The sequence below is a fragment of the Staurois parvus genome, unplaced genomic scaffold, assembly GCF_062004578.1.
Source record: "Staurois parvus isolate SC_StPar_1 unplaced genomic scaffold, SC_StPar_1.0 ptg000434l, whole genome shotgun sequence".
In the NCBI taxonomy this organism is placed as follows: Eukaryota; Metazoa; Chordata; class Amphibia; order Anura; family Ranidae; genus Staurois; species Staurois parvus.
The window spans coordinates 321,178-393,266 of record NW_028318230.1 but is presented as its reverse complement, the minus strand read 5'-3'; the positions used below and the strand labels follow the sequence as shown (position 1 = coordinate 393,266).

General features: G+C 42.3%; 1 protein-coding gene across 1 annotated transcript; it reads right to left on the bottom strand.

The window, feature by feature from the left end:
• Nucleotides 1-35,184: 35,184 nt before the first annotated feature.
• On the bottom strand, nucleotides 35,185-61,311 carry NABP1 (nucleic acid binding protein 1). Its single transcript, XM_089687682.1, has 6 exons — nucleotides 60,929-61,311; nucleotides 60,664-60,802; nucleotides 46,359-46,430; nucleotides 37,770-37,863; nucleotides 37,208-37,247; nucleotides 35,185-37,095 (listed from the first exon to the last, which is right to left on the bottom strand). Exons 1-6 carry the CDS (start codon nucleotides 61,017-61,019, stop codon nucleotides 36,917-36,919), a joined length of 615 nt encoding a protein of 204 aa, XP_089543808.1. The 5' UTR covers nucleotides 61,020-61,311; the 3' UTR covers nucleotides 35,185-36,916.
• Nucleotides 61,312-72,089: the final 10,778 nt, after the last annotated feature.

Here is a 72,089-nt window from a genome sequence, read left to right as displayed (position 1 = left end):
CTTGGCCGGATCTCCTTTCCACTAAATTTTTAAAGATGTCAAACATATACCTACTCCAACCAATATACTACACCTTCTCATTCCCTCACTAGAATTATCTCAATGGGCAAAACAAGGGATAACCAATATAGCAGACCTCTATATCAATCAATCTATATGCCCCTTCCAAATTCTCCAAACCAAATATAATCTCCCTACTACTGAAAACGTTACATACCTAAGAATTGCTCACTGTCTACAAACATCTATCTTACCCCACACCACTATGATACCAATTACAGCCTTCATCTTCTTCACCAAACCTTAATACCCAGGCAAAGGTACCATATTTTCCGGCGTATAAGATGACTTTTTAACCCATGAAAATCTTCTCAAAAGTCGGGGGTCATCTTATACGCCGGGTGTCGTCTTATAAGCTGGTATATGGCATGCTGACACTTACTTCCGAGCCGGTGTAGCGGCAAGATCAGTTCCCCTGCAGCAGCAAGATCAATTCCTAGTGGCAAGATCAGTTCCCCCATGAAGATGTGTCTCCCTGACGCATCTGTGCATGTCACGGAAAACTCCGCCCCTCAATCATCCGCCACGCCCTGCCTCTCTGCTACAAACCCTCTCAGTTTATCCTCCACAGGGCGACGTGTTGTTTCTCAGCCACTCCCTGCATCCATCTCTAACACTCAGGAAAACTCTGCTCCTCAATCATCTGCCATGCTTTGCCTCTGCTACAACTCCCCCAGTTTATCCTCCACAGGATAAACCCCGCCTATTGTTTCTCAGCCACTCCCCGCCTCTCTACACTCCACCCTGGTTTTCCCACCATGCCCTTGCCTGCAGTAGTGCGCCCCTAAACCTTGCCTGGCGTCACGGAAGAATCCCCACCTCCATGTTCCAGGGCCACGCCCTGCCCCTGAGAAGTTAATCTGTGATTCATGGGCTGTATTAGTTGTATAGGACATATTCTAAGATCGCTAGGAATGAATGGTATTCACATTAGTCATCAGGATATATCAAGGAATGTGTGACTGGAGCAGATGTACAGAGGAACCTCTCTCTCCCCCTCCTCTCCCCCTCCCCCCTCCTTTTTCTCTCTCCCCCTCCTCTTTCTCTCTCCCCCTCTCCCCTCTCTCTCCCCCTCTCCCCTCTCTCTCCACCCCCCCCTCTCTCTCTCCCCCCTCCTCTCTCTCTATTCCCCCTTCCTCTCTCTCTATCCGCCCTCCTCCCTCTCTCCCCCTCCTCTCTCTCTCTCTCCGCTCCTTATCCCCCCCCCCTCTTTACATTGTACACAGATCTGACCCAACAAGGTGTCCTGCATTTACCGTATATTTCGCTCCATAAGACACACTTGGGGGGAAATGTCTGTGCGTTTTATGGAGAGGCCGGCCCAGTATTCCCACCGCCGTTGTATGTCCGCAGTCTCTGTTCATCTCATGTACTATGTCCGCAGTCTCTGGTCATCTCATGTACTATGTCCACACCTGTTCTACAGTTAACCCCTTTTCTGCTGTACCACTGATTACATTTACACACACAGCTGATCCCGCGTATCACTAGCCACCAGGGGCGGACTGACCATTTGGAGACTTGGGCACTGCCCGAGGGCCCGGGGTCAGTAGGGGGCTCCATGAGATGCCCCTGGTACCTTTTTCATAGGCTTTTTTGAGTTAGAGTAAGGACACAGGGGCCCCATGATCCCCTATTGCCCGGGGGCCCCATCAGTTGTCAGTCCACCCCTGCTAGCCACCAATGCTCCAGCAAAATGGATCAAAGATGCGTATTGGGGAGCATCGTGGATCGGAGGGAGGACAGTTACATGGGGGGGGGGTTGTGACATGGGGAGTACAGTCACATGTGGGGAGGACAGTGACATGGGGGGGCATGACATGCAGAGGACAGTGACATGTGGGGGGCCAGTGACATGGGGGGGACTGACATGGGAGGAAAGTGACATGTGGGGGGAGGACAGTGGGGGGGCTGACATGGGGAGGACAGTGACATGTGATGGGGTCAGTGACACGGGTTGGCTATGACATGGGAGGGCAGTGACTTGGGGAGGACAGTGACATGTGCTGGGGTCAGTGACATGGGGAGGACAGTGACATTTGGGGGGGTCATTGACATGGGGAGGACAGTGACATGAGGGGGGGCAGTGATATGGGGGGGCCTGACATGGGGAGGACAGTGACATTGGGGGGGCAGTGACATGGGGAGGACAGTGACATGTGGAAGACAGTGACGTGGGGGGCATTGACCTGGGGGGGCTGACATGGGGAGGACAGTGACATGGGGAGGACAGTCCAAAAAACTGATGTGGAGCTAATACCATGTGAAACCCACAAGCGTGAATACAAAATAGCAACAATATATGAAAAATAAAAAATATGAATACACAAATCATGCAAGGTGATAATAATGACAAGTGCCACTCACACGGACGTGTGTACAAATACAAAAAATGACAGTTATAAGTGACAGTTTTCCTGCTAAATATCTGCATGTCGTAAGCATTTGAATTAAAATTACCATATTGAAATAAAATCTGATGTTTTTTTAATTTTTATTTGGTGTGCGTTGGAAGAGGGGTAATCTTATACGGCGAGTATAGCCCAAACCCTATATTTTAACAGGAAAAGTAGGGGGTCGTCTTATACGCCCAGTCGTCTTATACGCCGGAAAATACGGTATATCCATCTTTTATACATATCTCACAAACTTACAATTTACTCTACAAACAACCTCCCTAACCAACTGGGAAAAAATCCTATCACACCAAATAACTTTAAACTGCTGGAAAAATACCTTCAACATCACCTATAAAGCTACCCGATGCAGCTCCCATTGGGAGTCATACCTAAAAATACTCCACCAATGGTACCTGAACCCGGTCAAACTCTCCATCTACTACCCCGAAACAGTCTCCTACATGCTGAAGACAATGTGGTGAGCCAGGCTCAACACTACATATTCTTTGGTCATGTAAGTCACTCAGATCCTTCTGGAATACTACTTTTCAATTAATCTCCGAAATAAACAAAATCTTGTTAACACCGAACCCCTCATTAGCACTCCTACACATCGGGATCGAGAAACTCCCTCCTCATTCCCGAACAATTATTACCCACATACTCTTTGCGGCCAAAATTAACATTACCAGATTATGGAACACAAATAAAACCCCCTCAATCACTTCATTAATTACAGACCTTAACACCCAATGTGAAATGGAAAAATTATCCGCAATTAATACTTCTTCCTATTACAAATTTAATAACCAATGGACCCGATGGCTAAACCACCCAAAATGTTCTGTACAATCCTGATGACATTTTACTAGTCGAATTACCGTCCAAACCAAGACTGGTATCTCCTCAATTACCCAGTTATATCCCTCCTCCCCCAATCCTCTCCTTCCCCACCCCCCCACCAAAACCTCCCTAACAACCCAACTCCCCACCAAGGTTCATCGTACATACAGTGGAGCAAAAAAGTATTTAGTCAGCCACCAATTGTGCAAGTTCTCCCACTTAAAAAGATGAGAGAGGCCTGTAATTGGCATCATAGGTAGACCTCAACTATGACAGACAAAATGAGAAAAAAAATCCAGACAATCACATTGGCTGATTTGGAAAGAATTTATTTGCAAATTATGGTGGAAAATAAGTATTTGGTCAATATCAAAAGTTCATCTCAATACTTTGTTATATATCCTTTGTTGGCAATGACAGAGGTCAAACGTTTCCTGTAAGTCTTCACAAGGTTGGCACACACTGTTGCTGGTATGTTGGCCCATTCCTCCATGCAGATCTCCTCTAGAGCAGTGATGTTTTGGGGCTGTCACTGGGCAACACGGACTTTCAACTCCCTCCAAAGGTTTTCTATGGGGTTGAGATCTGGAGACTGGCTAGGCCACTCCAGGACCTTGAAATGCTTCTTACGAAGCCACTCCTTCGTTGCCCGGGCGGTATGTTTGGCTTCATTGTCATGTTGGAAGACCCAGCCACATTTCATCTTCAATGCCCTTGCTGATGGAAGGAGGTTTGCACTCAAAATCTCACGATACATGACCCCATTCATTCTGTCCTGTACATGGATCAGTCATCCTGGTCCCTTTGCGGAGAAACAGCCCCAAAGCATGATGTTGCCACCCCATGCTTCACAGTAGGTATGGTGTTCTTTGGATGAAACTCAGCATTCTCTCTCCTCCAAACATGACGAGTTGTGTTTCTACCAAACAGTTCTATTTTGGTTTCATCTGACCATATGACATTCTCCCAATCCTCTTCTGGATCATCCAAATGCTCTCTAGCAAACTTCAGACGGGCCCAGACATGTACTGGCTTAAGCAGGGGGACACATCTGGCACTGCAGGATCTGAGTCCCTGGCGGCGTAGTGTGTTACTGATGGTAGCCTTTGTTATGTTGGTCCCATTCTCTGCAGGTCATTCACTAGGTCCCCCCCGTGTGGTCCTGGGATTTTTGCTCACCGTTCTTGTGATCATTTTGACCCCATGGGGTGAGATCTTGCACGGAGCCCCAGATCGAGGGAGATTATCAGTGGTCTTGTATGTCTTCCATTTCTGGTGTCCTTCGACAGCTCTTTAGTCTTCACCATAGTGGACTTTGGAGTGTGACTGTTTGAGGTTGTGGACAGGTGTCTTTTATACTGATAACAAGTTCAAACAGGTGCCATTGATACAGGTAATGAGTGCAGGACAGAGGAGCCTCTTAAAGAAGAAGGTACAGGTCTGTGAGAGCCAGAAATCTTGCTTGTTTGTAGGTGACCAAATACTTATTTTCCACCATAATTTGCAAATAAATTCTTTCCAAATCAGCCAATGTGATTGTCTGGATTTTTTTCTCATTTTGTCTCTCATAGTTGAGGTCTACCTATGATGCCAATTACAGGCCTCTTTCATCTTTTTAAGTGGGAGAACTTGCACAATTGGTGGCTGACTAAATACTTTTTTGCCCCACTGTATATGAATACCTCTGATGACATTGCTAAACAAGATCTACACCTCCACCTACCATTGGGTGGAACAACAACAAAAATACTTATCTATGTATCGTCTAATGTAATATTGTATGAATGAACCATATTTCACTCCCTTATTTTTCAAAACAAACAAAATATTGAAACATAAAAAACTTCCACCATATGTTTAAATGATACTGTCACAAACAAGTTGGGCTGTAAATAAGTGAATAATAAAATAGATAATACTCACATAAACATTATATATAGCCTAATGTGACATATAAATTAAAGTCTGAATCATTAAAGTTCTCCCGTGAAAGAAGTGTCCATCAACTTCAATAGTCAATCGATTGTGAGAAGTGCATCCACCACCAATATAACCAGTTTCTTACCAAATCCCTAGACCCCAAATTATAGGAGGTCTATGCACACATCCTGATGGTGTAATTAGATGTTGATGAAATATTCCAATGCCACGATAGTTTATCCTTTATCTTGCCGCCAAGAGGGCTCACACATAAAAGAAATCCACCATAGTGTGATATCGCCAATAATGTATTGATAAAAACCACAAATATTCTATTTACAAAGTCATCAAATCAAACCGCATGTAAATGAATGCTGCTGCTGCTGCTGCTGCTGCTGCTGCTGCTGCTGGTGCCGGCTACAGTCAGTGATGATGATGTCAGCACAGACTCCTCCTACCCCAATGTACGTTTCATTCAAAGCAACATTGTCAAGGGGATCAGTCTGCACATGCTGACATAATTGCACATTATACAGAGCTATCTTGATCGTGGCACAAGAATCTTTTTCTCCAGAGTGAAGTTTGTTTTACTGTGTTTCCTTTAAAACAATTATCCACAAGTGTGTTTTTCCAATACCAGCAGGAATACTTATTCCAACAGTTTCAATCCAGTAAAAATGTTCAGACTAAGGAAGCCCAAAAATTCATTCAACTGGGTGACTCCAATCAGCTGCATAAGGTCTAAAATGTTAAGAGATCAAATAACATTTTAGACACGAGTGTGGTGGTAACCAAGGCTTCGAAGCCCTTCCTGTTCAGGAGTAAATACAGCTGGATAAAAGAAAAATTGTGTTGGTCTGTCTTCATTTCAGGCTACTTCTCTTCAGGTGCAGGCACTAGAAGTAGCTGTCCATAGGATAGCTATCCTATTCCTTCCTGTTCATGAACAGGAAGGGCTTGGAGGACTTGGTTACCACCATTCTCTTGTCTAAAATGCTATTTGACCTCTTAAAATTTTGAGACCTTGCGCAGCTTATTGGAGTCACGCAGTTGGATGAATTTTAGGGCTTCCTGAGTCTGAGTATTTTTACTGGCTTCACCCTTTCCACGGTGGGCATACCTCTTCTTTAAAGACTCGGCCGTGAACCTGTAAACCACACTGCAGGTAACTACACACTGTGTACCAAGAGAGGGTAGTGCCAACAGCAAGATTCAGTGTATAACATCATGACAGGCCAGCCCTGCATCTTATCAGACAGGGTCCAGATACAGTCCCTCAAAGCTGTGCTGAGGAATCCACCAATCAAGAAGCTGCACAAAAAGCTGCAGTGGCTATGGTGCAGCTGTGCGAGGAAGAAATCATCCAGATGAGTGAGATAGTGAGAAGGTAAAGAGTGAAGAGGTCCATAACCTAAGGACACAAGCAAAAAGCTGAGGATAGCTGAGAGTTGAAGGTGTTAGATAGGGAGATAAACAAATAGCAATGAAAACTCTACAACACAGGCAAAACCAAAAATAAGGAAACACAGATGAATGTGATTATGGCTGCTGCAGTCTTCAAAATGTGTGTAACTTCCATATTGGGAACCCTATACATCTGTATATAGACCGTTCTGCCAAAAATGTGAATCCAGGTTACTAAACAGTTTACCACATATAAAAATGCAATAAATAAACAAATACTGGAATCCACAACTAATGTCCCAAGTATCAATAAGTCCCATTCAAATAATATTTACTTAAAAACAAAAGATAAGTGAACTAATGCTGGTACTATTACAGGACCAGAACTAAATACATACAGCACTTATGGTTAAGATGTCCACAGCTGCTCCAAGACCAGAAGCTGGCTTGAGCTCCAGCGATGGGATGGGATGTGACGTATCAGCTGAGGAACACTGCCTCAACTAGTTTCATCTGTAATTGGATGTCTTCAAAAAGGTCTATATACACATTTAAATGGAGAGGTGCCCCTGTAGCCTCTTTTTTGCCATTGTCCAGTCACCTGCAGTCAGCTAAAAGGTTTTTCTTCTCATTAGAGAGAATATATCCTTTAACATGAAATAGTAAGAAAAGTGTCATGCTGGGAGTGGGAGGGGTTATACATACTTTATTCAGGGGCGTATTTGCCGCGAAGCAAACAAGGCATTTGCCTAGGGCAGCACTTTTTAGGGGGGTGGAATGGCGGCAGCGTCACCCCCCCTTTCCCATGGAAAGGACACTTCCATGGGAAAGGGACAGGGGCTGCTGTGTCTTACCTGTGTCCGCGACTCTGTGTCCCACGTTGATCCGGTCCACAAGGCGCTGCTGGAGGAGGAGTGCAGAGGGTGTCCGCCCGGTGTCTTCATCTTCCTGGATCTTGATCGCGATGTGGGCAGGATGACAAGCCGCCCCTCGAATCTGGCCACACCCCTGGGATCACTGGGCAGCCTATGATAGCCTGTCCCTCCCTCTGCAAGCTCCGCCTCCTTGCCGGTGATTGGCCGCCAGATCTGTAGCTCAGAAAAGGCACACAGGCGGCCAATCACAGGCGAGGAGGCGGAGCTTGGAGAGGAGGAGCTGAGCGGCACTGACAACAATGAGGGGGCACTTTTCCTCCCACTGACACCAATGATGGGGCACTATTCCTCCCACTGACACCAATGATGGGACACTATTCCTCCCACTGACACCAATGATGGGGCACTATGCTTCCCACTGACACCAATGATGGGACACTATTCCTCCCACTGACACTAATGATGGGGCACTATTCCTCCCACTGACACCAATGATGGGGCACTATTCCTCCCACTGACACCAATGATGGGGCACTTCCTCCCACTGACACCAATGATGGGGCACTATTCCTCCCACTGACACCAATGATGGGGCACTATTCCTCACACACTGACACTAATGATGGGGCACCATGATGTCCCATCATTAGTGTCAGTGTGAGGAATAGTGCCCCATCATTAGTGTCAGTGGGAAGAATCATGTCCCATCATTGGTGTCAGTGGGAGGAATAGCGCCCCATCATTTTCAGTGGGTAGGGCTTTAATAGGAAGAGGTAGAGCCTAAAGAGGAAGGGGTGGAGTTTGCAGATGAAAAGGTGGGACAAATTTAGATGTGGGGGGGTGTCCGATTTTAGTCTTGCCTAGGGCAGCACAAAACCAAAATACACCACTGGTTTTATTAGTGTTCAGTCTCCTGAAGGCAGCAGTATAAGGCGACATTTGCATAGGTGTCTTACCAAGGTGAAAATGCCAGTGGCAGAAATCTACCAATTCCTGCTGCTGTGTTTGACACTTGTGAAGGGCCAGCTGCAGTCGCCAAGCCTGTACTCTTTAAATGACAAGTTGTCAGCAGCCACAGCTATTTGTGACTGTTCACATAGCCAGTGATTACCTGCAGTGATTGCTGCTGGACATACACACAAGATTGCTGAAAACAGCCATGCATAGCTGCGACCTCCGAAAATGTGTAATTGAAGTGTACAGGCTTGGTGGCCACAACTAGCCACTCACAGGTGTCAAACACAGAAGCAGGAATCAGTAGATTCCTGCCACTAACCTTCGCACAATGGCAAAACGCTAATACAAATGTAGCTTTACCCAATTTACCTGAATTACTTCACCCTGTCCTGCAATGTGCAATTGAAAATAATGTTCTATTCTCACTCACTGTATTACTCTTACTCAATTTATTGCTGTATTTGTCTGCCAGTGTTAGAACCTTAGCATTCCACTTATTTTACTGCACACTTTTTATTTAAGTGAAGGTACAATGTAATTCATAGGCTAGTTGCAGAACAGCATATCTTAAAAACTGAAAATATAAATTAAAAAAATAACCAATGAACCTTTCCTTTTCAGATATTTGCAAAGACATATCACAAAACACTGCTTTTTGCCTTTTGCTGTACTTATTCGCCAATGCAGCCGTGTGATATTATGCATCATTCCTAAAAATTCACATAAAGTAATTGCTGCATGTTTCCTTCGCTACTGAAGTTTAAAGCATTATAACTAAAGTTAGACAAAAATTTAATTATTTGCAGTTACTTGTAGAAATATGCAAGGGATGAATAAAATTTGTCTTATTGCTGTATTTTGTTTTGTTCACAGTGTGATTTCATTACTTGTGGTTTTTGCACATCATCATCACTAATACTTACCTATTGCAAGGCCTCCCATCCTAAAAGAAAACTTTAATGGCTTTACCGGAGTGTATTGTATATTATAAATGGATACAGCCACTCATGTCAAACAATTTAGCCCTATTTTTAAACTTCAGGTCTGCTTTGCAAATCCTACCCATTGTTCTGCCTCAATAAGAGTGTTCTATAAGGGGTATTACATACAGTCATGGTCAAAAATATTGGCACCTCTGCATTTCTGTCAGATAATGCACCTCTTTTCCCAGAAAATTGCTTCAATTTCAAATGTCTAGGCAATCTTATGTTGATTTCTTTTATTTGTTTTGGTATGACATAAAAATGTGAAGAAACAGTCAAATCTGACAAATTCCACGCAAAACCCCAAAAATGGACTGGAAAAAAATATTGGCACCTTCTCAAAATTGTAAGAAATGCTTGCATTCCAAGTTTGTGATGGTCGTGTAATTTTTAAACTCACCTGTGTCAATTAACAGATCTTAATGTTCCTGTGCCCATGGTGAGCAAAATTGTCAACCAGTTTACAGCCCATGGCACTGTAGCTAATCTCCCTGGACATAGACGAAAGACTTGATAAAATATTGCAACAAAGGATTGTTCAAATGGTGGATAAAGAACCTTGATTAACTGCCAGACAAATAAAGGCTTGCACTATATGTTGCAATCTGAATATATATAATATGGTATGAGATCCAGGAGGACCCCACAGCTGACATAAAAAAACATAAAAAAGTCAGATTGGAGTTTGCCAAAACTTACCTGAGGAAGCCAAAATCCTTTTGGGAGAATGTGCTGTGGACACACGAAACAAAATTACAGCTTTTTGGTAAAGCTCCCCATCCTACTGTTTTCAGAAAAAGAAATGAGATTAAAAAAAGAATACAGTCCCTACATTCAAACATGGTGGAGGTTGCTTTGCTGCTTTAGGCATTGGATGTCTTGACTGTGTGCACGGCATTATGAAATCTGAAGCCTACCAAGGAATTCTGGGGTGCAATGTAGGGGACCCAGTGTCAGAAAGTTGGGTCTCTGAGGTTATGGGTCTTACAGCAGAACAATGACCCAAAGCACATGTCAAAAAACACCCAGAAATAGTTTAACTACTTGCCAACCGCAGATAGCCAAATGACGGCTACACTGCGGCCGGCCAGTTCTGGGAGGGTATCATATGACGTCCTCCCAGAATGCACTCTCCTGCCACCCGGCGATCTCCGTGATCACTGTGTCCTAGGGACACAGCTGATCACGTGATGTGGCAAAAGGCCAATCACAGCAGCCTTTTACCACATGATCAGCCGTGTCCAATGACACGCTGATCACCAGGAAATGCAATTGCCGGTTCTCGGCTGCACTTTCCTCACGCTGTCAGAGCATGAGGAAAGTACTGCCGAGAACCGGCAGTTGTCAGAGCAGGAATCGGCACCGATCATCAGGGCACTGATGATCAGTGCCCTGATGATCGGTGCCCAGCAGTGCCACCCACCAGTTCCGCCCACCTGTGCCCAGCAGTGTGTTACCTGTGCCCAGCAGTGTGCCCACCTGTGCCCAGCAGTGCACCCTCCTGTGCCCAGCAGTGCCACCCACCTGTGCCACCCAGCAGTGCCACACACCTGTGCCCAGAAGTGCCACCTACCTGTGCCCAGCAGTGCCACCCATCTGTGCCCACCCACCTGTGCCCACCAGTGCCACCCACCTGTGCCCACCAGTGCCACCCACCAGTGCCCATCAGTGCAGCCCAGCAGTGCTGCCAGTCAGTGCCACCAGTCAGTGCCCAGCGGTTGTGCCAGTCAATGCCTAGCTGGGCTGCCAGTCAGTGCTCAGCAGTAATGCCAGTCAGTGCCACCTATCAGTGCTCTCTATTAGTGCCACCTATCAGTGCCGCCTATCCGTGCCACCTCATTAGTGCTGCCTATCAGTGCTGCCTATCAGTGCCCATCAGTGCCGCCTATTAGTGCCCATCAGTGCTGCCTCATCAACGCACATCAGTAAAGGAGAAAAATTACCTGTTTGAAAAATTTTATAATAGAAACAAAGAAACTTTTTTTTTTTTTCTAATTTTTTGCACTTTTTTTGTTTATAGCGCAAAAAGTAAAGTGCCCAGCGGTGATTAAATACCACCAAAAAAAAGGCTCTATTTGTGAGAAAAAAATGATACAAATTTCATATGGGTACAATCTTGCATGAACGCGCAATTGTCAATCAAAGTGCGACAGTGCCGAAAGCTGAAAATTGGCCTGGTAAAGAAGGGGGTATAACTGCCCAGTAGGCAAGTGGTTAAGACAACGCGCTGGAGAGTACTGAATTGGCCAGCAATGAGTCCAGATTTCAATCCCATAGAGCACCTGTGGAGAGAGCTCAAAACAGCAGTTGGGAAATGGAACCCTTCCAATCGGCAAGACCTGAAGCAGTTTGCGAAAGAATAATGGTCCAGAATTCCAGTAGAGAGGTGGAAGAAACTCCTGTAGCGGATGGTTACAGGAAGCAATTGATTTCAGTTATTTTTTTCTAGGGGCGTGCTACCAAATATTAAATTGAGGAATTCAATCATTTTGTTCAGTCCATTTTGGGGGTTTTGCGTGGAATGTGTCAGATTTGGCTTTTTGTTTCTCCACTTTTTTTGTGTCATACCAATACAAACAAAAGAAATAAACATGAGAATGCCTAAGCATTTGTAATTGCAACAATTTTCTGGGTGAAGTGGTGCATTATCTGACAGAAATGCAAGGGAGCCAATATTTTTGGCCATGACTGTAAGTCATTAAAACAGTATTGCATCTCTTGAAAATTGTCTCACTTTTCTTTTAATGTATAAGTTTTATAGCATCCTTCAGCAAAGCATACTGATTAGGTAATCATAGAAAATAGATACAAAAAACAGGAGAAAACACAGTTACGCTATGTACCGGTTAACTGAATTTCAAGGAATCTTCCAGGACAGCTTAACATGAGAGACAGGCTTCTCCCACCAGGAAACATGATCCAGGCACCAGCTTTTTCTGCCCAAAAAAACAGTCACAGGACTGTAGCTGAATAAGCTTACAATCGAATTGGGGGAGTTAAGATGGCATCTTTATACATTTATACATGTGCTCCTACTACGGAGGCTTTGAAATTTTTAGTTAGGTTAGGCCTGAAGTCTACAGAGGACCCTTGAAGTGGGACTGTGACTTACACATGTATTTGCAAATGTGTGAAAACAAAACCCTCTGTTTTTAATGCAAACTGTTAGACAGGGCCAAAGTGGTTGTTTTGCAAGCTGGCTGGTAAGTGTTGCTGGCAAATCCTTTTTTGTCTGTGATGTGCATTGCCCTTCCATGTGCACCTTACTGCTAAGGCTGGTTGTAGGTTGGGACGGTTGCCATTTTTGTGTAGATTGCAGGGCACTGCCACTTTTCCCTGGTCCACCTAGGAAAGCCCCCCTCACAGAGTGGATCCAGGGACTAGCTGTGGTGTGGGGAAAAATGGTGATAACCACTTCCTTCCTGCCACTGGAAGTGACATCAGCCACCTCGCACTGCTCTGGCCGCCGAGATGGGATCTGTTATGCACCGAGCAAACTGTCTTCCAATAGCTGGACACAAAGGGCCACTACCTCCATCCAGGTAAGCCAGCCCTCACCCCTCAGGGAAGACCCACTGGTTCCAAAGCCATGTGCACAGTTCAGCCCCCCTGAGTGAATCTGCGGGACAGCTTAACAGGAGGGAAGGAGGGTACCCCCTCCCCTAAACAAAACTTTCAAATGAAAGCATAAAAAATTAGGCCCTGAATGAAGCCAGTCTGAAAAGCACCTGCCTTGCTCCAAAGGGTAGCCGCATTTAGGCAGCCTCTGTACCCTGCCAAAAGGCCTGGTATACAGTAAAATAACAAGCAGGGGATGTTTCTATACTGGCCGGAAGAAACACAAAATCTGAAGGTGTAAAGAGGCCTTTATTAGAAAAAAGCAGATGATGTGTTTCCTGGTGGGAGGAACCTATCATGTTACGCTGCCCTGGAAGATGACTTGGAAAAATTCAGTTCCAGAGCAAAACACATAACTTGACCATGAAGGCCAGAAGGTATGACATATTTAGTCATTTCCTGGCCATTGGATGTCATATGACGTCCTGGACATTGAGTGGTGAAACCAGGATGATGTCTGCAGCTACAGTCATCATCCCAATAACTTTATTAAGCTAACGATGCTTTGTTAAGTGAAATAATTCTTAGCGGCTAAATAGCCTCTGGATTGATTTTATATGTGGTGGGAAGGGGTCTCTATCCCCCTTTCCCAATGCCTTCCGTTAAAATTTTAAATTTAAAGCGCCCTCATGCTCAAACGCAGAGACAAACGCATACATAAGTCCTGCACACATACAGTATATAAGCGGTGTTCGCCCACATGTGAAGTAGTGCCACGAAAAAAAAAATTTAAAGCGCCCCCCCACATACTCACAACCGAAAGGAATGCACGTGTAAGTCCCACAAGCATATGTAAACCACATTCGCACCACACATGTGAAGTACCATCACAAACATCAGAGCGAGATCAATAATTCTAGCACCAGACCTCCCGTGTAACTCTAAACTGGTAACATGTGAAGGCTTTTAACCGCTTTCAAGAAATACTGCTACAGGGTGGACTCCCTGTGCAAAATCACGTATATATACGATCAGCAGATTCAGGCCAGTGATGTTCGGCCTGGATCTGACAATTGATCCCTGCCCTATCAGAGATCTTCCTGTACCTGTGTTTACATTTACACATGTACAGGAAATTATGAAATCTCTCTCTGGGCACATTCTGTCCCAGAGAGAGAAGAAAGCAGATCCATGTGACTAAAAGCACTACCCCTTACAGTAAAAAACACATTTAGGACACATTTAACCCCCTGATCGCCCCCCACACACATGTGGCACCGTATGGCCTAATCGCCAGGACTTCCCCCAATGGCTTGTAAATACCCATTTTAGAAAGGGGGAAAAAGCCTGCTTGAGAAATGATGAATTGCTCGCAAAGAAATGGAAGGACAAACAGGATGTTTTCATCCTGTCTTCCATTCACGCAGACACGACCATCCAAATTTCCACAATAGATGGAGTGGTTGAGAAGCTTCTCGACTATAACCTTAACATGGGAGGGGTGGACTTCAATGACCAGATGATGAAGCCATACCTAGTTTCTGAAAAAGCAAGACGCTGGTACAAAAAGTGTCTATTTATTTAAATTGGCTCTATATAATGCTTTTGTGCTTTACAAAGCAACTGGATGTAGTGAATCCTTTCTAAAATTCCAGGAAGAAATCATCACAGCCCTTTTGTATCCAGAAAGTGCTATGTCCCGAACCCCCAACCCAGATGTAGTTTGCCGGCTGCATGACAGGCATTTTACCGATGCCATTCCTGGCACCCCAACCCAAAGGACACCCCAAAAAAGATGTTTTGTCTGTAGGAGACATGAAATTAGGGGTGCCACCCACTTTCTTTGTCCCTCCTGTCCTCACCAAACTGGTCTCTGCCTCAAGGACTGCTTCCGTTGCTACCATACACTAGTGGTCTATTAATATAGGGGACAGCACGTCACAGTTGAGGGCACATATTTGCACAGGGTCTCAAAAGATGTTAGGTAGTTAGGAAACTGGGTTTCGCAATGTGGGAGACCTTGATATCTGCTTGTTACAGTAAAAAAAAAAAACATAAAAAGTAAAAAAAAGTTTTACATTTTAACTATTTCTACTAACTGTAGAAATACGGTGGCAGGGTGGCACGGCTGGGTAAAAGCACGTTTTAAAACAGGTAGGGGGTGTGCACAAGGCACACTGCCGCCCTACCTGCACCGCCAATCCCGGCCGCGGGTATCAGTCGCCAGATCACGAACGGTCATTACCGGCTGTGTCCCACCGATTAGCGGCAATCACTGACAGAGAGCAGGGCTGCAGTAGCTCTGCTTTCTGTCAGTTCCCTGACAGCTTCTGACACGCTGATCGGGAGAGAAGAGTTTATCTCTCCCGATCAACGTGTCCCCCTGCAGTACACCCCCCCGCCCCCTAGTAAAACACTCCCCTCACACAGTTAACCCTTTCAGTAAATAAAAACGTTAACCCCTTCCTCCCCAGTGCCATTAGTACAGTGTCAGTGGTTTTTTTTGCACTGATCACTGTATTGGTGTCACTGGGGATGTCAGTGACCCCAAGTCAGTTCCCCCCCAGTGTCAGAATGTCCGCCGCAGTCCCGCAGTCCTGCCATAAGTCGCTGATCGCCGCCATAAGTCACTGATCGCCGCCATAAGTCGCTGATCGCCACCATTATTAGTATAAAAAAAATTAAAAATCCGAGTATCTTTCCTGCCATTTGTAAACGCTATAACTTTCACATAAACCAATTAATTTACACGTATTGGGGTTTTTTTTTTAGCAAAGACATGTCGCAGAATGCATTTTGGCCGAAATTTATGACAAAGTTTGATTTTTAAATTTTTTTTACTGGACATGTTTTATAGCAAAAAGTCCAAAATATTGTTTTTTTTCTCAAAATTGTCAGCATTTTTTTTTATAGCGCAAAAAATAAAAAACGCACAGGCAATCAAATACCAACGTAAGAAAGCTCTATTTGTGTGAAAAAATGTATGTACCATATTGCATGACCATGCAATTGTCGGTTAAACTAGCGCAGCGCTGTATAGCAAAAAAATGGCGTAAATTGCAGTATCTATACCATAGTTTGTAGAAACTATAACTTTCACACAAAGTAATCAATATTCACTTATAGGGATTTTTTTTACCAAAAACATGTAGCAGAATACATTTTGGCCTAAATTTATAACCAACTTTGAATTTACTATATATTTTTTATAGCTGAAAGTAAAAAATATCGTTTTTCTTCAAAATTTTTGGTCTTTTTTTGTTTATAGCGTGAAAAATAAAAGCGCACAGGTGATCAAATACCACCAAAAGAAAGCTCTATTTGTGTGAAAAAAAGGACGTAAATTTCATTTGGGTGCAGCATTGCATGACCGCAAAATTATCAGTGAATTAGTGCAGCGCCGAGTAGCAAAAAGAGGCCTGGTCATTAAGGGGGGTAAATCCTCAGGAAGGCAAGTGGTTAAAAACCAAAAATAGTTTGTTTTTTGGCAAGTTACTGTTATACCGTTACGGTTTTATTGCTACTGTTTCATTGTTAACCATTGCGTTTTCTTTGCAGGAATGCCATTCAGCTGCAGCACCGATCTGTTTATTCTGACAGCAAAACGGTCTTGCTCTCAGAATATACGTAATGCCATTCAGCTGCAGCACCGACTTGTTTATTTCGGCAGCAAAAGGGGCCTTGCTCTCAGAATATACGTTAGTGTATGCAGCGCTGTTGGATGAGATTTTTCATCAGCAGTTTAAAAACAGCATATATGTCCAAGCATGGGGGCCTGGGGTGGCAAGTGGGTGGATATGCTTCAGCATATATTTTTGAAAAAAAGAAGTGAGTGGATGCAGGGTAGTATATTCTAATGGGGGCATACTACACAGTTTTTCTGGCAGAGATTTTTTCTCCTTTCATTCAGCCCACAGGCTGGTCCAAAATGGTGGCCACCTAATCGATCCTGGGACCTACCGGCTCTCCCGTTCTGCTTCTGCTCCTAGAGATCTGGGAGTGCCTTCTCCCAGGTCCTTGCATAGCTCTGTATCTACATGGGAAAAGTTGGGCACTGGAAGCCGCCCACGCCGCCTCCTTCAGACCCGCCGCCCTCGGTGCTGGATCATTTTTTTACTAGGCCCGGATCCCCAGCTTCAAGTAGTGGCCGCCCCGGGGAGCTCTCCAGACAATCTGAGATTGATGGGATGGATGCGGACCCCCTGCAACTTCACAGCCCTTGCCAGCAACCCCAGCTCTGATGTTGGACACCTTAGAAGACAAACTGCAAGTATTTCTGCATAATATTACTGCCACTATCTCTGCTGAAGTTGGGAAACTGGCCCAGGAGCTTAGGGGGGAGATCACTCAGATAGGAGACCGCACAGACAACCTTGAGACTAAATTTGACAAACTGGTACAATATGTTCATGTTCTGGAGGAGGATAACGCCAACCCAAAACACTCTGTGTCCCAATTACAGCTCCAACAAGAGGATTTGGAAAATAGGGAGCGCCGCCAGAATGTTCATATTCACGGCATAGCTGAAACGGTCTTTGATTCTCAACTCCAACGCCACCTGTTGTCCCTATTCACCACTCTTGCTCCTAGAGTCCCAGAGGTTTATTGGCGGTTGGACCGGGCCCATAGGTCACTTGGTTTGAAACCCTCCGAGAGCACCAGGCCTAGGAATGTTATCGTACGTTTTCACTACTTTGACTGTAAAGAAGCCCTGCTCTCTTCTACTCGCAATAAGCCCTCTTTGGAATTCAAGGCAGACAGGCTCCAACTCTTCAGTGATATATCTCCCATTACCCTGGTCAAAAGATGGGTCCTGAAGCCGGTCACTCTTTATCTCCAACAACATCATGTTCCCTACCAGGGGGGTTCCCCTTCAAGCATGGTCTCCAAGGAAGAGTCACACTCCATGACCGGCATGAAGTGGACTCTTTTTTCAAACAGCTGGGGCTTATTCCCCTGCCGGACGAGGCGTGTCTACTACTTCCAACCCCATCTGGATCCTCCACCACCCAGCGTAAGTTCTGCACACCAGTTAAACCTGGAAGGAAGCGGTTTCCTCGCACTCCTCAAAGACTTCCTGGTTTGATGAGCTCCGCCACCTGATGGTCTTGTTAAACGGGTCTCCTGTTCTATTATTTGGGCTCCCCTTTTCCCATGTGTGCATCATCTATGTTTGTATGGCTATGTCTTGACCACAACCGTTTTTCTTTTTTCTGAGGTAGGCAGCTACCACGATGGACCCGTTGCCATGTTGCCCCCTGGAACGTCAGGCCTTTTGGCCTCGATGACATGGGATATGTCCACTTTTCCTGGGTGTATATCCTTGTTGATTGTTGTTATTGGTCCTGACGAAGCTGAGTGAGATACGCCCATCGGCGAAACGCGTTGACGTCATACGTCAGACACGTCACTTCCGGTCATGCGCATTGGCGATATGCACACCAACCTACAAGGAGGCAGCCATCTTCACATGCCATGAGTCATGCAAAAGCTGTACAGGCGCCATGGAGAGGTCGGAACCCGCGAAATGTCGGTTGATGTAAGCAGTAGTTCCCTGGATCAACACGGCAGTACCTATGAAGGATACTTCTATTTTTTACTACCCATTGCACAGATGGTGAGTGGACTTTAAACAGGAATAACGAAGAAGGTTTCTTGTTACTTATACTACATCGGGTGTCGGCAACCCGCGGCTCCAGAGCCGCATGCGGCTCTTTTTCATCTTTGCTGCGGCTCCGGAGCACACTGCCCACCAGGTGACAGGCAATAGGGTTTCAGTGGTCGGCAAGCCGCGGATCGCAAGCCACATGCGGCTCTTCTGTGTGCCGGGCACCCACTCCCCTCCCTCCTCTCGGGCGGCCGCCTCAAAAGTCAGGACTCTTTTAATCCGGCCCGCGGAGCGTGGAACATTAGCTGTCAGGATGTAGGCGGGGCAGCGTGACGAACTCCTCTCACAGTCCGCCCTGAAGACCGGAACACAGCGCGGGAACACAGCGAGAGGAACGCGCGGAGCAAAGGTAAGTGAATTGAGACAATATGGGGAATTAATTACTATAGGGGGGATGAATTACTATGGGGGATGAATTATTATATGGAGGATTAATTACTATGGGGGATGAATTACTATGGAGGATGAATTACTATATGGGGGATGAATTACTATGGAGGATGAATTACTATATGGGGGATGAATTACTATATGGGGGATGAATTACTATGGAGGATGAATTACTATATGGAGGATGAATTACTATATGGGAGATGAATTACTATGGGGGATGAATTACTATAGAAGGGATGAATTACTATATGGGGGATGAATTACTATGGGGGATGAAGCTAACTGCACGATCCTGTATATAGCATTAAGGTAAGAAACAATATATGCAGTGTCGGATTTGTTTTAAATGTTGCAATGGTTTTGCGGCTCCCAGTCTTTTTTTTCCCTTCGGAAACGGGTCCAAGTGGCTCTTTATGTCTTAAAAGTTGCAGACCCCTGTACTACATATACATCAGAGTGAGAGTACCCAGAGTGACTATCCTCATATTATTTGTCTTATTTCAGGATGGAGACATTATGATGCATTACCTAGATGCAAGGCACACAACATATATTGCAACAGGCGGAAGACCCATTGGGCCTCACTCCATCTCAAATATTAAAGTGGTTTGCAGTCCACATGTTGTGGTGAAGAAACCATATGCAGCAGGCCTCTGCTATCTTCATTTAACTCTCCATCAAGACATCAACAGGGACTCTTGCATCTACAAGAATCTTTGCAACTATTTGCATCTACCACGGGCCCCAACCACATATGCCTATATAGGGTTGTACTGCTTGAATCCATAATTACATTTTTGGGGTACTTTTTTCTCCCCCCTTTTCTCATTCCAATTTTTTACCCATATTGCCTTGCATAGGCTTAGGGTTATGTCTCTCTCCATGTGGTAACTGTATTTGCCTATTTGCATAGCATGTGATATTATATACCTATGGTACAATTTTTGTAAACACCTCCTACAGGGAGTGTAACCAATGTGCGGTGCTGCAAAGGTTTTAGACTATGGTTGTCACAACCTTTGCAGCACACTTATATCCAGACCTGTCTTGGTGTCATTTTAAATGGTTTTAGGTCTGTGTGTATTGTCTCATACTGAGGTGATGGAAAACCAGGGCGATTGCCCAATTGTCTAATATTAATGTGTAATAAAGCATAATTTTTGGAAATTCTTTCTGAGTATCGCATTCTGTCCATAACGTAGCCGCTTTTTCTGTGAATCTCTTTTCACAAATCTCTTTGTTGGTCTGCATATTTTTTGGCTACTGGATGGAAGCCATATATTGGGTGATACAGTAATTTATATTTGAACCTCTAAATCTATTTTTTACTAACTGGGTTCCCCTTCAAGCATGGTCTCCAAGGACAAGTCACACTCCGTGACCTGCATGAAGTGGACTCTTTTTTCAAACAGCTGGGGCTTATTCCCCTGCCGGACGAGGCGTGTCTACTACTTCCAACTCCATCTGGATCCTCCACCACCCAGCGTAAGTTCTGCACACCAGCTAAACCTGGAAGGAAGCGGTTTCCTCGCACTCCTCAAAGACTTCCTGGTTTGATGAGCGCCGCCACCTGATGGTCTTGTTAAACGGGTCTCCTGTTCTATTATTTGGGCTCCCCTTTTCCCATGTGTGCATCATCTATGTTTGTATGGCTATGTCTTGACCACAACCATTTTTCTTTTTTCTGAGGTAGGCAGCTACCACGATGGACCAGTTGCCATGTTGCCCCCTGGAACGTCAGGCCTTTCGGCCTCGATGACATGGGATATGTCCACTTTTCCTGGGTGTATATCCTTGTTGATTGTTGTTATTGGTCCTGACGAAGCTGAGTGAGATACGCCCAGCGGTGAAACGCGTTGACGTCATACGTCAGACACGTCACTTCCGGTCATGCGCATTGGCGATATGCACACCAACCTACAAGGAGGCATCCTTGTTGATATCTTTGTTTCTAGCCGTGATCTTTACGGCTTTTGTTTTTAATTATGTATTTTTGTACACTAGGCTTCTTGCCTTGTTAATTGCCTGGTTCTCTATCCCTGTTGTTTTCTATTTTGCCTCATCGATGATAATTTTTTTGCATATTCCAGTTACACAGCTGATATACTGTACCTAATGTTGTTTTATGATGACTTTAAGGCTGTTATCATTTAATGTCAAAGGTCTTAACTCCATTCAAAAATGGTGGATGGGCTTGAAGGAGTTCAGATCCTCGGGAGCAGATATTATATTTGTCAGGAAACCCACTTCAAACAAGGTGGCTCTTTCCGTTTTGCCTCTAGGAATTTCCCACAGTCCTTTTCAGCTTTTGACCCCTCCGGGAAAGCTGGAGTGACTATATTGATTCGGAAAAACTGCTCCCTGCGGATCTCCTCCTCCAGGGTTGACCCACGGGGTCGCTATATTTTATTGGAATGTACAGTATCTCACAGAACTGAGTACACCCCTCACATTTTTGTAAATATTTCAATGTATCTTTTCATGTGACAACACTGAAGAAATGACACTTTGCTACAATGTAAAATAGTGAGTGTACAGCTTGTATAACAGTGTGAATTTGCTGTCCCCTGAAAAATAACTCAACACTCAGCCATTAATGTCTAAACTACTGGCAACAAAAGTGAGTACACCCCTAAGTGAAAATGTCCAAATTGGGCCCAATTAGCCATTTTCCCTCCCTGATGTCATGTGACTCATTAGTGTTACAAGGTCTCAGGTGTGCATGGGGAGCAGGTGTGTTAAATTTGTTGTTATCGCTCTCACGCTCTCATACTGGTCACTGGAAGTTCAACATGGCACCTCATGGCAAAGAACTCTCTGAGAATCTGAAAAAAAGAATTGTTGCTCTATATAAAGATGGCATAGGCTATAAGAAGATTGCCAAGACCCTCAAACTGAACTGCAGCACGGTGGCCAAGACCATACAGCGATTTAACAGGAAAGGTTCCACTAAGAATAGCCTCGCCATGGTCAACCAAAGAAGCTGAGTGCACGTGCTCATCGTCATATCCAGAGGTTGTCTTTGGGAAATAGACCTGAGTGTTGCCAGTATTGCTGCAGAGGTTGAAGGGGTACAAAGGTTCCTGACTTGTCCTTTTGAATCTGTATGCACCTAATTCTGGTCAGTTGACATTTCTCTCTCAAATGCTAGACAAACTATGTTCGCTATCCACCACACACATGATTGTTGGAGGAGATTTTAATTTGATTATGTGTCCTTACAAGGATAGGAAGGTTTTTTTTCCATCTACTCCCTCGAAAAGACAATGCTCCTCCTCAAAAACTTTCCAGAAATTGATACGGGAACATCGACTTTTTGATGCCTGGTGGGGCACCCTCTTCATAGACAGTTCACATTATACTCTACTCCGCGATTGGATCATATTTTTGTGACCGCTCCCCTGCTCCCTTTTATGGTTTCTTCCGAGATCAACCCTATAACTTAGTCAGATTATGCCTCTCTAATGCTTAACCTTCTTTTCCCTTCCTCCCCCCCTTAAAGTCTGTCACTGGTGCCTCAATGAGAATTTTCTGCATTCAGACCACCTTCGAGTGGAACTCTCTCAGGGGTTGGAGGCATATTTCCAATGTAATGTTGGTTCCGTTGCCTCCTCTTCAACCCTATGGGAAGCTCACAAGGCTGTTTTTAGAGGCCTTTGTATCTCTATGGGCGCTCAATTAAAAAAACAAAGAAGGCCTCGGTAAGCACCAATCTCTTCTACGACAAATCTCCCTAGCTAAAGGATGACTTTGCTCAGCTCCGGAAGGTAACACACCTACGCGACCAAATCAAAGCCCTTGACCTTCGCAAAACTGCCCAGTCTCTTGCCTGGGCTAAACAGAGATTCTATGAATTCTCTAAGAAACCTCATTGCATGCTTGTCAAATCTCAGATGTCCCCCTCGCTACCAGGTCACCTACTCCATTCGGATGGCAGACCCACATATGACCCGCACGTAATGACTACTCTGTTTGGGGAATATTATGAGAAGCTCTATAATTGCCTAGGCCCTGATGTCCATCTCCCCCCAGAAGGCAGCTTTTGACGCTTTCTTTGACCCCTTGAGACTTCCAGGTTTGTCACCTTCTGATGTCTTGGCTTTAAATGCGGACATCTCCTCTGAGGAATTGCTAGATGTTATCAAACACCTCCCTACACACAAATCTCCGGGACCTGATGGTCTTCCTTACTTGTACTATAAGACTTTTATAGGCACCCTGGCCCCCCATCTTTTATCCTTGTTCCAAGATCTCTTGATGATTTCACGCGCAAATACATCTCTGTGATTCCTAAACCAGACAAGGACCACTCCCTCCCGGTTAATTACCGCCCTATAGCTGAAACTAAACTCTGACTACAATATATTTAATGAACATTTTGTCTAATAGGTCAGCCAGATGTATATCCAAGCTTATACACTGAGACCAGGTGGGTTTTGTACCGGCTAGACATGCTGCGGATAACAAGAGGAGGACTATCGATTTGATCAATCTTGTTAATAAATCCTCGACCCCTGCTCTCTTGTTGAGCTTGGACGCCCAAAAAGCATTTGGCCGACTTAGCGGGCCTTGTTTCTGGAGAGATTTGGGTTTAGTGGCCTATGTGTGCCAGCCCTGAATGCCCTATATTCCACCCCCACCTCCCAGGTCAAATTAGCGTCATTCCTGTCCCCCTCCTTGCAGATGTCAAACGGTACGTGCCAGGGATGCCCGCTTTCCCCCCTGCTGTTTAACCTTTGTTTGGAACCCCTGGCCATCGCCATTAGATCCAACCCAGATATACAGGGAATGCGCACTCATGACTGTCTTTAAATTGTCTTTGCTGATGACATTTTGCTGGCACTGACGGAACCCCATACTTCCTTACCTATTTTGCATCGTACTTTACAGCTCTTTGGTGCCTTGTCGGGATATAAAGTTAATGCGTCCAAAACTGAAGCACTACCACTCCATATCCTCCCTTCAGTTAAACTATCCCTACAAGTCGTGTCCTCATTCCCTGAAATACCTAGGTACTAACCTTACTTCCTCATATCACTCCATTTATGCGGCTAATTTACCTCCTCTGTTCCATGCAATTTCCCAATCCTTAAAATCATGGGACTTTCTTCCCATTTCTTTCCTAGGACGGATCACCATACTGAAAATGACTATATTACACAAGCTTCTGCATCTGTTTGAGACACTCCCTATCCCCGTGCCCAAATTGCGTTCTCTACAGAAGTGCTTTCTCCATTTCATCTGGCACAACAAATCACATCGGATTGCTCGTACTGTCCTTCCTTACCCTCGTTCCAGAGGGACTTGGGGGCTCCAGACATTGTATCATGCTATTTAGCTACTCACCTCCAGACCTTTGTCTCATAGTCTACCCATCGCCCCCCTAATTAAATGGACCGATTGAATCTCTACAACTCAGTCCAACGCACCCTTGTTCTCTTCTCTGATCTACGGACAACATTGACTTCTCCTTTCATAAACGTTTCCTATTAGGACCCATGCAGTTTAAGTTGTCTATATGGAGGAGGTGTAGGATTAGATTTGCCTTAGGCTCCAAGTGTTCCCCCTTGACCAACATCGTTTTTAATCCAAGTATCCCAGATAGTCTGGCCATGGTTCAAGTGCATCCTTGGGCCGAGGCTAATCTATTCCAATTGCGACATTTGGTCAAGCTTAAATCCTTCCCTGACATTCAAAAAGCTGCTCGTATGCCACCCCATCAGTATTTTGTTTATCTACAGATACGCCATTTTTTTTGCCTCCAAAGCGTCTTCACTGACTCTTGAGAAACCTACCCCTTTTGAGCATATCTGCATCCAAGGCCCACCAGTGGGGCATAATATCTGCTACATATAAATTGCTTTTAGATGTCTGCCCTTTTGCTATTGATACCTTTATATGCGTAAATGGTCCCATTTCCTTTAATGTGATATTGGTTTGGATCAATGGAATAGGATTTGGGAGGCCACTTCTAAATCTTTGCGTGTAGTGTATAAAGAAAATACCTATAAGATCCTGATGTTTTGGTGTAAGACTCCTGAGGTTCTCCATGCTCGTAACCTGAATGTTTCTTCTGTTTGCTTGTGTTGTAGGACAGAAACTGGCACTCTTTTCCACAATTTTGAGATTACTGGTCTATTGGGCCCTTTTGGACGAAGGTCCTTACCCTGTTGCGGTTACTTTTACGGGCTCCTGTTCCTTTTGAGCCCATTTACTTTCTGCTGGGTCTACCTTTTTCGGGTTTCTCTAAATGTGCACGGAAACTTTCCACCCACATTTTAACGGCAGCCAGGAGAACCATTCCCATGCATTGGCTCTCTTCTATATCCCCCATGTTACTGGAACTGATGAATGTCACAGTAGAGATTAGGAAGATGAAGTACCTAACTGCTTTACACGCTACTACTATCCCTGCATTTGAGGCAGTTTGGGACCCATGGGACACCTAGAACACTGATTTGTCTGCTCAGATTGTTTGTGATTGCCATTTCACAAGCTTGTTTTTCGGCTTTCTCTCCCTCTCTTCTTATATTTTACATTTACCATTGCGACTGCTTTTTGTAATATGTTTGAAAATCAATAAAAAGTTAAAAACAAAAAACATAGTATATATACCCAACAAAGACCAGCGACGTACTGGTACATCAATGGACTTTGAGTGGTTATACCAGGATGATGCTTGCAGCTGCAGGCATCACCCTGGTATAATTTTTTTTCAGCCGGAGATCGGCTTTCATGTAACAGTAATCCTAGTGGCCAATTAGCTGCAGGATTGTTATTACAAGCAGCGGGAGATGTTTCTCGCCATTGCACAGGGAGTGCACTCAGCATACCATCATCTTTAATATTTTACCAAATAATTGGCCAATATATTGTGTTTTTGTGCATTAAACGTAAAAAGTATTTTTTTTTTTTCAAAAACTTGCATTTTAACCATTAGCCGCCCGGCCTATAGCCATTTGGTGGCCGCAAAAATGCTTTAGCTTTCCGGGTGCACGTCATTTGGCATCCTCCCGCACATGCGCAGTTGCAGAGCCGCGCGATCTGTCACCGGCCGTGAACCTCAGACACGGCCGATGACAGATCTGAGTATCAGCCCCCGTTGCTGGTACCATGTGACCTGCTGTGACCAATCACAGCAGGTCACATGACAGTTGTATACAATGGATGGCTTCATTCATGCCATCCATTGTATACTAGTGCCTAGCTGTGAATGGTCACAGCAGGTCACATGCACATGTCATGTGATGTGATTAGCTGTGGCCAAATCACAGCTAAGCACAAAAAAAAAAAAAAAAAAAAAAAAAAAAAACCCTGAATGAATCGATTTCATTCAGGTAAATGCTTGCTTGTAGCACAGTAATTCTTTGCTATAAGCAAATTGTGTAAAAAATATGGTACTATGGTAACATTGTACTTCTTTGGTCATAGTAAAATATGAAAAAAAATCTTAAAAAAAATAAAAAAAAAGTAATAAAAAATTTAAAATAAAAAAAATTAAAAATATATATATAATTTTTTTTCATACTGTCACCAGTCAGTGTCCCTGTTCACCACCATGTCAGTTATATGATGACTCTGTACTGCACTGGTGACAGTATGTAAAAAAAAAAATAGTGAAAATAATTTTTTTAATTTTTTAATTTTCGGAAAAATTATGACAAAAAAAATACAACTTCAAAAAACTCGCCATTCCTCTTATGAAGTACGTCGGACTGTCTACTCTGTAAAAAGGGGTCATTTGGGGGATATCTGTACTGTTCTGACATTCTTGGACCTCAAGAAATTAGATTGGCTGTCAGTACTTCAGGATTGATCAATTTTCAGATCTATACCATAGTTTGTGAACTCTATAACTTTCCTACAAAGTAAATAATACATCCTAATTTGGGATATTTTCACCAAAGACATGTAGCAGAATACATCTTGGCCTAAATTTATGAAGAACAATTATTTATTTGTAAACTTTTATAACAGAAACAAAGAAAAATGTGTTTTGTTTTTTTTTTTCCAAAATTTTTAGTCTTTTTTTGTTAATTTAGCAAAAAATAAAAACCCCAGCGGTGATCAAATACCACCAAAAGAAAGCTCTAGTTGTGTGAAGAAAATGATAAAATTTTAGTTTGGGTACAATGTTGTATGACCACGCAATTGTCATTCAAAGTGTGAGCGCTGAAACGTGAAAAATGGCCTGGGCAGGAAGGTGTAAAATTGCCCGGTATTGAAATGGTTAAAAATTGCTGCACAAGTACTATGTGACATAAAAAATTGCAGCACCCACCATTTTATTCAATAGGGTGTCTGCTTTAAAAAATATATAATGTTTGGGGGTTCAAAGTAATTTCCAAGGAAAAAATATTGATTTTTTTTTTCCATATGAACAAGAAGTATCAAAAAAGGCTTGGTATTCAGGTGGTTAGAAGAGTGAGTGATGTGTAACATAAACCCCAAATGACCCCTTTTTTGGAAAGCAGACACCCCAAACTATTTGCAGAGAGGCATGTTGAGTCAATAGAAGAATTTATTTTTTTACCTCAAGTTTTTGGGAAAATGACCCAAAAAAAAAACTATTTCTAACTACCATTCAGTTTCGGGGACTCTGAAATGCCAGAATAGTGAAACCCTCCACCCCCCCCAAAAAAGAGACCCCTTTTTAGAAAGCAGACACCGAAAGGAATTTGACAAGAGGCATGTTGAGTATTTTGCAGATCTGCAAAATACCCACCATGCCTCTTAAACTCCTTAGGGTGTCTACTTTTCAAAAAGGGGTCATTTGGGGGGTTTTGGTGGCATTTCAGGGACCGCAAAACTGTGATGGGTAGTGAGGAAGTGAAATGTGGAAGTTACGCACCTTCAGGATTTCAAAGTGGTCATTGAATTTTGGGCTCCTGTATGTGGCTAGGCTCCCAAAAAGTCTCACACAAGTGGTATCCCTCATACTCGGCAGAATGTATTATGGGGTGTATTTCCACATATACCCATGGAGTGTTTGAGCAAATATAATTTAAGTTACAACTTTTTGTTAAAAAAAAAAAAGTCATTTTCTAAAAACCTGTGGAAAAAAAATAAAATTCCATGGACTCAACATGCCTCTCGGCAGATAGATTAGGGTGTCTCCTTTCCGAAAAGGGGTCATTTGGGGGTGTTTATACTGCCCTGGTATTTTATCACCTCAAGAAATGTGAAAGGCAGACAAAGTAAAAGCTGTGTAAATTCCATACTTTCTAAACAAAGGGCCAGTTTACTGTTCTTCAGACTTTATGGCGGCCGGACTGTGCCCACTGGGAGTAAACAATGACCCATCTTTGGCATTAGGGGGATAAATAGTTGAATTCAATGGCAGGAATAATGCCCCATTGTTGTCAGTGGAAGGAATGGTGTCCCATTGTTGGTGAGAGTGGCAAAAATAATGCCTCAAGGGCCAGATAAAGGCAAGCAAAGGACCACATCTGGCCCCACGAGCAGCAATTTGGAGACCAATAATCTATACCATAGTTTGTAGATGCTATAAATTTCACACAAACCAATTAATATGCAGTTATTGGGATTTATTTTACCAAAGACATATATCAAAATAAATTTTGGCCTACATTTATGGCAAAATTTTAGTTTATAGGATATATTTTCTAACAAAAATGAGAAAATATTGTTTCAAAATGTTCAGTCTTTTTTTGTTTATAGCACAAAAAAAAACTCAGAGATGATCAAATACCACCAAAAGAAAGCTTTATTTGTGTGGAAAAAAAAAGACAAATTACATTTATGTACAGTATTGCATGACCGCACAATTGTCAGTTAAACTAGTGCAACACTGTATAGCAAAAAATGGTGTCAATTGCAGTAGATACCATAATTGGTAGACGCTATAACTTTCACACCAAGCACTCTATATACACTTATTGGGGGGAGCAGAATACATTTTGGACTAAATTTATGACCAACTTTGAGTTTAGTATATATTTGTTTTATAGTCTAAAATAAAAAAATATTGGGGGGTTTTTTTTTCAAAATTTTCGGTCTTTTTTTTGTTTATAGCACAAAAAATAAAAAGCGCATAGGTGATAAAATACCACTGAAAGCTCTATTTGTGTGGGGGAAAAAAGGACATACATTTAATTTGGTTATAGCATTGCATGACCGCACAATTACCATTTGAAATAGCGCAGTGCCAAAAATCAAAAAATGGATCTCATGTATCTGCACCTCGAGAGCGGATTAATGTGCAGTAAGAATGTCACAGCACGAAGTTCCTAAGAAATATCCTTTAGCTTGTAGATCAGCCTGCTTATGCCTCCCTAAAAGGGACATGACCAAAAGATGTGTAAGAAGGGTGTCAGTACAGGTGAAACTCGAAAAATTAGAATATCGTCCAAAAGTTCATTTATTTCAGTAATGCATGAGCTGTAAGCCATAATCATCACAATTATGACAAATCACGGCTTGAACTATCTTGCTTTGCATGTAATGAGTCTATCTCATATATTAGTTTCACCTTTTAAGTTGCATTACTGAAATAAATGAACTTTTGCACGATATTCTTATTTTTCGAGTTTCACCTGTATCTTGGCAACAAAACCAGCACAGAGAAGAAACAAAAGGGGAATATTTTATGAAAAAGAAGGAGTTTTATACCAGTGTGTATCAGTTATCTGTTAAAGAGGAAAGACCTATGAGCAAAAAAGAAAAAACTGTCTTTCTGCTTATTTGTCAAGGTCTTATTCAGGTCCTTTTTCCATTTATGTAGGTAAGGGAGGGATATTGTCAGCAGGATTGTTCAGCAGAGAATAAAAGATCCAGTATGACAAAGCAGTGAGGTGGTCACAGACTGAGGCTCGAACAGGGAGATCAGTCCCTGAGACCTTTAACATAATTTGATCACAGTCAGAAAATGGTGTATGGGCAAGGCTAGCCAGCAGTCTGGCAGGGGAAAGAGCAGATCTTGGATCTGTGGGACTGTCCACCAACGAGCCTTGCGCATGAAGTGTTTAACCTTGAACTGGCTAGATAAAAGGAAAGTATTAATTCTTGAGTCCATCAAACTTGGAACAAAATCCTAGGATCTAATTATTGCAGTCATAAGACAGGGAGTCTGGGAAGAAACCCCCAGATGACCTGTCTCAAGACCACCAAGGTAGTTCCCTCGGAAGGGGTAAGATTTCACTTCATGTGATAAAGATGAGGTTTGCCATGGGATGGTCTGCAGCAGGAGAGACAACATTTCCTGCTCCAGCCCCTCTCGCTTTGGGTAAAGCCAAGAACCAGTAAGTAATTTGCTTTGCGTAAAATAAACCTGTGCACCACAATAATAAAGTTATTCAAGCTGCCACCCCCAAAAAAGTACACATACACTTGATGCATATAAAATGATAAAGGAGAGACGCTACTACTTGCAATACGTGTATAATCACAAACCAAAAAATGTTATACATTACCACATGTAAGGCAAATACAAATTATAAAGTGCTGTCTCCAACAACAAATTAACATTATGGAGTTAATTTACTAAATCTAGTGCACTCAGAATCTGCAGCTATGCATGGTAACCAGCTTCTAACTTCAGCTTGTTCCATTAAGCTTTGACCTGGAAGCTGATTGGTTTCAGAGCTGCACCAGATTTTGCACTCTCTAGTTTTAGTAAATAAACCCCTATCTGTGTCAAACAGCAATGACAAGTGGCACCTTATCCCAATCAGCTTATTTACGGCATATTACTGTGTGAACTAGAAGCATACATCCATAAAAGAAGCCAGTAAAAAAATCTTCTCCTTAACACGTCAGATCACTTGTGCATTCACCCGATGACCAGTGGAACCACAGAACACTCACCAGACAGCAAAACCCTTTTAAATAAAGTTGGTCAGCAAGTGCTCAATTTAGACTCCACTTAGTGTGTCATATACTATATGTATTTCAGCCTGGCTCTTAGTTGTCTATACCAAGGATATCTACACCTCAATATTGCCACATCCTCATATACCAGAGGGATTATACAGTAACAGTTTCAACAAGGTGCCTAGAAAACGGAGCAGTTTGAGGTGAAAAAAAGCTACAGTGAAGGAAATAACTATTTGATCCCCTGCTGAATTTGAATGTTTGCCCACTCACAAAGAAATGATCAGTCTAAAAATCAAAAAGGTAGGTGTATTGTAACACAGACAGAATAGCAACAAAAAATTCAAAAGAAATGCATGTCTAACAAATTATGCACTGATTTGCATGTTCATGAGGGAAATAAGTATTTGATCCCCTATCATTCAGCAGGATTTCTGGCTACCAGGTGTCTTTCATACAGGTAACAAGCTGCGATTAGAAGCAGTCTCTTAAAGGGAGTGCTGCTAATCTCATTTTGTTACCTGTATAAAAGACACCTGTCCACAGGAGCAATCAATCAGATTCCAAACTCTCCACCCTGGCAAAGACCAAAGAGCTGTCCAAGGATGTCAGGAACAAGATTGTAGACCTACACAAGGCTGGACTGGGCTACCAAACTATCGCCAAGCAACTTGGTGAGAAGGTGACAGCAGTTGGTGCAATCATTCGCAAATGGAAGAAACACAAAACTACTTTCAATCTCCCTAGGTCTGGTGCACCATGCAAGATCTCACCTCGTGGAGTGTCAATGATCATAAGAACAGTGAGGAATCATCCCAGAACTACATGAGGATCTTGTCAATGATCTCCAGGCAGCTGGGACCATAGTCACCAAGAAAACAATTGGTAACACACTACGCCGAAAAGGATTGAAATCCTGCAGTGCCCGCAAGGTCCCTTTGCTCAAGAAAGCACATGTCCAGGCCCGTCTGAAGTTTGCCACTGAACATCTGAATGATGCAGAGGACTGGTTGAAAGTCTTGTGGTCAGATGAGACCAAAATCAAGCTCTTTGGCATCAACTCATCTCGCCGTGTTTGGAAGAGGACTGCTGCCTATAACCCCAAGAACATCATCCCAACTGTCAAACCTGGTGGTGGAAACCTTCTGCTTTGGGGGTGTTTTTCAGCTAAGGGGACAGGACAACTGCACAGCATCAAAGGGACAATGTACCATCAATTCTTGGGTGAGAACCTTCTTCCCTCAGGCAGGGCATTGAAAATGGGTCGTGGATGGGTGGTTCCAGCATGACCATGACCCAAAACACACAGCCAAGGCAACAAAGGAGTGGGTCAAGAAGAAGCACATTAAGGTCCTGGAGTGGCCTAGCCAGTCTCCAGCCCTTAATCTGATTGAAAATCTGTGGAGGGAGCTGAAAGTTTGAGTTGCCAAACATCAGCCACCAAACCTTAATGACTTGGAGAAGATCTGCCAAGAAGAGTGGGCCAAAATCCCTCCTGAGAGGTGTGCAAACCTGGTGGTCAAATACTTTTTTCCCCTCACGAACATGCAAATCAGTGCATAATTTGTTAGTCATGCATTTCTTTTGAATTTTTTGTTGCTATTCTCTGTGTTACAATACACCTACCATTCAATTTTTAGACTGATCATTTCTTTGTGAGTGGGCAAACATTCAAAATCAGCAGGGGATCAAATACATATTTCCTGCAATGAGACAAGGTTTTCAGCAATGAAATAAATAACTTTTCAAAAAACGTATTTCTGTGAATTGACCAACTTGAGTCGACAGATAAAACAGCAAACCTAAAATCCACTATTACAGTTTACTGTAGTTACCAAAGTTTTATTAAAAAGTATTTTCTTTATTGTGGCATACTGAGATGAAGTCACATTCTTTTTATTTCTACATCATAAACACAAAAGGAAACACCACTGCTTTATCAATGGAGTAGAAGTATACATAAATATAGTTTCTGCCTATAGGTGTATGGAATAATAGATGTACCAAATACTTATAAAACATCATATTTGCCAAGAATAGAGAAACATAAAAGTAGGGCCATAGGAGCAACAAAATAAGGTACACATAACTTGCATACATATGGGCAAAACTTTGCCAATTACGGTCAGAGATAAGGAAAAGAGGCAATACAGATGTGTCCAGCCTATACATAAAAATATATATATAAAAAAAGGCTGGTTATCCTTTAAAGGGAATGTGTACCAAGGAGAAACAGGAGGCTGCCTTTGCCAACCTCTATCTGAAAATGTATCATGCTTATTGTCCAGTTTCAGATCTTTGACCAGTGGAATGAAGTCAGAACTCTAGCTTTCATAGCATCCATTGAAAGGAAATCCATAATGAAAAAAGTAGCTAGGGGGCATGTCCAATCACCTGAATGTACCAGCATATAATCCAGGTTATGACTATCCAGACTATGCCCTGTACGATTAAAGATAGTTAGCTCCACGCTACATTAATACAATAAAGGCTGTGGCACAACAATGAAGGACTTCTGTATTCACTCTAAATATCTGACTGAAGAAATTAAAGTCAGCCAAGCAACTATCATTCTCAGAAGGCACAATGGCAGCTGAAACACCCTGGTTCACAGAGGTTTTCTTCAATAATGTACTAGCATGACAGCCTGAAGTCTCTCAAGAAGAGGTGAAAGGCCTGAGGAAGTTACACAGACATTCCCAAAGTACTGCTACAGTTTTGTGGCACTCATGTCCTAATACCATTACCCTAAGCCGCTCTCTGACTGGGAATGGGCCATTATATGGCCTCCACAAGACTAACAATGATTGCGTCCAGCTTGTGGCACACGGTGGAAGCCACATATCTATGCCCACTACCGTCGTTTCATCAGGACCTGAGCTTTTTTTATTTCTGATTTAGACCTGTTCCTTTGTTAATGGTCAGTTTAAAACAAACTAGGGACAGATGTTTGCATAGGTTTTCACATCCCTTGGGATACTCCAAATTTTGCATTTACAATCTACCAAAAATTCAAGTCACAAATGTATGTTTGTAAATGCATATTTTTTTTTTTTTTTTTTTTTTTTAACCATTTGCCCTCATTAGGATTTACCCCCTTCCTGACCAGGCCATTTTTTGCATTACGGCACTGCGTTACTTAACTGACAAACGCGCGGTCATGCAATGCTGCACCCAAATGAAATGTATGTCCTTTTTTCCTCCATGAAGAAAGCTTTCTTTCTTTAATCGCCTGTGCATTTTTTTATTTTTTGCGATAAAAAAAATTAAAATAAAATATTTTTGACTTTTTACTATTAAAAATGTCCAATAAAAAATTAAAAAAAGCAAGTTATCAAATTTAGGCAAAAATGTATTCTGCTACATGTCTTTGCAAAAAAAATCCTAATACATGTAAATTAATTGGTTTACATGAAAGTTATAGCGTTTACAAATGGCAGTATTTATACTGGCATTGTGTTTTATTTTTACTAGTAATGGCGGCGGTCAGCGACTTACAGCAGGCATTCTGGCACTGGGGGAGAACTGACTTGGTGTCCCGGACATTCCCAGTGCCACCAATACAGTGATCAGTACTAATAAAAAGCACCAACACTGTACTAATGGCACTGGGCAGGAAGGGGTTAATATGTGGGGCGATCAAAGGATTAACTGTGCTGTTTTACACTGTGGCTGTGCTTCACTAAGCACACTACTTTGCATGGGTGTGCTAAGCACAGCCATGCAAAGCAGTGTGCAGCAGCTGACGGGAGAGAACTGTTTTGTTTATAAATCAGTTCTCCCAATGGAGATGCTCAGCAATCACCAGGCACCAGCGGGTAAGCACCGGCCGATCCCCAACGACTGACAGCCGCAGCCGGCAACGCAGGTAGGGCTCACGCATGCCCCCTACCTGGAAGTGCAAAATCACACTAATATATATATATATATATACACACATACATATATACACACATATACATATATACACACATACACATATATACACACATACATATATACACATTATATATATATATACATATATATACATACACACGTGATTTTGCGCACCTGTGCCACCCTGTAGCAGTACTTCTGCTATAGGGCGGACAGGAAGCAGTTATTTGTGGCTACCATGGGTGACCTCCCTCTGAAATGATAAGTACACGTGTCTTCAGACCACTAAACAGTCAGAATAGCCAGCGGAGTCACAGTAAAGTACTGACCTGCATACTTTTTATGTCCATGCTCCAAAAAATTCAAGCCACGACAGGCAAGCAATCAGTATTTTCAAAATGACAGCCTACATATTTCAGTATAGTTCCTTTATTGGAAAAAGACAAGTTGGTTGCACAATTCACCCCCCTCCCCTAGCTTGTATAGCAATATCCCACAATTTCCTCTTCCTTTTAACCTAGTTCTTTTAGGTTGAAATGAAACCATTGGTAAACAGCAATTTTAGAGGTATTTGACTTTTCATCTTGTGCGCACAAGGCCTAAATCTTGACTGGTTTTCCAGCCAAGGCCAATTAAAAGCGGTTCTAAGATTACACTACTCAGCGAGGTCTCAGGGTGAAGAGAAGTGTTTGCTTCTCAACATAAATCACTTTGACCCGAAGCAAAATTTAAATAAAACTTTCTATTTCTGGCATCTTCAACATTATAGTAAACTCTAAAATGGATTTGATTTTCTGCAAAAGGTTTTTCGCTCTTCAATGAAGTGCATCTTTGTTAAGCATACAGATTAAAGCTGCCAGAAGACTGACTCCCCCAATCTCAGATGTGGAATGTTGCAGCTTCTTTAGTGCAAGTTCACACTGCTGCAAATTCTATGTGGTTTAGATGTGTTCAAAAAAGCATAGATGAACATGCAATGCCAAAAAGCATAATTTCCAAAGAGGCCAGTTCACATATGCGGTACAAATTTGATGCGATTGAAAAAAGGGACCTGAGTTTAGTGCGGGTGTGGTGCAAATTTCATCTCCTGCCCAGTCCCCTCAAACCACATTCAATTTGCACCAGTCACAGCAGAAATCGCACTGATACCACACTGAAACCAGATTTGTACCGCATCAGTGTGAACCAGCACTGAGTGTTACCTTTGGCCTCTTGATTGTTTCTATTACCAATGCCCCTACTTATCAAATTAGAGTTTTGATGCACAAACATCTCTAGACAAAGGGGCAGCAGTGTCATGTTCCATTTAAAAAGTTTGCTCTAACCAGGTTCAAGAAAAACATCTGGGATCTTCATATGCATTTTTTAAATCAATCTACAATTTGCATGTTTTGATCACTTCTTGTTAATCCTGGTGCTGTTCAGCTACATTTTCAGATTCTGTGCCTTTAGGAAAACCGTATATTTGCCACTGACACGAATTGTACACAGCTAAATATTCGAGCAGCCCATGCCTTTTAGAAGCCATAATTTGTTGGAGTTGTATTTAAGTGTTTCACAACATAAGGAGAGAATTTTGCATTCAATTTATAAACTTGAAATCTCTTGGTTTACACTTTAAAATTTAATTGAAATTTTGTATTTGATATAAACCATAGTCTATACCATTAATTTGAGGCAAGTGCAAGAATCAAAGGAGTTACTTACATAAAAAAGTAATGTACATGGGAGTGTAGATAGAACTAATGCCAAGCCCTAGCATTTTCAAGCAGAGATGTTTAACATTTTCAAAAATAAACCAAGATTTCGCTCATCTTACAAAAAGGCAAGCTTCATATTGGCAGGAGAAGCCCATCCTTTTCTGGCAGCCAGAAGGCAGCCTACAAACTTAATGCATTTGTGATAGGGACCACGTTACATAAACTATTTAAACTAGAGGCATCAAAAAGGGAAATCAGTCTTATTTGGCCCACTAAGGTAATGCATATAAAGTCACCCCTCAATCGTTACACCTAAAATGGCTTTGTTTTCAAAATGTGTTTCAAGCATCTAGAGGTTACTTCACATTTAACCACAAATAAAAGTGCAGTAAGCATTCAAGTACAGAATTATATGGATTTCAAGATTTTCAGGAACATGTGCATGTCATCTCTTGGCTCTTCTTGGGTCTCTTCCATTACTTATGGTGGCAACTGTTGGCTGTGTTGGAGCAGCTAGTGGAGTCCCTGTGTGTGGATTTCCAGGCCCACGTTCATTTACACGGCCACCAGCTGTATGATTGGGAAAAGAAGTGATGCATCCTGGGGAAAACAGTGACCCATTACCTGAAATGAAAGGAAAGTTTTTCAAGCACTACTTTCAACTGACTAGCTGTGTGGCAGACCCCAAATACATTTAGCCACCACTGTCATTTTCATCCAACAAACTTTATCCTACCTGTGTTTTGTGGCACGTGATTACCTTGATCTCCATGCACCTGCAACAAACGAAATTATGTCCATTAACATTCTGTATAGAATTAATGTTTTTAAAAATTGTGACTCTTAGTTACATGTACATATCAGCAGCATAAAGTGGATCCTAAAACAGGTTCACACACCCGTCACACACTGCATGGGCAGGGTGGTGACTGCAGAGATTGCAGGCAATTACACTAACAGTATTTTAGGATGCATTTAAATGTATTTCCAAGGGTATAATTCTCAACTGTAAAACAAAAAAAAAAAAGTCACCAGAACTTTAAGATCTTGATTTCAGCAATTAAAACACAATCAGCCACCCATGTGATCACTGCAAGCACCTCCTTTTTACAGCAGGAGAAGCCCTGGTAAGGATGTTCAGCTCAAAAGATTAGTAGGTTTATCAACCATGTTGTAGTTTTACCTGAGTTAAAAGAATGGCATACTTTTAAGTCACCATAATTTAGCAATTTTATCCATTAAATGTTCAATGAAAAACACCATCATTTCTAACATTGCAAAAAAAAAACAAAACTTACATTCTTTGTTTGATTTGTCTTTGGTGGTGGCTGTCCAGCCAAGTCTGGATTTGGCTCACTGAAGTTTGGCAATTCTGAATATACCATACAAAATCTAAAAGGGAAAAAAAATACAAATGGATGTAAATTACATTTTGTGGTTGCAGATCCTTGTTAAATATTTATGCAAGGACAGGCATCTCCAGAGGAACTTGAACTTTAAGGCTATAAAACACGCACATGCATTAGTTTATATATTACTAAAAAATCCACACATTCAAAAATACAACAGAATTTCAATGCAGTATTTAATGGCCAAACAAGAAACTCACCATTGTTCTCCAACCATCAAAAAATAAAACATTATGTATCTAATTTACAAAAGCAATAGGTGTTCTCTTTGCAAAGAATATTCACTGAAGTGCCGGTTCACATGTATGTGGATTGGATGCGGTTTGACCACCATTTAAATCTGCATGTGAAATAACATTGCTTCCTATGGTACCTGAGTGCCTGTTCACATATGTCTGGTGCACTGGCACCATAGGAAGCATGTACAATTTCTGAGCAGTGTAGTCCGCTTCAGGTGCGGATTACAGGCTATTGACTTCTATGGGAACTGTTTCTGAACTGCACGTCATCAGTTGTGAACAGGATAAAATCCTGGCTTGAACCTAATGTAAACCTGACCTGAACCACAGAACTACTGTATCAATTAGCTGTAAAACCTGAACTTCAATCCGCACCGCACAAGTGTGAATCCACACTCACTCCAGTTTCCTGTCACTTTAATCTTGTTCAAACTAAAAGATGTGCCAGCTGTCAGCTATATAAACGATGTAGCATCAGCTACGTATGGCGCTTGTGTTCATGCATCAGGAAGGGTACTTCATGTCCCGCTCTCAGAACAAAATCTAGTTGGGCTGAGCACTCAATTTAGAGAAAGCTTTGTATTTTCAGAATTAACACAATGCTTCTGAATGGCTGAGTTAGAGATGTAGGCAAAAGTCACACTCTCCACCTCAGCCAATTAGAGGAAGCCTTGTACTCATTCAGAAAATAGGCTTCCTGTTAAAAGATGAACAGCACTGGTTTGTTTTTGTTCTGGCAATGGAAGGGGAAGTCCCACCCTGCCAACGAACAGCGCCATATAGTGTAAGTAGCTTATGCTACATACAGCTTAGATATCGCTTACAGCCACTGCATGTGTTAGATAGTTCATATGGCCCAGCTTGATACAATTTTAAAGTGATAGAAAGCTGAAGTTCTGTTTAAAAAGTATGCTCAATTTGGAAACTGAAGACAAGGCTGTGGTCACTATGAATATACAATCAATGTGATTGCATGTTTAAAGTGAAAATCGAATTCATATGCCAAAGTGAACTTTCATTTTGCTAACCAAATAGCTTCTAACCCCTTAGCAAAATAAACACCATGTATTCTGGAATATTTCTTCCAATCAATTGTACTAGCCACCATGGCACTTAGCACCTATGTGCCAGATTCCCACTATTTCTGTGACTCCATAGCACAGCCAACATTATTTGCCTCTGCTGGACAGCTCTCTCAGCAGAGGTGAGTGCTGGCCCTGCAATTATACTTTGCTTGACACAAATTCCAGATCCATCAGCAGCACTAGGTGCAAAATCAAATGCTTAAATGATAAAGTGAGCTAAGTTGGTGAGACCTGGAGTCTAGATTTGATGAGCCTTGCACAGTGCATGTATTAATTGTAATGTAAAGTTAAAATACTTCCATACATCAATATTAGCCATCATTTTAAATTAAAGTTTGGCAAGACTATAGGGAAAAAAATGGTTAAAATCTAAATTACCATCACTAAAAAAAAAAAAAAAAAAAAACCACTTGACTACACTCGGGCTTTAAGAGAAGGGAAGGGTTAGCTATCCTTTACATGTTTTCTAGAAATGAGTTAAGGGAACTCTCTCATGGCAACTTCGGTATCAATATTTTAAAGCTTGTAAACCCTACTCACTATTTTTATTGCTGCAAGTGGGAACACTTTTCCCCACATTGGGTCCTAACCCTTCAACTTCATCAACTGGAGTCAGGCTATAATGCACAAATATTTTCACTACTGTGCAAAACACAGAAAAATGCTAAACATGGCACCCAGCTTTCTTCTAACCATAGGAGACTGATAAGAGAATTTACCGAAAAACAGAACTGTTGCACTCTGAGCCATGTTTCTGAAATGTGCACGTCTGGGACAAGAATTATCCTTTGGGAAGATATAGGATCAATATCTTATATTTTGAAGAATCCGCTTTACACTTTATATGTTGGTTAGCCCTGTGGTAGAAAAAAAAAACTCAAGATATACAATCATTGAGAGGATACAGATCTGGCCACATGACTCACCTCTGAACACATGGGTTTGGGCTTTTAAAATATGGCCACACACCTATTTACAGGTATGTCACATCTGTGTCTGGCATTGAAAAGAACAAAGGCGGGAACACACGTCCACTACATATTTGTGAAGCTCATAACTAAATATGTTGTCCCAACTTTTTTGAGTTCATAAGCTAGGTTTTGTTTTTTATGATCCTTCCTCAGTTTCTCACAAGATAAATGATGCATATTAAAATATAAATAATGTACATACACACAAATTGCCCATAATGAGAAAAAAAAAAAAACTTAGCATGCATATCACTTAGGTATAAAGAATCTGAACTTTGTAAAATGATTGCACTAGGACAGGCCTAGCATCACAGTGGTTACCTTCTCACAGCCCTAGAGGGAGGTCCCTCCGATCAGGATAGTGTATGGAAGCTCGCATTGCGGCTGCCTGCACCGTACCTGGCCTGTGAATAAATAGAGGACTTCAATTTTCCAAACTGTCAGTCCTTTAACATTATGTCATAATACTGTTCATTATAAAAAATGTGTGCAAAACATATTCACACACAAAAGGACTAAATGCCACCTAAAATCTTTTGCATGAAGGGAATGTTATTCTCCCCTATCCTTCTTATTGCACTATTCAAAAACAATGACATTGTGGGATGCAAACAGGACACACTAAATTCTATTCTGTGGAAAAGAATTAGAAACTCAGAGACCACACTGTGTTCAAGCTAAACTAGGTTTCATTAAAGCTGACCTTAAGGCAGATATAAAGAGACAAAGATTAAAGTATGTGAAGGTATAGCACCAAAAGCACAATGAAATATTCATATTTTAACAAATGCATCTACTGAAAATGAATTTCTTGTACCTTTATCAGGGATTCCTTTAGCTGTAATTACCCAATAGCACTAGATGTAAGCAATTATTTAGTGGCTGAGCATGTAAGGACGCCAAAAAACTTCTGTGTGTGTACCATGCATTCCAGAGGTTTGATTTCTGCAGTCTGCGATAGTGCTAACTAATGCTATGTTTTTTGTCCAATTGAGTTCCTAAAAGACTGACTGCTCTCTAGCTAATTACAGCTGCAGTCAGAACCAGCATGGAATACAGAAAGGAAACCTCTGGAACACAATACACACAAGGGGAACAGTGGCTGGTCGGAGGCATGGCAGAAAGTGACTACAGTATATACAGGCATAAGTTTAAAAGTATAGTTAGGATTGACTGGACTTCTACTTTATGTTAAAGACCAACCACGATCCTGAAGTAGATTGTATGACTGGAGGATATTTAGAACAGTTTTCCCATACACATGTATTTTCTATGCAACAAAGAAGCGCCAACAGTATTACCTTTACAAAGCTCCAGTTTCCTGAAAAATATTTAATTAATATTTACTGTACCATTTGCAGTTTTTTGTAGTTGCAGCAGCCATCAGGAGAAACAGCACTACCCAGTGAGGCATGCATTATCCAACAAACTCGGAAGCAGGGGCGGACTGACAACTCATGGGGCCCCCAGGCAAAAGGGGATCATGGGGCCCCTGTGTCCTTGCCCAAACTCAAAAAAGCCTATGAAAAAGGTACCAGGGGCATCTCATGGGGCCCCTACTGACTCCGGGCCCTCGGGCATTGCCCAGGTTTCCCAATGGTCAGTCCGCCCCTGCTCGGAAGTGTGACAGTACTAGTGTTAGGCGCTGTTTAACTTTGCAAAGATTTCACTTGCCACCCATAGGAAATGTAATCAATTTTCCTTACAGGGTTCTGCTGGTTTGAATTACCAGTATTGCTGTCATGCTTTATATGTAAATATTGAATTGAAGTGTGAAATCCTTCCCCAGTGGCTGAATTCTCCATCTCACCTAGAAAAGTATTAGTGGAAAAATTCCTTTATCTTTATAGAATGTTCAGTAAACTGCTTTAAAAATTTCTTACACAAGGATGAGAGGACAAAAGATGCATCAGGAGTGCTGTGATCTGGCCCTTCAGAATGGCATCTTACATTTAGCCCTTATTAGAGACCTTTGAAAGATATTTAGTATATTCATGAGAAACTTCCTCTTTATAGCTCAGAATGAATAGGGAAACCCTGGAGTAAATTAGAGATCACAGGCTATTACTGTACAATAGCTTAGAAAGTATGGAAGACCGCCCTCGTGCAAAAAATGACCCAGTATCCGCACAAAGGAGCAGATACTGGTGGGTTAAAAACCTTCTACGGCCCTCTCCAGCTCTCCTAGAGTAACTGCTCATCTCCTGGAATCTCCTACATGCTCGATACTGTGCTGGGGGACACTGCAACCCTTCTGGCAATGGCACGTATTGATGTGCCATCCTGGAGGGGTTGGACTGCCTGTGCAACATCTGTAGAGTCCAGGTATCACTTCATGTTACCAGTAGTGACACTGACCATAACCAAATGCAAAACTAGTAAAAAAAAAAAGTCAGAGTAGGGAAAACAAATGTCAGTGAAAAACCATTCCTGTTTTGGGGGTCATCTCATTGTTGCCCATCTAGTGCACCTGTTAATTTCATTAACACCAAAGCAGCTAAAACTGATTAACCACCCCCTCTGCTACTTAACTGGCCAGATCAATATCCTAGGAGTTTGACTTAATGCTATACTCAGAATTAAAAGTGTTCCTTTTAATTTGTTTGAGTAGTGTATAGCATAAAATGGATTGGTGCGTTTCCCAAACAAGTCGCTTTCTCGGGAGACACGCTTCTTGACAGTTTATCTTTGAAAATAAATCGCATTCATAAAATGCCACTGCCTGAGCCCTACAAAATTACCTCCAGCAGGCCACAGGTGTGAATGTCTGACCAATCAGAAACAGATTTCTTGAGGGTGGCCTGAGGGCCCGACGTCTTCTAATGAGCCCTGTGCTCACTGCACAGCGCCATGGAGCTCAATTGGCATTTGCCACTAAACACCGGAAATTGGCAGGTCTGCAACTGGCGCCCTGTGCTTTTCACAGATGAGCAAGTTCACCCTGAGCACGTGACAGACGTGAAAGGGTCTGGAGAAGCTGTGAAGAACGTTATGCTGCCTGTAACATCATTCAGCATGACCGTTTTGGTGGGTCAGCAACTGGGGAAGGCATATCCATGGAGGGAGACACAGACCTCTACAGGCTAGACAATGGCACCCTGACTGCCATTAGGTATCGGGATGAAATCTTTGCACCCATTGTCAGACCCTATGCTGGTGCAGTGGGTTCTGGGTTCCTCCTGGTGCATGACAATACCCAACCTCATGTTGCAAGAGTATGCAGGCAGTTCCTGGAGGACGAAGGAATTTATACCACTGAATGGCCCACACGCTCGCCTGACCTAAATCCAATAGAACACCTCTGGGATATCACGCTTTGGGTCCATCCAACGCCACCAGTTTGCGCCTCTGACTGTCCAGGAGCTTAGTGATGCCCTGGTCCAGATCTGGGCGGAAACACCCCAGGATACCATCCGTCTCATTAGGAGCATGCCCCGACATTGTCAGGCATACATACAAGCACGTGGGGGCCAAACTACCGAGTACCATTTTAAGTTGGTGCAATATAATTTCAGCAAAACTGACTAGACTGCAGCATAATTTTTTCACATTTTCAGAGCATCTTTGAATTCAGTCCTCTGTATGTTGATAATTTTCATTTCCATCAAACGATGGGGCATTCTTAACACATTACCCAGTTCTTAGTATAGATATCAAGCATGATATTTTTCCCCATGGAGATCTAATGTGTTTTCAAAGTGTTCATTTAATTTTTTGGAGCAATGTATATGTTTGATGATATGGCACGGGATATGTATTTTGTGTTTTTTTTACTTTGTTAATAAAGACTTGTTTTACATTTATATTTATACCATTACTTTTTTATATTCCAAAATCTGAAAATGCTAGCTTCCTCAGTGGTATTCAGACCATCAGATTTTAATACTCTAAGTAGCATGGTCTAACAAGTACACAGATTACAACTGAAAAATGTCAGATGTCATCTGTATGCTGTGAGTGACCCAGCATAATTCAGATCAAAATGCAGTTTTCCCAACGCACATGTACCTGCAAGTGGCTGTTTAATAGTATAGGGTGCTGCAGTAACCACAGGCTGGGAACTGCAGACAATCCAAGAGGAAGAATGTCACCAAAAACCAAAGAATCCTCAGAAGGATCCAAAGCTTTACTTAGTGGTCACATAATATAAACAGCAGTAACATTTCAGAGCCACGCAGGGCCCCTTCATCTTCACTTGCCTAACGAAGGGGCCCTGCGTGACTCCAAAACAGTGCCACCGTTTATATTACGTGACCACCAAGTAAAGCTTTGGACCCTTTTGAGGATTCCTTGGTGTGTTGGTGACATTCTCTCCAACATTACTCAGCTTATCAATATAACAGCCCTACAAGTATTTTCCAAAGAAAATTTGATGTTTCCTTTCATTATGCACATTTTTGGCCTGAAACCATAATGCAAGCTATGATTCATTTAATTAAAACATTTTGAAGTTACATGTTAGTCTATTACCACTCAATAAAACTTTTGCAAAAGTAATCTAAAAATGTGTTCAGGTTTGATGCCATACCACAACATCACATTTTCATTGACGGTTACACTTGGCCATACACAAGAAATTTAATGTAATCAGCTTTCGATTGTTAAAAAACAAAAAACAAAAAGGACCACCGACCGTACAATTCTTTTACGGCAGTAATAGAAGCTGTTGGTGGTAGGTTAAGTCAACTTGTTCTTTTAGGTGATTAAAAGCAGACTTAGGCCTCATTTACACTGGCCTTGTCAAGTCTGCATATACATTTAAGGGAAATTTCTAAACGCATGTAATGATCTTTCAAAATTGCCCATCACACTGAGCAATTACTGGGGTTTTAAGTGCGGCCAGTTTAGCCATGTTTAGAGAAAACAGAATTTCATGCATCCAAGATCTGATTAGAAACTCAACGCATTGTAAATGCAGCTAAACCTTTAAAGCAGGAACATCTAAATGCAGAAAAAAGTGATCCAAGAAGCATAAAAGTTGTTTATGGTTCCCAGATAACTTCTCCTGCATTTAGAAAAGCTAAACATAGGAATGCTAGGCTAAATGAGGCCTAGAAGTACCCATGTTTAACCACTAGCCTACTGTGCACTTACAGTATACCCCCTTCATGCCCAGGTCAACTTTCAGCGCTGTTGCACTTTGAATGACAATTGTGCAGTCATGCAAAACTGCACACATGAAATTTTGATCTTTTTTTCACACAAATAGAGCTTTCTGTTGGTGGTATGTACTTGCCGCTGGGTGTTTTATATTTTGCACTATAAACAAAAGAGAAGATTTTGAAAAAAAAAGTTTTTCTTGGATTCTATTATAAAATTCTATTATAAAATTTTGCAAACAGGTAATTTTTCTTCTTCACCGATGTGCGTTGAGGCTGCACTGCTGGGCACTGATCAGTGCCTTAATGATCGGTGCCGATCAGTCCTTTGACAATTGCCGGTTATCGGCAGTACTTTCCTCACGCTGTGGCAAAGTGCCGTCGATGACCGGCAACTGCATTTACCCGGTGATCTACTGTGTCATTGGATAAGGCTGATCACATGGTAAAAGGCTGCTGTGATTGGCCTTTTACCACATCACGTGATCAGCTGTGTCTGTAGGACACAATCGATCACGGAGATCGCCAGGGGCGCGCAGGAGGTTGCGTTCTGGGAGGATGTCATATGACGCCCTCCCAGAACTGGCCAGCTGCGGTGAAGCTGTCATTCGGCTATCTGCGGTCGGCAAGTGGTTAATAGCCATCATTACGGCTCATTAGATCGCAATTTTGTAGACCATATTTTAAAAACAAAACAGTGCCAAAAGCACAACATTGTAAGTACAGCGCATATAACCTAATGATTTTTTTGTACCAGGCTCTAGAGATGAACAAATCACAAATGCACTGTACTAGGTGTTTTCTGTAACAATTCTGTTCAATCCTATTTGATACAATCTGTCAATGAAAAATTAGACAAACGTATGAGGTAGTTTTTGCAACAAGATGTTTTGTTACAAAAGACATTTTTCTTAGTCTCGAAAACTACCTGCTTTATTAAAAAACCTCTTTAGAGAGCTCAACACCCCATGCTCCATTTTATAAACAAATAGTCAGAGCAGGGACTCAATGCATGTTTGTAGCAAAAGTATTCTTGAATCTGATGAAGTTACAATCTTGGCATACAATAAAACAAAGTACTTACTCTCCTATTTTTTGAAGCTCGCCTCCTCTTCCACTGTACAGCGTTAGGCATCCTTTCCACAAAGAGGCATACCTTAAATGAGATTGCACTAGATCATTACATAAATATACAACTTTGAAACCCAAATATTAGAACATGATGGAAAATCTAAAGTTAAACATCTGCTTTTCTACTGCTAAAAAAAATAGACATACCTGGCGACCATTTTGAAGAAAAATTCCAGGATAGCAAATTAATTCCAAACAGGCCAATAAGACCATAAACAGCCAAGCACACATTCGAAACAGCAACTAAAATTACAGTTATATTGCCAAACTAAAAAATAGTTGGGGAATTCTGTTATCCAGAAAGATATCTGGAAATTGAGTAATCAGGCAAGCCTCTATCCAGTCATCTTTTAGGCCAGCACAAGAGAGTGGGAAAATCTAAGAGGGATCACTGACTGCAGAACCTTCTCTGCATTAATATTCCAGCACTATATCTGCCAGAGAGAACAGAGCCACATCATGCAAATAGGGGACAAGCAGCTGATCCCCGTGGGTATAGCTTTATAAGACAGGGAGATACCAGTCCTTCCAGAAGTGAAGGCTAAGTATTAAACCATAAATATTAAAACAAAAGTCGCGCTGCAAAATACCATTAAAATAAATATACATCAATGAATCTCCAACTTTGTGTCATTAATCCTGTACTTAATCAAAACGTAACATGTGTGCCATGTGACAAAAAACTAAAAGTAAAAAAGTATAAATTAAATTAATCAGTAAATCAATCTGATAAATATAATAAGTAAATAGTGACAGTCCCACAAATTAGTGTGATCCAAACGATGTCTGTATTCCTTGAGTGAGTGCCCTTCGAACTATATCAATATACGCTCACCTCAATGAAACCCTAATATTTAATTTAGGCAAACATAACTTTGTGTCCTTAATTATGGTTGGATATTTTCAGCTGCTGTGCATTTAGGATCTGCTGGGTGATGGATATCCCCTGGAGTTTCCTAGATAATCCAATCCTTATTTGCAGGTGTGGATGCAGAGACCTCTCCCTCCTTATGCTGCAGGATTACTCCTCCATCCCTCCGTTTTCTCCTTAACTCGCCACCGTTTTAAATATGTGAAAGAAAGGACATATAGTGCCTTATCCTTTTAAAAGTCTTAATTAGAGCCCAATATACTTATGCACTTACATTGTATAAACAAATAACACGCTTTGTAATATCAAACGAGCCTCCTGTGTGTGTGTCGCACACAGCCTATACTCGCCGTCTAGTCCTCGGGTGTGTGGTGACGTCAGAGCCCCTCTCCTACGTGTCGCGCCACCAGGTCACATGGCTTCGTCAGGGGGACCCGGTGGCGCACCACATAGGTGAGGGGCTCTGACGTCACCACACACCCGAGGACTAGACGGTTGCCAGTGTCCCGGTGGTGCAACGCGTAGGGGAAGGGCTCTGACGGTACTATGCACCAGAGGAATAGACGGCAAGTATAGGCTGTGTGCGGCACACACACAGAGGAGGCTTTCTTGATATTGCAAAGCATGTTGTTTATATAATGTAAGTGCATAAGTATATTGGGCACTAATTAAAAGGCTTTTAAAAGGATAAGGCACTATATTTCCTTTCTTTCACATTTAAAACGGTGGAGAGTTAGGGAGAAAACGGAGGGATGGAGGAGTAATCCTGCAGCATAAGGAGGGAGAGGTCTCTGCATCCACACCTGCAAATAAGGATTGGATTATCTAGGAAACTCCAAGGGATATCCATCACCCAGCAGATCCTAAATGCACAGCAGCTGAAAATATCCAACCATAATTAAGGACACAAAGTTATGTTTGCCTAAATTAAATATTAGGCTTTCATTGAGGTGAGCGTATATTGATATTATAATTCGGAGGGCACTCACAAGGAATACAGACATCGTTTGGATCACACTAATTTGTGGGACTGTCACCATTTACTTAATATATTTATCAGATTGATTTACTGATTAATTTAATTTATACTTTTTACTTTTAGTTTTAATTATGTCATATCGCACATTACTTTTTGATTAAGCACAGGATCACACAAAGTTGAAGATTCACTGAGGTATATTTTAATGGTATTAATTTTGGAGTGCGATATTTAGGTTTTAATATTTATGGTTTAATAACACATGAGGATGTGTACGAATGTCACTCTTTCAGTGGCTCACAAGCGCAATTTATATAATTTTCTAGAAGTCTAATGCTGGCCCTACACTATACAATTGTCTGTCCAATTTCCTTTAGATTTACCTTCAACTATGTAGTACAAGGACATGCCTAATTGGATACAATTGAAAGTGTTGTTAGGTTTGACCTCATTATATGGATTTTGGTAAATCAACCAAAAATCTCAAGAAAATTGTATAATGCATGGCCAGCCAAGGTATTAGTTTTATAGAATTTTTTTTTTTAGCAACAGTCAACTCTGGTGAATTGCATTAATGCATGTTATGCAGCGGGTTAACATCTGCTGTGCCAAACCAGCCCCATTCATTTAACTGGGCTGCCAATACACCAGAACTGAAACCCCCCCCCAAAAAAACAGACCTTTATTCATGACAGTGCACCACAACAAATGGCACTGCAACCTATGCATTGAACATGTGATAAGAAGCAATGTCACTGCAGCGCAACATTGTTACCATTAACTCAATATTAGTGGGTCCTTAACCGCTTTCCTGCTGCCCTATAGCAGATATACGGCTACAGGGTGGCAGGGGTGCGCAAAATCATATATGTGTGATTTTGCATTTCCAGGCAGGCATTAGTGGCCTTGGCTATCAATCACCAGGTCCGGCCGGTGATTACTTGCCGGCACCCAGTGATCGAGGAGCATTACTAACGCAGGGAGAGAACTGTATGTAAACAATACAGATCTTTCCCCCTTCTGCTCCTGCACACTGCTTTGTATTGCTCGGCATAGCAGTGTGCTTACAGTTGAAGGCACACACACAGCCAACAGTAATAAAGCACAGTTAACCCTTTGATTGCCCCAGATGTTAACCCCCTCCGGCCCATTGCCAGTAGTACAGTGTCAGTGCTTTTTATTAGCACTGATCACTGTATTGGTGTCACTGGGGGTGTCAATGACACCAATTCAGTTCCCCCCAGTGTCAGAATGCCCACCACAGTTCTGCAGTTCCACTATAAGTCACTGATCACCGCCATTATTAGTGAAAAATAAAAACAAATCCCAGTATATATACTGCCATTTGTAAACACTAACTTTTACATATTTACTTTTACACGTATTAAGATTTTTTTTTAGCAAAGACATAGCAGAATACATTTTGGCCTACATTTATGATGAAATTTGATTTTTTTAAACTTTTTTCTGAACATGTTGAATAGCAAAAAGTCAAAAACTTGTTTTTCTCAAAATTGTCAGTCTTCTTTATAGTGCAAAAAATAAACACAGATAATCAAATACCACTGTAAGAAAGCTCTATTTGTGGGGAAAAAAGGACAAGTTTCATTTGGGTGCAGCGTTGCATGACCGTGCAATTGTAACAACTTTCAGTGTGATCACATAGTGCTGCTTGGATGCTATTTGGATAAGGTCTACAGGAACTCATGCTTACGATCTGCATTGGATAACAAATCTATTTGGTCTCTACTCCGGTATCTGCAACAAAAAAAACGGTCCTCTTTTCCCTTCATTCCTCAGGTTTGCAGGGTGAGACACATACGCCCTTTACAGTGGGTGGAGGTGTTCATATATTTTGGGGCAGACTGGAGGTCTATTTAGATGCCAACATTAGTCCTTTGCTTTCCCAATTTACTCGCAAATGGCATGCCTGGCATACCTTACCGTTGACACCAGTGGGCAGAGTGAATTTGTTGAAAATGGTCTATGTACTGAAATTCCTCTATTTCTTTAGAAACACTCCAGTGGCCATACCTAGGGCTCTTTATGTTAAGTTGGACACCGCTGGTGGTCTCCTTTGTATAGGCCGGGAAGACTCCTTGATTGGCACGGAAGACACTCCCAACTGCCCCTTTCTCATGGGGGTATGGTCCTGCCTAACTTTCTACTTTACTAATGGGCAACCGTACTTTGTTGGTGGTTTAGTCAGCCTAAACCCAACCCTGCGGTTACCCTGGTGGCTGCTCTTTTGGAGTCCTATGCCGCATTGCGTAACTTGGGTCTATTGAGGACCCAGGGCCAACCCCTTGGTTATGGGATTAATGCATAATACACTCAGTTTGGGGCCGGCTAAAGCGGTTCATAGGGAGGATGCTAAATATTCATTCCCCCTTTGGGTAATCCACAGCTACAACACCTTTCACACCTTTTGGATCCTCAGGTGTGGACATCCAGAGGCATAGTGGCATTAAAGCATGTTATAACGGATGGGAGATTCTCCTCCTCACAGTCCTGAGAATTTCACATTACCAGCCTCCTTGCACTTTAGATACCTACAACTGAGCCACTGTTAGGTCCTAATTTCCAGAACCAATTGTACTTAAATACAGTGGAACATGTAATGTCAAAGGTGATGGAAAAATCACTGTCTTCCCTTTTTCTTTGGCTGTCAGTGGTGTACACTTCAAATTCCACCAGAACCTATGACAAATGGAAAGGTGACATCCCTGACAAGGAATGCATAGGTCCCTATGTTACTAATATGATCTCCAAGATAGATTTATCCAAATAAAGTTCTTACATAGCGTCTACTACACCCAGAGGTTGTAAAATAGGTATAAGTGAGCGCTAAAGGTAACAAAGCTGCTGAACACAAAAGGTACCAAAAAAAAACCTCCAAAAACTCACATATAAAAAAGGTGCAGCGCTTCCCAGAGGTTGGTGGCCATTTACCCAACAGTTAGTCCTCTTCGTACATGTCACTCCTCTACCAGCACCATCTTCCATATGGCATGGCAATGCTTGTACTGGTTGGTGCTCTGAATGATCCTGGTGACTGGTCTCTCCAGATGGACCCACCACTGATGTTACTGGGAGTTAAGATATAGCGACCACCAGATATTTTGAAGCTTTGTTCTTTGCATTCTATGAATGCAGGGAATTACTACTGAGATGGAAGCATTCTGCTCCAGCCACAGTACATAGTTGGAAATCTGCAGTGAACGTAGTTCTGCTACTTTATAACATAAGAAAGTAGAAACTATCCAAAAAATGTTGACAAAACCAGGTAAACCTGGATTAATGTATATGGTTCAGAAATACCTGATGGAATGTAATTGTTGGGGTGTGTGGCATGCAGCTTATATGGCTTCTCTCCAAATTCCTTCTCTCCTGTTACTGGTCTCTCTACCCCCCCCCCCCCACTTCCCTCATGGACCCTTTCCCACCCCTCTTTTCCTCCTCCTTTATGCCTTCCTCTCCTGCTTCCATCTCCTAACAATCCCCCCCCCCCCCCCCACTCCACCCCCTTCTTCCCTGCCATTTCCTTGTGGTGCACGTTTTCCTATTACTTAAGCTGCAGCCATCCTGGAGTGCCCTGCTGGTGCAACTATCTGGCTCAGGGGGGGCGGGGGGGGAACTAGCTGGACAATATAGGCGTCCGTTTAGAATTGATGTACAAGTTTATGCCATATATCCTATTATGCAAACCTGCCTGTATATTTGTTTTTCTGACTTTAGTGTCATATGTGGTAATTGTATTACCTGATGCATCTGTTTACCTCCTACATATGGCCTACTTGAGATGGGTTAAATTGTGTTGTACTGACTGAAGCCTATGTTAACCTGTGCATTATTCAATAAAGGTTTACCTGTAAATAAAGTAGTACAGGAACCTCTTCCAAAATTGCTCCATGCTGAGTCACATTGATGTGGACAATTGAAATCGTATTTTCCATTGTCATACAATTCTGTGCCCCTTCAAGTCGCATCTAAAATCGCACCATGTAAAGCAGGCCTTAAGTAGTTCATAAAAAAAAAAAAAAAAAAAAAAAAAAAAAGACTTGCTGGCAGGTGAAAAACGGAAAAACCTAAAAAAGAAAGCTATTGCTGGCTCCACATCCAGGAATTGGTAGCTGCAATACATTTATGTTTTTAGGCTGTATGAGGTGGTAAAGTTGCAGGGCTTATCTCCACTACCTGTCCTAAGTAAACAGAAAACAAAGTAAAGCAGCCCATAGATTATGCAATTTTCTTTCCTTCCACCATGAGTGGGTGGAAAGAAAAATCCATTGATTCCCCCTTCAATGGTCAGTGTTAATGGGGGAATCCTTTCCACGATGCTACGGTTTTCTGCCAGCAGACAGGCAGTGATTACATAATAAAAAAATCAGATAGGCTGGTTGTAGTACTGAAGTCAATTGGTGGACTGACTTCATTACAGCCAGGCTGCCCATAGATAGATCAAATCTTGGCCAGTCTGAAATGGCTAAGATTAGATCCATCTATGGCTGACTTTAGGCTAGAGAGCCTCATGGGGAGGAATAAAGTGCAAGTACGTAGAGATACCTTCATATACCTGCAGCTACATCCCAAAGCCTTTAAACAGCAGAATGTTGGGCCATTGACAAAAAGAAAAAAAAGACACTAATACTTCGAAGTAATATTGGAGCTAGCAGTCAAATTCCACACATACATTCTGATGGGCCCATAATTATGATGAGCAGCCTCATTGGCAGATATGTGCAGGAAGCCTCAAGATGTTGAAAAGTTTCAACAGACAAGCTGAAGCTTTACCCATCACAGCAGCCAGGCATTCAGTATTAAGAGGTTTGAGGAGAATGCTGCAGGTATGGACAAATACTTCTAAGTGAAAATGACATTTTGCCAAGCTGCAGCCTCACAAGCACAGAATAACTACCAGTCACTGAATACATTTGCACTTTCCTAGCTGGTTCTTCTCAAGCGGCAGCAGTAAACATGGACCTATAAATGCCTAACGCAACTGTTTGTGGTTGTAAAGTCATGTTTTTTCACCTTCATGCATTGTAAGCATCAAGATAAAAAAAAAAAAAAAAAACCCTTTCAGTGCCCATTTCTACCCCTCCACCTGCAAAATAATGACCCAAGTACTGTAACAATCCAATTCCAAACTTACTGAAAGTAAATGTGTCTGAAGCAACGCTGTATTAGTGGATGCTGAGCAGTTCCAAGCACAGTAGTAGCACTGAATATATGAACTTCAAGCAACTGATCAGATAAGAGTGAGTGGTACAAACACAAGCCCTGGACAGCAGCTCAGGTGTAGAATGTCAATATGTTAACCAGCACCACTACTATACAACTTATGCCATTCAATAGTCTTTTGGCAAACTGTCCTTCAAGCTCTGACCACACAATTCAAATTTCCTTAAAGGATAAGTTCACCTTTCGTAACATGTTATACCCATATTCAGGGTGTAACATGTTATGATCAGGCCGTCCCCCACATTCCCCACTTTGACAGCCAGTAGGGGATCTTCTGCTCCTCACTAGCTGTCAAGTTAAAAACGTCGCCATGCGGGGCTCCATCCACAGGCCCGCGTCACTCATTCAAAGTCATCTGTGAATGGGAGACTACCAGTCCCGACAACCTTAGTGGCTGTCAGCTTGTAGTCCTCAATGAACAACCATGGCGCTGTGACGTTCATTCATTCTTCCTGTCAGTATATAAGCTTCCTCGTACATCCCGTATGAGCAAGCAAATATACTGACAGATCTGCAGGAGGCCTGCATGGCACCAGTGATTTGATGATCGCTGGTGCAATGGTTTACAGGCGCCTACAAACAAATAAATGCACATTTTTTTTACCTGCAAAAAAAACAAAAAAAAAACATGCATTTATTTTTTTCTAAAAGATGAACTTATCCTTTTCTTGCTGAGGAAACCGCATACTTTACAATTGAATTTCAATGTAGGCAGTAAATGGATTCATGAAAACAATTATATTTTTGCTCCCTTCTGACCTGTTAAACATACCACAAAGTATTTATATATACAAATCACCTCTGTTTAAGTTGTAGACAAAAAAGGGGGGGGTGATATTGTAGTCCCAAAACAAAGCTGTCAGCAATTTATAAGCTATAAGGGACAGTGGGTGAAACTACAGTATATAGAGCACTGCACAGGGTAACAGGGGAGACCAACTTTCCTAAAGCGTTACTTTACAGACTTCTGACAGCAGCTCTCCATTGGAGGGGCAAAGGCAGCAGGTGAGGTAAGCACTTTTTACCTACAGAGGAGCACATTTTAACTGAAATGCGAGCTATTTACCTTTACTAAGTCTATACAAAAAGTGTAGGCCAAGCTGAAGTTCTAGGTCTCTGATTAAAGCCAGCCATAGACTGATCAAAATTCAGCCAGTTCAGCAGGAACCGACCAAATTCCGATCTATGGGCAGGTTGGGTCAACTTTTTATAGTACAATCATCCTGTCGGGTTTCTCTTGTACGATCATGATAGCCGCTAGCAGTGATCAAGGTATTCCGACAGCTGGGAAACTTCTCACTCAAGCAATTTACATTCCTTCAGCCTGTATTTGAAAGCAGGAAAATTGCATAATCTACGGCCAGCATAAGTCGCATGAAAATTAAACACAGCCAAGAAACTACCATTTACATTAATGGAGGTCAGTAGCAGAAACCCTAATATTTCATGACAGCCCATAGACATTCAAGCTTTCCACAGACATTGAGTCTCCTGGCCTGGTTTTTTTTTTCCTGGATTTTCACCAGAAAACTGCATATGTTATTAAACTCTTTCTAGAAAAATGTTAAACACTCGCATTTTGCTGTGTCCAAGAATTTTTCTCATCCCGTGCAGTCACCAAGGTAGGAAAAAAGGCAGAAAATAGAGTTCTAAAGCTATGGCTGCACAGGAGATTTTAATTGTAGGAGTGAATGAAAACCCACAAGGGGCATACTGCTACACAAGTAAAATAACGTAGCAGTTAATCTCATATGATCACACAATATTCCAACTGAATGTGATTGACCACTACTACTTGCTACCTGAATAGCTTACACCAGAGGGAGCCATTTTTATCTGTTCGGGGATCAGTTTCTATACCTACTGCTATCTCATGTAGCTTTAGGCCCCATTCACACTTGCCAACAGTCATTATCGGTCCCATTGCTTTCCATGTGGCTGCCATCAGGAACCCCTACCAGCCCAATTCACAAGTGTGAATGGCACTTTAGGAAAACCTTCCCATCACTACTAAACACTGAAGAAAGTTTGAAGAGTCCCTTCATAAAGTGCGCTTTGTGCATCCAAAACCGGTTTAACATCTGCCCTCCCCAGCTGCCCCTGGTGGGAGCAAAAATTACTACTTACAGGTAATTCAGCGCATTCACCTCAATGGCAACAGTGGTACTTTCTTACTGGCCACTTGTGAATTCAGCACTGTCATATGGAGTTAGGAAAGTACACAGCCCCGTGTAAGCAGAATGACAACATAGTGTAAACAAGTTCATTCAATCCAGCATGCTGAAAGAAAACAGAGGTTGCTGTACTAAGGGATGTTAGTGCTGCAAAATCTCCCGCTGAGCTATTATGTTCCTACAGGTGGTGTGCCCCCCATCGCCAGAAAACACTGATCAGCGCTTGCAGCCAATTGTCAAAAGCTGGTCATTGGACCAACTTCTGTCAGACAGCTGCACTGTCCAAATGTCCACTGGTTCCTGCCAAACCAGCCGATATTCAGAGTGTGTGTACCCAGCATACCTTTTGGATAGAGCTTACAAGGGTTAAAACTAATCAAGTTTTATGTCTGTGTTCCTACTATGGGGATGCACTTCCTCAAAGGAGCAATGTCACCAGAACCAAAAGGACAAGTTCTGAGTTGCTGCCATCCAGAAAAGGAATAGTTGGAAATCTTCCAGTGAGGACACTTGTTCTGGTAATCACCTGTTGAAAACTGTCTAGGCAAGAATAGATTTCTCTAGTTTTGAATTAAAAAAGTAACAGACTCCTCCATCTACACCAGGGGTCTCCAAACTATGGCCCTCCAGGTGTTGAAGAACTGCAAGTCCCATGAGGCCTTGCAAGACTGACAGCCACAGGCAAGACTTCCAGAGGCGGAGGGATTATGGGACTTGTAGTACAATAGCTGGAGGGCCACAGTTTGGAGACCCCTGATTTACAATAGCACAAACAATATCCCACTGCCAAGCTTCTGTATTCTGACAGGCCCCTTCAACAAAAATTTTCAAGAAGCTTTTTTGACAACAGACAATTGCACAATCTATTTTTTTGTCAAATGGAGCAGACAACAGGGCCACGCACAGCTTGATTTTTAGCTGATCCAGAAGGAATCTGCAGAAATTCAAGCAGTGCCATCTCAAGAGTCAAAGCCCAAATAAAATCTGCACACTTCACAGTAGTTGACCTTTAAATAACTGATGGATGCTCAAAGTGCTTGCCACAGATGTTGCCATGCCAGAAACAGATATGAAAATACAAAGTTACCAGCACTTCACCTAATGTATTGTGAAAACAGCTTCACATAAGAAAGTCATGCAAGTCATAAGAAACTGACATTTTGAGGCCTCTCAGATTCCCTTCAAGGCAAAATTGTGACTTCACTATTTTCAGAGCTTGTCTAAGAGGAATTTACCTTACATTAGAAATTTCATCTCATGGACAAGTGAAATTTCTTAAATAGGACAGATAGAAAAAAAATGATTGGGGTTTTAACCATTCAGTAATTTAAAATGAAAGGTGTTTTAGATATGCCAGTTGTGTCTTTATTTTACTGGATCATTCATACAGGTACAGAGGGCTGTATACCACAGAAAGCATATTTCTGTGCCCAGAGGTCACAGGTGTTGCACACAGTAGTCTGAAAAAAATAATAATTGGACAGCAGCTGCACATGGGTACCACATCTGTGTGCAGTTACCAGCACACAGCCCCATTGGTCTGTACAGGCATCGAAGTTTAAGTTCTAAGTGGGAGATTTTGGGGGGAAATGCTACATCAGGCAGCACCACACAGTGAAGTCTGGAAGAAAGTTATCTACATTGTAAGCTAATAAAGCTTAAATGTGAGCAGACCGGCTCTTTATTGCAGAAGAGGCATTGTGGGGTTGATTTACTAAAACTGGAGTGCAAAATCTGTTGCAGCTCTGCAGAGAAACCAGCTATCAGTTTTTGTGTGAAAGCTTAAAGGGTAAGTTCACCTTTTAAAAAATAAAGGCAAGTATTGCATCAGCAGATCGCTAGTGCCATGCAGTACTCCTGCAGCCCTGTCAGTGTATCTGTGTGCTCATACCTCATACGGACAAGCAAATACAAACTGACAACCAATGAACTGCTACAGCACGCAACAGTGAGAACTACAGTCGCAAAGAAGGTCAGAACTTGTAGTTTTCCCATACGCAGAATACTGTGAGTGATGCCGCCGGAGCCCTGCATGGTCACTTTTTTTTTTTTTTTAACTTGTGACAGATAGTGGTGGGAGATCCACCTTTAGCTGTCACAACAGGGGATCGGGGGGTGGGAAGATGAGCTGGGGCCAGTTCTACAACCTGAAAATGGATGTAACGTGTTACCATGCACAGCTGTACCAGATTTTGCACTTTCCAGTTTTAGTAAATTGATCTCTTTTCAATAAAAAAAACTTGTCTGTGAAATCCTTAGAAAGTACACTAAGCTACGCAGGCCCAGAACAAGAACAGTGAAAGATATTGGCACTGGTGAGGTGGTTAACTTTGCCCCACTTTAAAAAGGAACTTCCCCTACATAGTTTTTCCCTGTCCCCTCATAAAACATACATGCTCAGTGAATTCTGAGTTGTCCGACTGTAATCAAATAGATGTATGGCAGGTCCTGTGCCACTATCTTTCCACAAAACACTGGGCGCCAGCTGCTGTCTGTAAGCTAATGCCTCCTGAGATATCTAATGTGGACATCTCAAAAGGCTGCTGGGACCCTTTACATGAAATTCCATTCCCAGCTTTTTAGACCTGAGGATAGGTGGGAGAGCTGCAAAGAGGCAAAGTGTTTTTTGCAGTGCTTTAAGGGTCCTTCAGTCCAGGTCACAAACCAAAATCTCCATCCTTTTCCATTTTTGGACCTAAACTTGATGATTTTGAGTTGTCTGACATGCCATTTTCATCTGCATGCCTATAGACCTAAGGTGGGTCCATTAAAGTGTTACTAAACCCAGGACCCTGCATTCACTATCTGGTCTCCCACGGTACACACAACATGGAAATGCAATTATTTTAGTAAATATAAACTGCTAAGTACCTTTTCTCATCAGTTAGAGCAGTCTTGTGACTTCTATCAGTGTCCAGCAAAGCACTGGTTACAGCTTGTAGGAGTTTCATTCTTCTGTAGGAGGATGCAGGACCCCTGACCTGTCTGGAAAGTACCGATTGGCCCTGTGCTGATCTCAATCACTTGCCCAAAAGAGAAAAAAAAAAACTAGCAATACACCAAACTGAGCATGTGCAGCTTGCCCCCAAGCCTCTGTTCTATCAGGAGATATTTAGGAGAAACTGAAAGGGGAGGATCAGAGAACCAAACCTCTTTTTTACACAGTAGAGGATTAACCCCTTAGGATCCACAGTGATAACAAGCATGATTTACTGCATATACAGATTTTATGGTTTTGGGTTTGGTAACACTAAGATCTGTGTAGAAAAAAAAAAAAAATCTAACAGACATGAATGCCAGAAGGTGACACCCATACCGGTCAGGTCTGATTCAGAATGTGTTCACAGATCCCCTGTTGATTGGAACAGATACAACTCATATAAAATGGGCCTAACATGGCATTCTGCTCTCAGTGGATTAGAGGGAATTAAAGACCAAGCTCACTTACAGTAAACTTGTCCTTTAACCCCTTCACAATGCCCTTTTAGTGGGCTTCAATGCCAGGAGGCAACGCAGAGTTTCATGTGACCACTGCGACTGGCAATCCCATTGTTCACATGCTCAAGAGGCCATCCTGCTGGCTCCTGGTCAGAAGATGTAATCAAGAGCTGTCAGAGACCACTGTGCTGTGAACACAAACTTCAGGCCACCATTGCCATCATAAGCAGCTGAATGTTACAGGACATTTTTCCTGCCAGCCCATATATGTGTTGTGTAGTCACCAACAGGATAACACCTGCATCTTATAGTTACATTGGTCCACCTTGGACCAATGTAACATATGACATACCTGGCCGATGCTAATGAAAGCTTGAAATAACTGAAAGACACCACTACTCAGGTGATCTCCACTTGCTTATGGGTAACGGACCAAGCAGCTGCTCTCCTGTATTCTGAACCCAGGAGGATGTCTGCTCCTCAATGTAATGCAAAGCGTTCTCTGATTGGAAAGTGTTTGGCTGTAGATGTGGAACATACTAACATCCTGTGGGTCATAATAAGTGTAAGGAAAGTGTTTGGCTGTATATGTGGAACATACTAATGCCCTGTGGGTTGTACCATGTGTAAGGAAAGTGTTTGGCTGTAGATGTGGAACATACCACTCATGTCCTGTGGGTCATACCAAGTGTAAGGAAAGGGTTTGGCTGTAGATGTGGAACATACCACTCATATCCTGTGGGTTATACCAAGCGTAAGGAAAGTGTTTGGCTGTAGATGTGGAACATACTAATGTCCTGTGGGTCATACCAAGTGTAAGGAAAGGGTTTGGCTGTAGATGTGGAACATACCACTCATGTCCTGTGTGTCATACCAAGTGTAAGGAAAGGGTTTGGCTGTAGATGTGGAACATACCACTCATGTCCTGTGAGTCATACCAAGTGTAAGGAAAGGGTTTGGCTGTAGATGAGGAATATACTAATGTCCTGTGGGTCATACCAAGTGTAAGGAAAGTGTTTGGCTGTAGACGTGAACATACCACTCATGTCCTGTGAGTCATACCAAGTGTAAGGAAAGGGTTTGGCTGTAGATGTGGAACATACCACTCATGTCCTGTGGGTCACACCAAGCGTAAGGAAAGTGTTTGGCTGTAGATGTGGAACATACTAATGTCCTGTGGGTCATACCAAGCGTAAGGAAAGTGTTTGGCTGTAGATGTGGAACATACTAATGTCCTGTGGGTCATACCAAGTGTAAGGAAAGGGTTTGGCTGTAGACGTGGAACATACCACTCATGTCCTGTGGGTCATACCAAGTGTAAGGAAAGTGTTTGGCTGTAGATGTGAACATACCACTCATGTCCTGTGGGTCATACCAAGTGTAAGGAAAGTGTTTGGCTGTAGATGTGGAACATACTAATGCCCTGTGGGTCATACCAAGTGTAAGGAAAGTGTTTGGCTGTAGATGTGAACATACCACTCATGTCCTGTGGGTCATACCAAGTGTAAGGAAAGTTTGCTATGCCAAGCGGCACACAGATGTCAGCACATACCCTCTGGTTAACCGTATTATGTCTCCGGGCTGGATAAGGCTTCCAATTTCATCCCACACAGAGACTGTGATGCTCCCCGTTTTATCTGCCACCTTGCACGACCTGACTTCATGCCCATCTTTAGTTTTTGTGACTCTGCCTGTATGGGGGACGGAGAGAGGAAAACAGTTTAGTCATGACAAGGACAGCAGTCAGAGCAGGAAGAGCCCGGAGTGCGGACAGCAGAGAGGGGTCCAGCTCACCTACCGCCCTCGGGGCCACTTACCGATCTCCAGCACAATAAAGACGACATTTAAGTTTTTCTGCCCGGTCTTTATGTCTTTAATAGACACGAACGACTCGTTTGGTAAGTTCATGGTGGTGTGAGAGGAGCGCAGGGCATTACGGTCCCCAGCCCGCGCACAGCGCTCCGCTTTCCCCTCGGGTGTGGAGGGGACTCAGGAGACCACAGGACGGGCGGGGGCTCCGCTATCACTGAGCGCTCATTGACGCCACAGCCTGACAGAAGCCCGCACTCGTCTATAGGCAAGGCACAGCTCTATCACGGGACAGTTCGCTTTATACAGAAACACATACAACTCGCTGCTTCCCCTCACAACCGTCTACGCCGCACCAGCCTCCCTCCACAACACACAATGTGTGCGAGCATGTGCCTGCTGACCTATATATATAACAATAGAGCATACCATTATGAACGCTCTACGGGACGCACCTAGAGCTATGCCAACGGTGTTAACGCCTATGTTACATATACATTCTCAATAGTTATTACTTTGCTTGAAATGATACATTACACCCAACTGCTTGAGTGCCCACCGCTCCAAACTAAAACTTCTAACTACAATGTAACGTCTGAGTTCCCTGAGAGTGTGAATGGTACAGTCCCTTGAATCAGCTCGTTCTTTTCTATCGACTGTACAGAAATGTATGACGGTGATTGGATGGCCGGAGAGGATGAGGCGTGGCCCAGGCTTCTTTTGTCCTCTCTGAGTTTAGCACGTTCAGTGCTGGTTCGGAGCGGAGGGAGGATGGTTGTATGTCATTGTTCCGGGAGCTGGGAAAAGCGCGGTGTGCCATGTGTAGATTATATCCTGGCACTGAATGAAAATGACATAATATATAATAACAACGGAGTCAGCACACTGCCAGTAGTTCCGGCCTTGCTCTTATGGGCCAACTTCCATCCTGCAGCACACCATTCTACCTTGAGAATGGAAAATGTGGGCCTCGTTCACACTGACAGGACCAAACCTACGGTTAGGTGTGTTTAACCACTTACCCTGCAGAGGATTCACCCCAACTTCTTGACCAGGCCAATTACTTTAACTGACAATTGCACGGTCATGCAACACTACCCAAATTAAATGTGTCCCTTTTTTTCCCCCAAAAAAAATAGAGCTTTTTTTCTGTGGTATTTGATCACCTCTGCGGTTTTTATTTTTTGGGCTATAAACAAAAACTGCAAATTTTGGAAAGTTTTTTTTGCTATAAAACATCCCAAAAAAAAATTTTCTAAATGTAATTTTTTCATAAATTTAGACCAAAATGTATTTGCTACATGTCTGCTAAAAAAAAAAAAAATCCAAATAGTTATTTTTTATTTAATACTAGTAATGACGGTGATCAGCTATTTATAGCGGGACTGTGGTGGGCATTCTGACACGGGGGGAACGGACTTGGTGCCACTGACACCCCCAGTGACACCAATACAGTGATCAGTGCTAATAAAAAGCATCAACACTACTAATGACACTGAGCAGGAAGGAAGAAGAAACAGTTTTTGGTGGTTTTATCCTATGTGTCCATGCACACAGACTGTAATCAACATTTTTTTGGCTGGGAAAAAAGGACTAGTGGGTTTCTAGAGTTTTTTAGCTGTAAAAATGCTCTAACGCAGCGTTTTTGGACTTTTTTTTTTTTTGGTAAAAAAAAAAACTCTGAAAAACCCAAATGCGGGAAAACACTGCTAAAAGCTAATGCAAAAACGCTAAAAAAAAGCTGAAAAACTTGCATTTTTAACATGAATTTACACAGCTAACATTTTATTTATTTCAGGTACTTATATAGCACCATCAATATACACAATGCTTTACATGTATATTGTACATTCACACCAGTCCCTTACCCTCAAGGGGTGTACAATCTAAGGTCCCTAACTCATATTCATACATACATATACTAGGGCCAATTTAGACAGGAGCCAATTAACCTACCAGCATGTCTTTGGAGTGTGGGAGGAAACCAGTATCCAGAGGAAACCCATGCAGACACAGGGAGAACATGCAAACTCCAGGTAGACGGTGCCGGGGTTGGGATTCAAACCAGTGACCGTAGTACTGCCAGGCGGAAGTGCTAACCATTTAGCCACTGTGCTGCCCCCAGTGTTATCAAAATGTCCGATGTGCATGAGGACTCAAAGTTGTAGAGACTTCTCAGATAACTTAGAATCCTGCTAAGCCCTGAAGTGCCAGTGTGAATGAGGCCTAACACTGACATAGGAACAGTGCACCACTCGGTGTACAGCTTCACATGTGCTTAGAAGCCAGCACCAGTCTCCCTGATCACCTTTGTGTACTCAGCACTGTACAGCCTGTGTCTTCTCTCTCTGCCTCCAGCTCAGCCCACTCAAGGAACCTCACCCTTGGAGCAGACATGTCCAGAGCTGCTCTGCCCCCCAATCCTCAAAGTATAACAAAAGGCAGCATCTTGTTATTTTGGATAGAGTAGACAAGGATTGAACACTTTGCAGGTTTTTATTGCTGTTTGTTCCTCTGTTGGGGAGATTAACCCTATTGATCCTGATTAATTATCACAGAGAGTGAAAGTGAAAGAAAATCCCAAATTTTGAGTTGTCACCAGAACAGGGTTCATTTACCACTGCCCAGTATGTTTGCTTTTTGAACCTCAGTTGTGTGCAGGGTATCTATATTTATGCTCCCAATCGTAATGCAATATCCATTTGTTTAAAGCGGTACTAAACCCAAAATTGGGATCTTTTACAGCTTACCTATCATTGGATGTAGTGGCTGCATCAGTTGTTTTTTTCTTTGGCTTTTTTCCTTTTTGTTTTTACCTGGTGATCTGGCCAGTAACTCACCTGCTGTATTAGTGAAACATCACTCTGGATGAATAGCACAGGAGGCACAACAGACAACCGCATTGTCAGTCTGGGGGGAGGGCAGTGTTAAATGTACCTGTGGATATAAATAGACTAAACAAATTTAAGCCAAACTCCAGCTTTATAATCAGTTACAGAAAACAGTTTTTATCAGTTTGGGATAAAGGCTTTACATCAATAAGTAAAAGCTGATCATTTTAATCACCCTTGCCAGTGTTAAGTGGTTTGTCTCATCCATATAAATTGATACATTTTGCTGCAGAGCATGAGCTTTTGAAAAACAATGGACTATATGTCTGAAAATAGAAGAAAGAAAGCCTAAAAGAGAAAACAAATGCAGCCATCACATCTATGAATTGGTAAGCTGCAATATAACAAATGTTTACTTTTGGGTTTAATACTGCTTTATTCAGGTGTGTCAGTGGGGCTGAGGCTACCAAGTGGCTCCTGTGGGGTTAGCACTACATAAAATTAAAAGGAAACGCTTTTTCATATGTCTTTGTCATGTTGGAAAGCTGCATTTTAGCGCAGCAAAAGTGCCCCATTTGAACAGAGTCTGACCCTAGGTTCACACTTGTGGATTTCAGTGCATTTTCCAGTTTACAGAAATGCACCACAGTCCATTTAACATGGTTTCCTATTGATCTAGTACACATCTGTGCATTTTACGTGTAATGGACTTCAATGGACCCACCCAAAAATGCAAGTGTTGCATTTTTTATGTATTTTGCTGGGTTTTTTTTGCTAATAAGAAGGTATGACAGTTCTGTTCATGTAGTGCGACTTGGGTGCAATTTTACAATCTAGCACTTATGTCACATCAAAGTAGTGTAGTAACCTTTGTGTGTCCAAAGTCACATGTTAGGGTTGGGGTTAAGGGCTAGTGTTAGGGTTAAATTTAAGAGGGTTAAGAGCTATGGTTAGGGTTAAGGGCTACCCTTAACCGTAACATTTAATCCTAACCCTAGCATCTAACCCTAGCCCTTAACCCTAACATTTAGCCCTAGCCCTTAACCCTAACATTTAGCCCTAGCCCTTAACCCTAACATCTAACCCTAGCCCTCAACCCTAACATCTAACCCTAGCCCTCAACCCTAACATCTAACCCTAGCCCTCAACCCTAACATCTAGCCCTCAACCCTAACATCTAGCCCTCAACCCTAACATCTAACCCTAGCCCTCAACCCTAACATCTAACCCTAGCCCTCAACCCTAACATCTAACCCTAGCCCTCAACCCTAACATCTAACCCTAGCCCTCAACCCTAACATCTAACCCTAGCCCTCAACCCTAACATCTAACCCTAGCCCTCAACCCTAACATCTAACCCTAGCCCTCAACCCTAACATCTAACCCTAGCCCTTAACCCTAACATTTAGCCCTAGCCCTCAACCCTAACATCTAACCCTAGCCCTTAACCCTAACATTTAACCCTAGCCCTTAACCCTAACATCTAACCCTAGGTCTTAACCCTGACCCTAACATGTGACTTTGGAAACATAAAGGTTCCTGCACTACCTTTGATGCGACTTTGATGCTATTTGAGTGCCAGAGAGTGTAAAGTTGCATCAAAGTCACACTACAGAAACAGAACTGTCATACTTTCCTATTGGCAAAAAAAAAAAAGTGTCAAAAACACGTGTTCAAAAATGTGCCGGAAAAATGAACAGCAACCTGCCATGGTAATCAGCAACTGTGCTGGATAACATGAATAGCTTCTGAAGTTGGTTATTCTGTAGCAAACTCCAAAGCTGCAAAATGTTATTCTACCCAGCAAGTGAGTTACAAATAGCATGGGACTTTGCAACACAGATCTGTCTTTGCAACTCATTTTTCCTAGCAACAAAAGGGCTAAAATAAGCTATTCCATAGCTGATACAACCAGCTGTAACAAAATCCCTTGTGAGACATGGGCTTTACTACTGCTTAGAAAAAAATCGTACATTTACCAGCACAGAATTTGTACAGCTATATCGCTGCACAGTGGTTTAAAAAAAATGTTAGGAATTAGGCCGGCCATACATGGGTCGATTTTGAACGATTTTTCATTTGAAAATTGGACCTGAGAATAATCGGCCGATTTTTGCTCTGTTAGTGGGGCAATGGCATTGGCCGATTTTCATGGTTTCTCCCCATTTCCTTTATCGGGCACGCTGGAAACTTCATGAAAAACTACCAATTTTTCAAAATCATTGGTGACACAATCAGATTACAGAGCGAACAATGTTTTCGATCGAAAAATCGTTAGGAATTCGACCCATGTATGGCCTGCTTTAGCCATATTATTAAGAACTTGTAAAAGTACCTGTCCACATCATGTTAGTTGACAAGTGATTTTATCAGTGGCTAGGGACAGAAATTGTTTGATCATCTTCATTGGTAAGAACAGGTTGGTTTGGAGTTTCAGTTCCCCCTGTTTTCTCTGAGATTGCATTTTGAACATCTGCTTGAGTTTCCTCTACCATAGGTGTTAACACACTAGTTGAGGAAATCAAATTATGCATGCCATGTAAAGTGTACATTGGAAAGTTTGTTCTGTGATTATAATATCTGACTGCCAAGTGAGGTTGTCAAATAAATCTGCTTTATTTTTTTATGGAGGAAGTAAGCAAAACTTTAGACAAAGGAGTGGCTGGGGATACAGTAAACGGATTGCAAAAACTTTATTGGCTTTGAATATTCAGCCTGTAAATGGGTACAAAAATTGGCTTGAAGACTGTAGTGTAGTAAAGATTAGTGATTACTGATTCATACTCTGAATGGTCTAAGGTTAGTAGTGGTGTATCCCAAGGTTTAGTGTTGGGATCCTTACTTTTTAATCTATTTATAAATGATGTAGTGTTCGGGATTAAAAGTTTAATTTCAGTCGTTTAGATGACACAAAGATATGCAGTGGAATAGCGTCTTTGGTACATTCTAGGAGTACTACTGGGGGAATCCATGGTGGAGAAGGTTCTGGTAGCTCATACCGTTATAACAACATGCAATTTTCATGCAAGTTGCAGTTTCTAAGGCCTCGTTCACCTGGTGCCCTGGGGAAAGTAAAAACAGCAATTGAGCAGCAATTTTATTGCCAATGACTGCAAGTGCTGATCTGTGAATACTGGGGTGGGGGGGGGAGCCTCCCTGCTGTCAGAATTTAATGGAAGAGCAGGGGTCATCACTTGTGTTGGTACAGGGATATGTCAGATTTTTTTTAAATGTAGCCCACTGGTTGAACAAAAGAAAAACTGTTAGTGAACCCAGCTTTAGTTTTCACAAGGAGAGTGATTACTTCTTTAGAGGGCGATTACTGTGTGAAACAGCACGGACCAGCATGTAGGCAGGGAGCCTATGTCATGTAGTTTTCCCTTAGTGGAAAGCCTGGTTTGGTGGAAGGACTTAAAACATTCTTGGAACTACTCGTATCCCCCTGTTTTTGGATGCCGGACTCTAGGACACCCCTACTGTGAGTAGCAGGCCTCTTGTTTCTCCTTTTATGCCACATCTCTCTGAACAATCCTGGAGTCTTTGTAACTTAAAGAAGACTGTCACCACTTTCAAGGGATGGCTAGAATATGTAAATATCTTTGCTTCTATTGATTTAGTAAACTGTTAAAAGGCATTATTAGTGTGGACTCCTCCTTCCTCCAACCTCTGTAGAAGGGATGTCTCCTGGAAACTAAACTTGTGCTCAAGAGCAGGGTCCATTGGTGGAAGGCTTGAAGCAGGTGTGTAGAGGACTGCCATTAGGCAACAGATAAACCAGGACAGGTTGTCCTACAAGGTAGAGTGGGATAGTTTACTCTGTGGTCCACATGCCCATGTTACACTGTTAGGACAAGTGCACTACCCCTGAATAAAGGAAGGAAACCTTAGTACAAAAAAATAGTCCATTTGTCTGTATGTGCATGGACAGGGGGCTTTAAAAACATTTTTAATATATTTTATTTATACATTTTTAAACCTTATTTCACTTAAGTTTGTTGCTATCACTTAAGAGTCCAGTAGCCCCCTATATGATAGCATATTTACAGTGATAGGTTCTCTTGCATGAGACATCAGGGGTCTATTAAAACCCTTGATGTCTCCCTTGAACTCCAATGAAGACAATGAGGCCCAGATTGTAGTTGTGCCTGTCTCTGTTGGAATAGACTGTCACTAAGCAGATTCAAGAACTATCTACAGGCGCTGTGAACAATGTAACTCTTATACTCTTGCACAGGAGTTTAAATCATCAGAGGCAACCCAATGACCAAAGAGGACAATGGGGGACCTGGAAGTTGCAGTGGAGGAGAGGTAGCGGTGAGTGAAAAGTAGCATCTGACATCCTAGATCAGTCAGCAATGGAGGAAAGCATGCTCATGAGGTTAGTGTGTAAGGGGGCTTGTGATTAGCTGATCATTGGCACCAAATTGCTCAAGTTCCTGCCCCGCTTCTTGACTAGGACAGCAGCTCACTTGCTGGTAGATGAAAGCTTTCGCCATATTGTGTCTTAGGTCTTAATATTAAAGAATAAAAGAATGTCCACACATGTAATGGATTTTCTACACTTTACTGGAATGTCTCAAGATGGTCGTGACATCTAACATCACATTGACATACTAACAGAACTCTTGTGCAGAACACCATACACAGGAACAGACATTCTATAGCAGTCATTTGGGCACAGAACACCAGCACATAACTTCTAAGCCATCTCCCTTTGTTACCTCCTCACTCCTTGGGAGTACCACAGAGTTGAGACCTTTCTCCGTGTATATTAGAAACATTCAGCTTCTGTTACCGAGTCTAATCAAGGTGCTTTCCTTTAGTATACCAGTCTCTCTGTATTTCCCCTTCTATAGCTCTGCTCAGCCAGGCGCACTCCCAGATGTTATAATTGTTCTCAGGTGTATTTGTACTCACATTAGAGGATACGTAGCCTTACCTGGGAGTTTCAGCCCAGTTCAGGGCCCTTGGCAACAGTTGACAGCACCTGAATAGCTCTGGGGTATTTGGCTCTCATGTCCTAATTTACAAGGCTCATCCCATCCTGGCATTTATATGCGCACTAACTCCACCCACTACATCACTTGAAGGTTTTTGCTAAAAGGGAACCTAACACCCAATTACAAAGTTCTCTTTTCCACACTATTTGGGACAGGGCCACCTAGTAGCAGACTAGCTAACTGCACCGACAACAAGTGTGTCATAATGTGAACGTTTACTGTGCATTCTTCCAAATCATGGCAAGAGGCCACCCACTCTGTCACTTTAAAGGCCGAGGTATTTTGCACAAGATATGTGCTGACGTGAATATGGTAGTTTACAAGGAAACTGTGAAACTACTCTGTATTCATTATGCACATCTATACAGTCAATGAGGATGTGAGCAGTTTACTTTAACTCACTGCTCAATATTTCCCTTCGGTGTTTACCTCTTGCTCCTCCACAGCTGCAGTGGCCTGTGAAGTGAGCATACATGCAAAATATACAGAAATAGAGAATAATGGATGTCTTGATCGCAAGTGGTAAGTTAGATATACAACTTTGTATGCATGTCCACTTTGGAGCCAGAAAAGAGAACAAAAAATTAAATATATACTGGTAGGCCAGGACTGTAGAAGTTTACTTAGTCTGCATCTGAAGTGTGTATTACATTCGGTAAAGTTAGATTCCAATCAACACTTTTTTCTAGTTTACGGTGGTGGCAAAGGTTAAAACCTCTTTCGGAACATTTTTGGTATCTGGGTCCTACAAAAAAAGAGTTCTAAAACTCATGTTTCCAGTGGTCTGTGTCCTACCTTTCCTCTGTTCCAGCGCTGCAGCCTCTGTCAATCGCTTTGGCATTCTACACTTCTGGGTGTGTCCTATGCCTGTGGCCCCCCCTTCCATGTGCCATGTTTCCATTTTTCAACCCGTGTCACAGTTGAGGCCTGAGTCCAGCCAGTTGGGACATACAGTTGTGTTCAAAATAATAGCAGTGTGTTGAAAAAAGTGAATAAAGCTCAAAATCCTTCTAATAGCTTTTATTTCCCTACACACAAATGCATTGGGAACACTACACATTCTATTCCAAATCAAAACATGAAGTATGTCACCGCGGACCAGATGCTGCGTCACCGTACACGTGACTTTGACGAACTTTCCGGTCCGGTGACATACTTTCGGTACGGCTGCCCTCTTGGCACACCCGGAACAGCCAGAAACCCATGCAGTACACCCATGCATGTGGTTTTGAATTGAGGACTGTGGATTTATTATGTGAGTGTATACCTTATCTTTGAGTAAAGCACCTTACTTTTGGCATATTACACTGTGAGAGATTCTTCCCGTGCTTATATCATCTGGATGAGTGGCATACCTAGCTGAGACCAGGAGCCAGTGCACCTTGAATACCTACCCAATCTGATGAGAGGTCCACAGGAGGCTTGCTGAGGTTACCTGCCGATGTTGGAATAAGATCCTGCAGCGATCTTAAAGGCGTGTAGGCCCATTGGGCCGCAGAGTAGAGGTGAGGGGGCAATTTAGCCACAGGAGAGTCACACACCGTCACTAGAAGTTACTTGTGTGATCACTTGCATTGCATGAATTTGTTCAGAGTTGAGCACCATCATCTACTATCTATGAACTTTTTGTATCCACGTTGGTTATTTACCATCAATTATTCACTTATCACATTATAGAGTGGGAGTGAAGGGGGCCACATGTATTGTGATTTATTCCGTGTCATGAACACAAATATAGGTCACCTAATTATATTGTTTTTTGCATAACTAAGAGCACGTGTGGCATATATACTGTGAGGGCAATAATTGCCACCTGTTTTTCAAAGAATGAATTACCTCACTAATAGAACTCCACACTGCTATTATTTTGAACATGCCCCTTTCAATTAGTGATTCAATTACACAGAATCAGCAGCATGCATGTCATGACTGTTGGGACTGTTTGATTTCTATTACTCTACTACACCTGCTAGCAAATTATTTGCCATGTAGAAATCTCATTTCTACCAAAAACAGTGATTGATCAGGTTAGTGATGTCTGACTGCTATTATTTTGAACACAACTGTATGTGATTGGGTATGCAGTACTTGGTGAACTGGGCACTACATCTGTTTGATGTATCTCATTATGAGCATAGGAGCCAAATCTCTTACAGTGGCCTAGGGATGACGGTTTGGTGTAATTATACCCAGTCATACAGTGGGCAATGGCAGAGAGACCTGGTGGAATCAGTAGGCTGGGTTACTAAACATGCCCTTGTATTTAATTGCCTTTGTATCACCATCTCCATTTTGTTGCCCACGTTTTATCACAGCTGAGCATTTGTTGCCCATATATTGTGGTGATTGCTCCTTTATTGCTGTGTATTGGCATAGTTACCCATTTGTTGCCCATGTATTGCCATCTTTGCATGTTTTGTTGTCCAGGTTGTACCACAATTGCCTATTTGTTACCTATATATGTTGCCCACCTACTGTCAGATTGCCAGTGTGTTTCCTAAATTTGTTATCAGGTTTTTCATGTGTGACACATATATTATCAGTACAATTCTCACATACAGTATGTGAACATTATTTATTTCAGGTACTTATATAGTGCCATCAATTTATGCAGCACTTTACATATATATTATACATTCACATCAGTCCCTAACCCTCAAGGGGCGTACAATCTAAGGTGCCTAACTCACATTCATACATACACATACTAGGGCCAATTTAGACAGGATCCAATTCACCTACCAGCATGTCTTTGGAGTGTGGGAGGAAACCGGAGTACCCGGAGGAAACCCACGCAGGCACAGGGAGAACATGCAAACTCCAGGCAGGTGGTGCTGTGGTTGGGATTCGAACCGACAACTCTAGTACTGCTAGGTGGAAGTGCTAACCATTTAGCCACTGTGCTGGCCGCATAAACAACATTAATGTTATTTATGTGAGTTTGGAAACAAATCAACACTAGTAAGTGACATTTCAAATTTGATTGTGTAATATTGTGTTTTACTTTAAAGCAGAACTCTGGCAAAAACTTCTTTACATGTTCTTGTTGCTGATTTCCTACCTTTACTGAATATGTCATCCATCTTCTGGTTTACTTAGTAGTTGCAGAGAGAGAGGAGAGGATATGATGTAATCCCGGCTGTTACACCTCCTCCTTGGCAGAGCAGATGCTGTTATCTTTTGAGTCACAGAGATGAGGTCATGAAAACTCAATTAGACTTTTCTCCTAAATGATATGGATTTTCCAAATTTTATTAACTGTTTAGTGTTTTGTGTAGGGGGTGTACTAATGGGTGATTTTTTTTTTTTTGCCTATCCAGGAGTTCTTTTTTAACATG

What these genes read in the sequence shown, in the direction of transcription:
- NABP1 (XM_089687682.1), bottom strand. Translation starts at nt 61,019, where the DNA reads ATGAACTTACCAAACGAGTCGTTCGTGTCTATTAAAGACATAAAGACC. An exon ending in ATAATACGGTTAACCAGAGG is followed by an intron (nt 46,431 to 60,663) that starts GTATGTGCTGAC and finishes ATCTCATTTAAG; the next exon opens with GTATGCCTCTTTGTGGAAAG. An exon ending in TCACGTGCCACAAAACACAG is followed by an intron (nt 37,096 to 37,207) that starts GTAGGATAAAGT and finishes CTTTCATTTCAG; the next exon opens with GTAATGGGTCACTGTTTTCC.